Source organism: Brassica napus, chromosome A7 (genome assembly GCF_020379485.1).
Source record: "Brassica napus cultivar Da-Ae chromosome A7, Da-Ae, whole genome shotgun sequence".
NCBI classification, from domain to species: domain Eukaryota; kingdom Viridiplantae; phylum Streptophyta; class Magnoliopsida; order Brassicales; family Brassicaceae; genus Brassica; species Brassica napus.
Genome location: NC_063440.1, coordinates 14,904,692 through 14,973,419, shown reverse-complemented (window position 1 = coordinate 14,973,419; position 68,728 = coordinate 14,904,692). Strand labels below are relative to the sequence as shown.

Sequence of the window (68,728 nt, the reverse complement as noted above, 5' to 3'; positions counted from 1 at the left end):
CGACTCCTCCTACACATGCGGCCTATAGGCAAGAACTAACTGTTATTGTCGCTGACAAAATTAGTTTTATTTTTTATTTATATCTTCTTAGAAGATACTGATTCAGATTTGTTTGGTTCCAAAAATCCAAATCACTATTCACTCATCAACCTCACATCATTTCATCTTAAAGTCTTCCTCGCACACTTTCTCTGTCTTCTTTTACACACACAAGGGAATAGAATTGTTGAAAAGGGCCAGGCCAGGCCAGTCTATTTTAGCCTGAATCCGTTTTTAAGTCCCGGCCGGTTTTAATATTGATTAAAAGCTTTAAAAGATGGACCTAAAATTTTGCATAGCTAATCAGAAGCTCCACGCTGTTTAACTTGCAAACAATCTATGGACGATCTTAACCTGATCATAAGGTGGTCCGGATCAGCCTTTGGACTCACCATAACAACCTTACATGAGAGGAAATAATTCAAGCTCTAGCGGCCGGCCTGTTCTAAACCGGACCGGGTCAGTCCATGAACCCACTACAACAACCTCCACATGGGAGAAAAAGGATTCAAGCTCCAATGCTTTTTTTTTGCAGTGGAAAGAAACAAAGAAAAATGAACTCTTCATAAACATACTTGATGCTTGAATGAAAATATGATTACATCAACAATCAAGGAAAGAGAAGTCTTTGGTACTTGGTCTCTCTTTTGGAACTAGAATCATCGCAGTGAACCCTCTTCCGGTTAAGATTACTCCCACAGCTATTTGGTGACAATGGCGTTGCTTCAGGAATAATCACTGGTGGAATTTCGAATGACTCTAGCTGCGGTGGTGGATAACGCCATTGTGGAAGCTGTCCAGCCAAAAGCAGAGTCTGAAGCAGAGGCCCTGCCTTCAAAACCGCATTTAAAAGCTTCCCTTTCTCCGGTAATGTCATGTCTGGAAAATCTAACTCGAGTTGCATCGGTGGTTCAAAACATGAGACAACGCTTTCCTCACCGTCGGATGAAAGAAGCCCACTGAGGTGTGGGTCTTGTTCATCTACAGTCTGGTGTTGAAGGATGATGTTTTTGTCAAGAAGAAGCTTCTTGTATCTCTTTTGTGCTTCATCTTTCTCTTTAATAGTTTTGTTGAGGAGATCTTTGAGCTGCATTATGTGGTTGTCTTTGGCATTGAGTTCTTCTTGGGCTACCCTTATTGTTTGCTCCAACTCCACTCTTGTGTGGAGAAGTGAATGTCTTAACTCTTCTATTGTCTGCCCACAAAAATAAACATCTGAGTTTGGAGGAAAAATTGAAAGTGAATCAATCAAAGAACTAGAAAAAGAAAGTGAATTAAGCTCTTGAAGAAGAATGTGGAATTGTGTTTAATTTACCTTTATACCACACTGGTTTTGGTGAACACAACTAAGCAGATAATTTGGTCTCTCCATCTTCTTCAATGAATCAGTTGTAGAGTGAGTGAGAGAGTTATATATGAGTTATGATGAGTTTATATTGTATGTTGTCATCGTTATAAATAAAATATAGGATAGATTTGATTTGCACTGGTTTTATTTATGATTAGTGGGTGTTTTTAGACTAGTCACAAGGGCCTGAGACAAAAATGTCTGATCCTTTTTTTTTCCATTAAAGAGAATCTTTATTGACTTTTTCCTTCGCTTTTTTAGATTTTACAAAAAATACAAAACAGAAAAACGCGTTAAACGGTAATAATGATTCTTGATCGCAATTTGACTGAACAGTAAAGTAGTTATTACATGGTCTTTTCGGTCTCGATGCGAGAGAAGTAGAGAATTTTAGTTGCAATATTTAAGAGACTAAATCAAACTAATTGTATTTGTTTCAGGTTTAGTAAATATCAAATGTATGTTCGGTTTCATACGCATAAGCATAACAACTATTGTATTTTGTTCCTTAACAAAACTTACCAGTGTTATTTACCTCTTCTACGATTGTATCGCAATCTTTCTGCAACCATAATAGCTTAATTAATGGTAACAAGACTAGTCAGTGAATGTGAAAAAAATATTCATAGTTATACTATTGCCTTTTGTCTTGAATTAAATTATTCAGGTTGGAAAGTAGGTGTTTTAGGAGTTGATTTTGGTTCTTGGGTCTATCTTCAAACTATTCAGTGATCTTGAGCGTATTTCTCGCATTTTATCCCATATATTGGCTCTTCTTTGTCTTCGGATGAAGGCCATTGGAATGTGTCTTAAGAGCTTTGCTTGTCCGCCTTTGTTGCTCTTTTTTGGTTATTCCGATGATTTTTTTGGATAATTTGTTTGTGTATTATTTGTTTTATCTTCTTTGTCTCTATTACTTAGAGATTTGTTATCCCTTGTTTGGGCTATTGTTTCCGGAAGTGTTCATTGTCGGCTAAGTAATCGCCAATGTGTCAAAATGTTGTTTCAGTATGGTAGATGAAATCTTTAGACCATAAAAATTTCTGTTTTTTTTACTCAAAGCTTGTACCTATAACCTTTTTTTTTTGCTAAGAATGTAAATGTCATTACTAGAATGAATGTTTGGTTACAATAATATTGAACCAGAATCTGCTGTTAAGCCATTCTGTTCTTAAAGGCCGCAAAAAAGTTTTTAAAAAACTTCTAAGAAACTAAAAATTAAATCCAAGCAAACCACCAAAGGTGAGCATTGTACCTATAACCTATTATTATCATTTTTAACACTGAAAACATTATTATATAATTTGTATTTCTATTACAGATGATTGATAAACTACTTGTAACATATACAATATTAATGAACAACTTCACAAATAATGTTCTACAATATAGCTTTTCTTGCAACACTCGGATTAAGAAACGGTTCTCCATATACAAAAAATTTCGATAGACATGTTCTCTTTATATCACACGACCACAAGGAATTTATCTCTTTGCAGAAATCTATTTTTTTTTAAGCTTTGCATCATATAATATGTAAGAAACTACACTCTCTAATAATCAGATTCAAATAAGTGTAAAAACTTTTAAACCCTTGATAAGTAGGCCATGTGACGTCCACCTTATAATTCATCTCTTTGCATCAATCTAATTTTTTTTAAGCTTTGCATCATATAATCCGTAAGAAACTACACTCTCTAATAATCAGACTTCAAATAAGTGAAAAAACTTTTAAACCCTTGATAAGTAGGCCATGTGACGTCCACCTTATATTTTTCATTGTAATGATTTTTTTTTTAGTAAAAGAGAGAAGGAAACCAATATCTCACCAATAACAATGATTTTTACCAACTGATATACTAAAGTTTTAAAAATTCAAATATAATCTGGATTCGTTTGCTAACAAGCATAACTTTCAGCTTATATACTACAAAATAAAACAGGTCCCATTTACTTTTTTTTCTTTATAAATATGAATTGGATCTTTTCTCCAATATTAATTTCTTAAGATGGTTGTCCCTGCTAGTTAATTTTTAATATATCAAAATGTGTATGGCCACTACACCTTTTCCATACACAGTCGTTGCCCGGGCCTGGTCTAAAATTATAAAAACTTCCAACGGCAATGGGACCCTAATAACATTTCCTGAATGAATCTATTGCTTCATTCTGAAACATATTTCTAAAGTTGACGTCGATCACACATGTCCACACGTACGCAATTTTCTTTCCTTGTTCATGTGAATTCACACGTACGCGCGCTTATATACTCATATCCAAAAGTATTTAACTATTTGTAGAGTATTTGTGTGTGTGTGTGTGTGATGTGAACATGGATGGAGAAAAGTTGGTCAGCAAAAGTATGTTACTGATAACCTAACATCTTCCCTTTTGTTCTTATTCGCATGTCTCAGCTTCTTCTCCAAATTAATTCCGTTTATGTATATTGATGTATTGTTCTAATTTCAAGTTTCCATAGTGTATATCGTTTGACAAAAAAAAAATCCATCATCATTAGTTACTTTAATAGAGCTCTAGATCATGTTACAAAGATATGAAACCGGCGTAATAGATGCTTAATGTGGGAGTAAAAGAATCTAATGTTGGTGGGTTAAATAAAACCAAGGGAAAAGAAACCGCACATTTCAAAAAGAGGAAAACTAAGGAGCAACTAAAAAGTCCTTTACGTCCCATCCCAACGGTGCCCATTATGACTGTGAGTTGCTATTACAAGAAAGCAAGAAAAGGACTTATCATTTATATTGCCCCTTAAATTTTTTTTATTGCGCACATTGACCCCTTTTATCGAGTGTATTCCCATCTTCATTTCTAGTTTCTATGCTTCTTAAATTTTACCAAAATCTCTTTTATTTTCTGTAACTTGTAACCAAAATATTCTCCAATCACGATTTTATCAGAATTGTTAGTTTGTTACAAGTCCCATCATCATTACTAAAGGCTAATCAGTTAGGTGGCCAATTATTCTTAACGCCCGACATAATTAACCAGCTTGATAGCGAATTAGTAAAGCCTGAAGTAGCACTAAAAAATTCATTAGTTAACATAACTTACAACAGCAGTACCACTCAATGAGTTGTATTAGATTTGGTAACATATACCAAATCTATCAATGACACAAGGGTGAATTTTTCTTTTACACCCAAGACATGGGCAAAAAGAAAGCTTAATAGAGGGGTTCGAAAATTTAGTTTTTTTCAGTGGTTAAGAGTTAAACTTAGGCTAAAAAACCAAAACCAAAACCTAAAACTAACTAAATTTCACATTGGAGACTTGCTACTAACGTTTCAGGTTTACCACTTCAAATTTCACTTTGGAGACTTGCTGCTAACGTTTCAGGTTTACCAATTCAATTGCTTCTGCATCCTTGACGAAGATATGAAGCTTTGGTACGAACCTGTGTTAATACCCACAAAAACTCAGATTAAAGTAAAAGAAGACAAGTTTTTTATATATTTTTTAGTTTGGTTTCTACTCACTTTTGATGCAAAAGGCCGAAGATCGGTGCTATTGATCTGACAAAAACAGTTTCTGAGAAACACATCCCACATGTCTCTCAGTACTGGCTTTTCCTCAACCAGCTTACTTGACAATAGCCAGTTCTCTGCCAAAACCAACATCATGTACGTTCTGAAGAGGTTGCAACTCTTCTCCTTCAGATTGATAGCCATCAGCGAGCTCATCAGATTCTCGTCGCTCTCCTGAGAATCAAAGACCAGAGTATTGTGTATAAACGCATTGACTCACAGTCTTTAACTCGCTTTGAATTGGTAGATAGTTTTTACCTTATGTTCAAGTAAAACAACAAGCATTTGATTAGCGATGGAACTTCTCAAATGCTTGCTTCGAGCATCAACACCTGCTACGGACTCCACTATCCTCAAGCAGTTCATGTCTTGAGGCACTCTGCAAATGAATCAAAACCAGATAAGTCAAACGGCACAAGGATAATGGGTACAAGTAAAAAAAGGAGGTTCGAACCTGGAAGCAAGAGAGTTTGCTATGTTCTTGCAGCTTGAAACCCATTCTTCCTCTCTGAAGGATTCAGTAACAGATATCAAGCTCTCTTGTAGGAGAAGCGAGAGACCTTGAAGACCACGATCTAAGAGCAGCCAAACAAGGACTTCGGCTAGTTGTTCAAGCTGAGATGCGGTGAAGATAGGCTTTTTACATCTGAATCAATGAAGCAACAGAGAAGGCATTAGATAATTAAAAGCGTTATACTCAAAAGGGAGTTTTACATCACAAACCTAATCTGACAACAAGCAGAGACAAGTTTGAGCCAAGCTCTAATATTCTGAGGAGGACCTTGAGACTTGGAATCTTCAAGCCAAAAGTTAATAAGACTTCAGTGGTTTAGATAAGTCTATAATAAAAAAAAACAAAAGGGAGGCAACAAGGAAACTAACCTGCTTCAGGTAGCTCAGCAACTTGTGATGAATTGATTCTGAACCCATATGATTCAAGAGCTTCCTTAAGTATCTGATAGTTAGGAAGCCATTGAATTTCAACAGGAGCTCCATTAACCTGATTAAACCACAATGTGTTTAACATCTAACGGAGTCAGTTTCAGTCTGTCTAGTAAAGAAGAAAAGTAGATAGCATTACCTCGTTTTGTGATAACAGTATGGAACACCAGAAGTCACAAGCAGAAGAACTCAGGTCTTCTCTTGGTGAATACAACACTGATAAATCAAAGAGCATTGGGTTAGCCAAAACCTAAACTCGAAGAAAGAGGTAGACGACGTACATATATCAAGTGTCCATTGGCATATGATTGTTTCCACACGTGCACACGTCAAGATCAGTTTTGTGAGCCAGCCGTTAGCCAGCAACCCCTCAAGAAATGCTGTTCCTGAGATTGTACATTAGTAGGCTACTAGTTTAAACCAGAGATAAAGAAAAACAACTAAAAAGCGATTAGTTCATATAAAACTAACCATTATCTGGATTAAGATCCACCACCGAGTTTAGCTGACTACTCATAAACTCTTTCAACAAGTAGCAATTATCGACATCAGCAATCAGTGAACGCATTGGAGCTTTCTGTATAATAAAACACCAAAGACAAATGAAATTTTACAAACTATAACAATAACATTGGGATAAAACCAGAGCCTAACCTGATCTCCAAACATAGATAAACCCCACTCTTGCGTATCTTCTTCGCTGCATATCTCATTCATCTGAAAAAATGTAATCTACATGATGAAAAAAATAAACTTGAAAGAAAGTGATGAAATTTAAAAAGAGGGCATGCCTGATTGCGACAGTCATCGACAATGGAGAGCAAAGCTTCCTGGCCACGTTCATCATCATCATCAGAATCGTAAAGCTTAGAGGAGGCTTTGCGTTTCCTGTTTCCTTTGTCTATGAGTTTGCTCTGCTCTTTGTAATGTTCAGAGACAAGATCATCCAACTCAATCACTTTCTTCCTGGTGTGACAAGACAAAAAACAATGTTGAGAAACACCCACCTTAAAGTTGAGAGCTTTATCAACAAGGGGCACAAAGCTTGAGCCTTTTAACAAGAACCAACATTTTGCCGAAATCGAAAAACAATTGAGAAACAAAATAAAAAAGGAAAGACCTTTTGTCAGCAGACGGAGGAGGGTTAACCAAAAGATCTTCGTTCTCGAAATCAAGAGGCCCGTCCATATTCATCGTTAATTGAATTCTCTCTTCTTCTTCCTTCCTTCCTTTGAGACCAAAACCCTCAAACTTTGGCAGTGTTGTTGGGAAGCGCGAATGAAGGTAGTAATTAAAAAAGGGAAGGCAGTTCTTCTGACCTAAATGCTTTCGAATAATTTGGAGACCAAACCCAATTCACTTGGATGTTCGAACATTCGGCTTTGGTTCTGTTTTTTCAGTTTTTTTATTTTATTTTGTAAATTTGAGTTGATTTCGGTTAGGTTCTTTTGATTTTTGGTTTGGTTGGAATAGTGGTGATATTGGAAACTAGATTAATATAATTCTGAACCGGGTTCAGTTTGATTACGATTTTTCCTTCTTTCAAGCAATTTTAGGTAATTCAAATAATTTTAATTACTTCAGATACGATATAGGAAATTATTTAAAAATTATAGTTAGTTCAATTTATATATAATATTTGGTTAGTTTTGGTATCAACTAACAGTCCCACATAAACTGATGATTTTTGGAGAAGCCGGTAACATCTTCAATTGAGACGAGTTATTTCTGCAGAAGCTCAATTGATGATGATAAACTATTTCTTCATCTGTATCTTTGAAACCTTCTTCAAAGCTACATGCACAAGAGACATGCAATCGAAGAACTCACAAACAAGGTAAAGAGAACACTTTTTCTTGCTTCATATAAAGTAATTTCAAAAATTTGTATCAATTAAAATTACTAAAGAATTGGAATTTAATGGTTTCATAGAATTTACTAAAGCATTACTTTCTTTGTTTTTACTACGTGACGTCTAAAAATTCCTTTTGTTCCAAATTAGTTGACGTTATTAAATTTTCTGATGTAAAACAATTTTAACATTTTATGTTATATGATTTTTGTATGTTGTTTTATTGTTGTTAAATTATGGTTAAATAAATAACTAATACTAATGTTTTTGCTTAAATAAATAAATCTCTATAAATTTACGTGCATGATGATATCAAAGGTGGCGGCTTAGTAGCTGAAAAACAACAACACACAAATAATTCGAGTGCGAAGGCAGAAGAGAGAGAAAGCAGATCTAGTTGGTTCCGGCGTACGGCCGGCGCGTGCGCGCGCGAGCTGTCGCTGGAACCGGAGTCCGTCAGTTTTAAAGCATTCCTAGTATCTCTCCTTCGTATCCCATCCACCCTCGCCTTGTCTGAGCTCTAGCTGCGATCTAATCCATGGTGCATGGCGGTTAATTTGTCTGTTTTGGAGTTAAGACGCGACGGTGGGAAAGGGTTTCTGCGGTGGAGAGACGGCTCGTTTAAGATCAAGGTGCGATTCCGGGAGGAGGAGACTCTCACAGCTCCGTCGTCGTCGGTTTTCTCCGGGAGGTGGAGGCTCTTCTTTGCTCCGCCGCCGCCGGTTCAGTTTTTCGGGAAGGGGAGGCTTACATAGCTCTGCCTTCGCCGTATAGTTTCCGGAGGGTAGAGGCTACTGTAGCTCTATGCTGCCGGCTTGGAACCCGTAGGAACATTGGGTGTTTAGAGGTGAAAGGTTGGTTTGGTTTTTGTTCTTGTCGGCTCGGGGAGACAGGAGATACATTGGATGAGATCTTTGAAGAAGATAAACCTCTCCGTGGTTCATCGCCGACAAGAGAGGTTAGTGAGGTCGTGATTTACTTTCGAGAGAAGAGTGGGTGGTCCTGAGGAAAGCGCGGTATGTCCGATTAAGCTTTCGATGGAGGATCACCGGAGATGAAGGCGGTTTGATGCGGGTTTCGAGATCCGGCGTAACCAAGGTTTGGTGAGATGACTCTGGAGGCGTTTCGAAGCGGAGAAGATCAGGTTGAGGCAGTTTGCGACGCGTGTCGATCCGAGGGTGTAGATGCTTCCACGTGTTCTGCAACCTGCTTCCTTGATGCGCTTTCTCCAGCCGGCGTCGTTCGGATCTGAGTTGTGTGGGCCGCGGGTCCGTTTTAAGTGTTTACATTGTAGCCCGTATGCGTTGGGCTTCTAGCCTTTTGTTTATGTATTTGGGCCTTGGGCCGGTTTTATTCAATAAAAAACACCATTTGGCGGAAAAAAAAAAGATGATATCAAAGGTGTTTCGCGTGATAAAATTTTCATGATCACATGTCACTATTACCATGAATCAGTTGAGCTACCTTTATTTGAGCTGCCTAGATCTGTATTTCTAGTAGAATTTTTCTTTTGATTGATAAATTGAAATTTCACAAAATACCAACACTAAAAACCTTCTGAAAACTAGAAAGAATATAGAAACGCATTTTGATCATCAAGTGCAATCACGTTACATATGACAAAGTAAAATATGGCTTATTTGCCAAATAACAAAAAAACAAAATTAAATTTTGGCAAAGAAAGTAGAGAGAGATAAGAAGAGAAAGTAAGAAAGAGGGAGGAGTTTTAGTTAGTCAGTGTATTTATGTTTTTTGGTGTATATAAGATGCAATTTCCCTAAAATAAACCAAAAGCTTTTTTTTTTTGCAAGTGAATAATTTCTTCTAATTAATTACTCACCTGCAAAATTTGTTTTTATGTCGATAGAAATACGTAGAACAGTAGACAAAGATACGCACATGAACCGCAATATGCTGGAGTCAGTCTCCAGCCACACAACCTTAGTCAAACTGGACAATCTTATCTCAAAAGAGAGATGATTTTTTCGTGGCATTTGACTTTATTGTTTGGATATTCAACTTTTACGCAAGAACTCGAATTAGATTTGGCAAAAAATGATGTAACAATATGTCATTAAGCAAAAAAAAAAATCTCTTCTAAAATAGCTCTGTGGGAAAAAACGTAATTCAAAAACCAGCCGGCGTGCGTTAATCACAGTTGGTGAGAGTCTCACCGTGAGACAGTGGGAGTGATACAGACGCAAGTGCGTATATTTCAGCTCGTACGATGTAACGCTTGCTACACGTGAACGTTTGTTTTGGAATGATACGGGATTTCCAATATCACAAGATTACTATTACTTTTTTTTTGTAGAATTTGAGCTAATTAATTAAAGAAAAATTAACCATGTTGAAGCAGAATAAAGAACCGGATCTCTATAAAAAATTTATTCATCTATTATTCAACAGACATAAATCAATTTGTCTGATAATGATTATCCAAATAAATTCAACAGCTTTTTCTTCTTTTCATTTGCCTCATCAAGACTTTCTTGAGTCAGAAACCATTACAGACTCGGACTCATGACTCTCCCTAAACTTCTTGTAAATATCACCTTTATAAAACTTTCTCGTCCTTATCGCTAGACCCAAAGACACAAGCGCTCCAAAGAACGTCACCGCAGCCAAAATCACAAACGGCAATTTATAACACTGGCTCCCTAAGCAAGTCAAGTCTTTCACATCTTTTCGAGTTAGCCCTCGAGCCGTCAACTGCTTCATGGCCTCTCTATCGTAAAGCATTCCCGTGACACGGACGTTCAAGATGTAAGATCCAAGCGGGCTAGCAAGCTGTCCGCAGTTAAACAGCGTAGAGAAGTACTTGAGCCCGAACAGCTCCGAGATGATGGCAAAGAGCAAAGGAAGCTGCGCGCCGAAAGAGAATCCCATTAGTATGGACGCTATGTATACCGAGCCTGGTACCGGGAAGGCGATGAGAAGGTGGCCCGCGCAGCTTAACAAGAGGACTAATGTCATCATGAGCGGTCGGGGTAGTTTATGCTTGGCGAGCAAGTATTCAGAGACAAAACCGGAGAACACTCGACCAAAGTAGTTCCATATGCTGACCAAAGAGACAAAAGAGCTAACCGCATGGTTCGGATAACCGAGTGATTCACCTATTTGTCCTAAGTTGTCTAAGGCCGTCAAGCTCGATCCTAAACCGCAGAAAGTCGCTAGAAAAAGGATGATCATGTCGAGGCTTAACAATGCTTGTAGTATAGTGTAGTCTTCCCCTCTTGGCGGCGGATCGAAAACCGTCAACAAACAAGATTTCATCTCCTTCTTTTCTCCATCCTCCTTGAGATGATCAGTGTCCTCCTTTTGGGGTTTCTCAATCTTGACCTCGCTAGGCTCCTCCTCAGCCAGCTTCTTCATGTTCCACACTTCGATCTCTTGCTTAACCGCAACCGTCAGAGGCACAAAGAGCAAGACGCAGCATATGGTAGCGCTTGCGATGTAAGCGGCTCTGGTGAAATGGACTTGCTTCTCGGCGATGTTCATTGCCATGAGGAACAAGGCCAAGAAGATTGAGATGTAGAGGAAGTTGTAAAACACGTTGATCTCATTCCTCTGCCTCACGACTTTCTTCTCTCTTATGGAATACACAAAGACAAGGGAGACCACAGCTGGTAGCCACGCGATCAACAGAATCAAAGACTTGGAATCGTTACCGTAAATAGCAAAGTAAAGCTGCGTAAATATCGCTCCGCTTAGACCAACGTAACCTTTAAGCAAACCAAGCATGACTCCTCTACTCTCGGGGAAGTTCTTGACGCAAGTAACCAGAGCTCCTGTGTTTGCGAAGTTCTGAGAGTTTGCTCCTATGCAAATGTAGAGACACATTTGCCAAACTCTCGGTTTCGCTACTTTCCCCGTTACGGTGAGCCAGATCATGAAGTAGCCGACGAAGTTCATGGCGGAGCCGATGACGAGGACGAACCAAGTCGGCGTGACTTCGGCTATGAGTCCGGACATGACTCCCACGTTAGCTCCGAGATCTTTAAAGAAACCTAACAGGTTCAACGTTGTCTGGTCGTAACCGAGCGTGGATTTGATGTCTTTAGAGTAAGTCCCGAAGAGGTAAGTGGCTCCAGCGCAAGCCATGATGAGGAACGAAGCAAACACCATGAACCATCTTCCATTGAAAAAATGAATCAAGAACCGTACGGTCTCGCCCGATGAATGAATCTCGCTACCCATTTTTAGGAACTAGAGTGAAAGGCTATAGAATCAAGATCTCGGTAGATTTGAATCTTGGAAAGATTTTGAGTATTTTGAAGACTATCTTGGTTGATAGATATAGGCTTTAGTGGTACTGGGCGGATCTAGAATAAGAGGTGAAATGATTGAAGTGCAGAAAGAGTCTCGAGGCTATAAAGTAGAACAAGAGAATAGGAAAGCTTGTAGACACATGTGTGTATTGAAGTGCGGGCTGATTGTCGGAGACTTTTGAGGAAGATTTCACCATTTTATTGACGCCAAGAAAATAGTGATAAAGATTGACCATATTATCTGTCTTTTCTAATTTTGTCAGTAAGTGATAAGAAGATTAACTGATGTTGGAAAGTAAATCTTTCTGTCTTTGGACAGTAAATATCAAACTCCAGATTTAGAAAAGGATGATAGACCAATGTTCAGTCACTATATGTTTACCAAATTTAAAGACAGATACATCATTAATAAATTGGTTTAAGTTGAATTTATCTGAAATTATATGGGTTTATGCTGACAGGAAATATCTTTTTAGAAACTTTTCTAGTTACATGTGGATTGTGGATGCTGACAAAACAGTAGTTATTATTAGTAAACAATGTCTAAAAGTTGCGAGAAATTGTCAAAAACTATTATTTTAGAACAGTAAGTTAAATCTAATAAAACACCTCTAATAATCATCTCTAATGATGCTTCATTTTTTTTTGCTTAGTTTTGAGATTTTTGTTTTGTTTTAATAGTACTTTGTTTCTTACTTTACAATGAAGTGTTAAATAGTTTTGCTTGAAATTTAAAAGTATTATTCATATTTTCTATCATAAGTTTAGTTTAGTTAATTTTAAGGGTACTAGAGCCGGGGTCCGCGCTTCGCGCGGATAATATGTTTTATTAAAGTAAATTTTTATATTTTTGTAGTTTTAAGTATCAGATATTGGAAGTTAAGTTTTGTTCGTTGTAGAACTAACCATAGAGTTTTTGTTTGAATGCGATGCGGTGATCAGTTTCTGTTTTCTAAACAATAGTAAGTTTGAAAAATATATGGTTGTTTGCATTGAAGTGTAAATTTTAAAACAGTTGACTGGTGGCGGTTTCCGTCTTGTGGTTTGATCCCATTTGGAGGTATGCCATCAGGCTTAGGATAACAGTTTATTTCTCTTTTGAAAGCGTTGTATGATATCTATGTCGTTGTCAAAGTAAAAGCGCGATCCTGGTGTGGTTGTGAGTGATAGTTTCCCTGAAAAGTGAAATATTTATAAGCATTTAGTTAGACATAAACTTTATGTTTAGTTGATTACCTTCATGTAACCTTGGAATGATACTTGTGATAATTATGATTTGATTTTTCTTGGTAGATATGCGATTTAACTCCCTAAAATTAGCCGTCTCATTGTCCCATATAGTTAGACGGACCAATTTGGATCTACAAAAAAATATTGTATTATATATTTATTGCTTAACGCAATCCAATGATGATTTTTGTATATGTGTTGTGGTTATATAAATCACTTCTTTGGATGAGGCATATGCGGCCAACAACATCTGTGGGAATAATTTGTTTTTAGCGACAAAAATAGAGAATTTATTTGTATGTGTGATAGGTAGGGTTTTTTTTTTTTGATTTGGGAGGAAGTTGGTTGCACTTGCTAAGCTGATCAACTGGGGATAGCGTTGGGGCCGGAAAATGTATGAAGGAATCGGTGAAATGTTTTCTTGAATCAGTGTTATAATTGTTGTCTCATTAATATTGATTAAGTATGGTTGAACGGTAAGCATGTACCGTCGGTTATTGGGAAGAAGATTAAAATATCTAATGTGATAAATTTTTCCTTCCTCGAACCGTTGGTACATTGTGTCAGAAATAGGCACCCGCCCTTCCATTTCTTGTCCTGTTGAGTGGTTAAAAGCAATTATTTGAAATGTTGTTGGAATAATTAAAAGTAAGTATTTTTAAGACAAACCTAGATGTCAAGATAAATGAAAGTTGTTCCTAGAAAAGCATTTTTATTTGCGTGATTTGTGATGGGCCACATCCTAATGATCCTAGCGATAATTGGTTGCGGTCCTAGGTTGTCGCTCCACTTGTTGTGAACTTCGGCTAGAATTACAAAAAGGTAAATTGAAAACAAAAATAGAGAAAAATTGCAATTAAAAAATCAACTAAAAAATTTATTTAAAAAAATTGTATTTTGAAAACGTATAATCTAAGACTATTACTTAATTATTATTTTTTTTATTTTTTTAATGTTTTTTAATATTTTTTAATTAAATTTTATATATCTAGGGTATAAGGGTCATTTTACCTATTAAATGAAAATTTTTGGTTATTCTATCAAAACTTTCCTTCTTTATCACAATTTTTTTTTGGTTTGTTTTTAAAACATATTATAAACAAATAAAATTTAATAATATATGAAAATAAAATTTCGGTTGTATAGGGTTTTTCGAGTTTTTGGTGGTGCTGGAAAATAATTGGTCATTGTGACTTTAATCGTTTTAAAATATAAAGTAAGTTTTAAAATATGCAATTAATATATGTTTTTTTGTATGGTTTAAAACTAATAAGATGTAAATAATGAAGAATATATTAAAACTAAAAATATATATAAAACCAAATTTATGATAAACATGGTCAAACGGTTCATAATTTGTATGTTAAATTAAAAAACATCTTCTAGAGAAAAGAAAAATCTACACTTGTATTTGTGCATTAAATGAAAAAGGGAAATAATATGAAAAGCTTCTTTGCAAACAATAGAGTGCATTAACAACTTGTATATTTTGTTTATTAGAGTTTTGGATAAATAATTAATATTTCAATAATAATAATGTTTTCATTCAAAAATGATAATATTTAAGTTGAAGATGAGATGAAGAAGAAGAGAATCACGATGAGATGGAGTCGGTGATTAGGGCTAGGGTGAGGATGAGTGATCTTTAGTTTTTAGAGAATTATATGTTTTAGGGCTTTTAGTATTAATGGGTTAGGGATTATGTTTTAGGGTCTTTAGTATATGAGTAATAATGGGTTAGGGTCTTTAGTATCTGAGTAATAATGGGCTGTTAAAATGGAATGCTGAGAATGGTGTAAATAGGCTCCGAAATTTAGTAATAATGGGCTGTGAAGGTTTGTCTTTCAAACCAGTCCAGAATAACATGGCAGATTAGTTGGTTCTCAATTTTTTTGCCTATATGACACCTCTAAAAAAGCTCCAATTTAGCTGCTTTTATTGACAATAGACGTGTTTGTAATACTTTCGCGGGGTCATTGACAATTAGACGTGTTTGAAATACTTTGATAAAGTAATAGGAAGTATTGTGGAGTGATTTGTTTGTTTTGTTGGAGTTGTTTATAATAAATTTTCATTTTGTGAAGAATTGTCAAATTCACTTTTCTTGTACTATCGACTTCAGCAAAAGGCACATGAATTTGTGTGTTTTAAAGATCAATAAAATTCTACTCTGTTTGGAAAAAGAAAAACAAAGTTTATGTTCAATATTTTGTTTGGCTGTAATGGACTTAACGTTAAAATATGTAAAACTTAAATCCATAGTTTTAAATAAAATTAAAATGGGCATGTTCCATGTTCTTTGATGAAGGAAAGCGGGTTTGGTCAGGGAGCATTCACAAGTTGCTCATCCTCTTACCGGTGAAAGCACACATTGAAGCTGACATGCAAACGAACCCTTTACTGCCTTTTGTTCAAACGTAAATATTCAGTTTAGGAAGATATGATGATGATAGATAAATTGATAATGATGGTCAGTGACTCAAAGTACTGTAAATTGGGTTATGGTTTGTTTTTTCTTTTTCTTGGTTTACTTAATCATCCTACTATATAAATGACTAAGATACATCTTATTGATAAATAAATAATGGAAACTTTGAATGACAACACATTCAGACCATAAAAGGAGCACAATTCATCAAATTTTATTATCTATATGCCTTTGGGACTCATAATCTCTATTGTATGCTTGAATCAGCCTCTGTTCCTCTGGTCTCAACACCTAACCTTGTCTTAACTTGAAGATCCACTTGAAAGAAACAACGTTCGTCTTCTCTAACAAAACTCACACTACCATTCATCTGCTCCAGCAGTTTCCGTGAAAGCTTAAGTCCTAAGCCATCAGGTGTGACCCATCAATCTCGTGTCTCAAACATATCACTTAGTATCTCTGAAGGAAGTCCTTTTCCAGGATGTATCATCCTACCATCAAAACAACATCAAACCTCAAGTTAAAAACACTCAAAATCTGTAAAACAGCTGCACTGTTTTGTGAAAATGGTCGGGTTGCAGGTTTCAGTGGACAAAACATGATATAGGGAAGCAATATTGTAGCCCAGAAGAAAATGGTATACAAATAACAAAACTACTGCTGTGAGAAAAGAAAAAGGATATGCATTTGATTCAGGGAAGACTTGCTTTTCTTTGGCAGTGGGGGGTAGAAAAAACATACGATTCTTAACTGGTTAAAGAAACCATACATCAATGCTCTACAGTTCACACGGTATTCCGGAGATGATTTCGAATTCCCCGAGTCAAGAACTCGTTCCAAGCAAACATTTTCTTATAGAGAGCACCACCACTTTCATGGTCACATCACACACATATATTCTTCTGGAAACTACACATTATATTGAAAGAATAGCTGAAAAAGAAGTCTTTTGTAAGGTCCACCATACACAGGAGCTACACAGGAACCTCTTGTACCTGTTTATCAACACCAGATAAAGAAACGCAAGGGTTAAATGACTTGAGTTCATAAAAAGGTGGAAGGGTATAATAAATGAACACATGTAACTCACTCTCTTTTCACCAAACAGAAAAGAAAAACAGAAACTTTCTTCGACAATAAGCTTGGGACAGACAAAAAAAAGGGAAAAAATAGTAAAAGATATATAAAAACACCTGTTCTCATCTCTTGAATTTGAAATGTTGCAAATCACGCTAGAATTTCGCAAAGAAATGATCTCACTCTTGGAGACTTCATACACCCTGTGACCACAAATTTGGCCTATCTCTCTTCTCTAAGTGATAACCAGCATGTAGTATGGTCCCAAAAACTTAATGAATCCTGAGACCACAAAAATGGGAAGAAAAAAAACAAATTGTGAGAACACGCTGTAAAAGTAAAACAATGTATGTTTCAGCGACCATAACTTGAAACAAAAGAACACAAACCAATGATGCCATAACAGAGAGTGACAAATTTGAGGCCGCCTGTGGCCTTGTTTTCTTTGTGTATCCGTTTAAGCAGCTCGTAGCATTCTTTTTTGGTATAGGCAGTGAAATCCTCACTGAGGTTAAGCTCAGTCGCATCAAGCTGGTCTATCTTTAGTACTCTATATACTCCATTACCATTCCAACCAATCATATAGAAATTCTGAAGACAACTAAAAAGAATGGATAAGAAACTACATAAGCATGTAATCATGTGCTAATCAATTATATATGGTTTACTGATAAACTTTTATATTCAAGTTAGGACGGGATACCTCTCTCAACGTTCCTTGATGTTTAGCAAAAACCTCATTGTCCTTTATTTGAAGGTCAGACTTCTCAGATTGAAGCTTCTTGTAATCAGAAACTGAAGGACCTCCTAGCTTTTGCTGGATGAATCTGAAAGCAAAACCAAAGAAGGATATAATAGTAGGGGAGCATAAACAAATTATGAAATTATACTCTTTGACCTAACTCATATTAGGATAAAGTTCATAAAAGCTATCACCTGTGTAGAAGATTATAAGTCAGTAAGTTATGGTACTCTCTTAAAAACTAATATTCACCGGTTAGAAACAAAGTAGGTGTCCATGAACTTACTCTAAAGCAGAGGAAGGCTTGTCATTCTGCTCATACAAAGCAACCAGAACTACATTCGAAACCCACATTGCGTTCCAGAACATACAAAGGAGTACAAATCAAATTACTATGTCCGATCAAACTATTTGATACAGAAACTGTTGCGATAGGTTTTAGTGATGGTGTAATATAAAAAAAAAAGAAACATTACCTTTGGTGAAGAACTCCACTAACTCTAAATACTTCCTCAAAGCTTTTTTATTGGCTTCTTTCTCCTGATTTATGTAGAAACAAAAAAGTATATCAAAAACTAAAAGAAACAGATCTTTAAGGTCAACTCATTCTCTTCTTCCATCTCTTTTGCAAAGTGTCTTACCTTTTCATTTCCAGCTATGTCAGGCTACCCTCAGACGAGCAAAAGTTACAGTAACGGTGGTGCAAATCAACCGCCACCTCGTCAGCCACCTTACTCCTCCGGCAGAAACAATCCGTACGGCGGATTATGCAACAACGGCATCGGAGGAAGACATTTTGAGAATCTACGCTTGATAAAGAAGACAAACTGACAGAGGTTATGAAGATCCATTCTACTCTCAACCCTCTCCTATTTATAGATTTAACGTGAAGCAAACGGAGAGGTCGACATCGTTACTGGGTTTAGTATGAATAACAATTATCCCAAATTTAAAGAATACATTGAATGACAGGAGAGGTGAAGAGATGAGAGGAAGAACTTTAGTTTACAGATTAGAAAAACGGTGACGCTAGGCTGAACTGTGGAAGAATAATAACGATGAATCCCTAATCAAATTAAGTACAAAACCAGAGAATCATACCAAATTCCGAAATATTAGACCAAACCAAAACCGGGACGAAAATGGGGCCCAAAACGTTAGTGACATGGCATATTGATTGGCTCACAATTTTTTTGTCCATGTGGCAAGGCTTAGGAACCAGGGATTTAGCTCCTTTTATATAGTGGGATAAAAGTTTTTTTCTTCTTTAATTTTTTTTGGCCATTTTAATCTTTTATGTTATATTTATAATAGAAAAATTGTGCTATTCTATGTTATGGAATTTGTTAGTAGAATATTTTTTTTTGGTAGATTTTGTTAGTAGAATATTGGTAATGATGTAGAGAGTCTAGAGACTCGGTGGCAGTAGTAAGAGAATTGAAGAAAAATGCAAATCTACGAAATATAATAAAACAATTGTTATACGATTTTACAATTGTCACTGTAACATACATTAAAATAAAATTATTTGATATATACTAGAAATCTCTTAAGAAAATGTATTCGTTTGAATAAAAGAGAATACCAAAATTTGGTGGCTTCCCATTGGTTCTCTATTCGAATTGGGTCCATTATTCCATGCCGTGTACGGGAATACTACCAAACATAATCTGATAAGGATAAGCTTTAGTATTTAGCTTAAACAAAACCAATCAAAGGTTTCACTACTTAAATCAAATCATCAATGGGAAATTGCACCCACTAACCTAAAAAAAAAACAAAATTCACTAACTAACTAAAAACACCCCCTCTCTGGCTCTCTCCTACTTTCTCTTCCTATCTATCTCTACTCTCTCTCTAAAAATTTAATTTCCCTTTTTTTTTTGGCTATTTAGCAAATAAATCCTAAATCAATCTTCTATATAGTAAAAGCTAGTGCGATTCGAAAGCTTAAAGAGATCTTATAAATTTAGCCAGTTAATTTCTGTTCAGTAAAGCCATTTTTCAAAAAAAAAAAAATCTGTTCAGTCTCTTTATTTACACTATTTGATATGAAGCAAGACTTGATTTTAGTTGTACTATTTCTACAATCCAATAATTCTAATAAACTGGTATAAATTTCGATGTCCTCTCTAATATCTTTTTTTTTTGTACAAAACGAGTTCTAGTCCTAGATGACATTTTTGCTCATAAAAAAAGTTATGAGAAACTTCAATGTTTGTTTTACAAAATAGTCGGCAAAAAAAGTAATTATTAGAAATTTAAATGTTTTATTTGTATCTCTTAAGAGTCAGCAAAGAAAAAAGATATGATTAGATTATATAGCTTTCATCAAACTTTGTCCAACTTCTGTTGTTCCACCTTACACCATTCCTTAATATCCACTTTATCTCGCGAACCCAATTTCGAAAACCCCTCTTCACCAACCTAAAACCCTATTAACTTATCCCAACAATCAGATGATTTCAATCAAACAGGAAGAAGCCTTACAATTTATCCAAGAAAACCAAGAACCATGATAACACATAAACAAAGAAGAACAGAGAAAGGACTCTGTTTTAAACACTACTTCAAATGGATCCTCTGTTTTTCATTCACTCTCTATTGTCTCGTTTCCTTCTTAGTCGATCATGACCAGGAAGACCTTCCTTTGTCTCCTTCTTCTTTCTCCCGACCAAACACTTTTCTAACTAACCCTAAAACCAAGTTTATCGCTTCTCATGCTGTGTTTGAATCTAAAATCCATGATCACGCACTTATCTTTCCCCCACAACGTCCAAACATCAGAACTGGTATATGTATTACATGAGTTTAGTTAATATAATGTTTTTAAGGTTTCATGTTTTCTTTTTGGTAAAGAAATGTTTAAAGGGCTAAACTGAATATATAAAATATATATATATATATATATTATATGTATATATATTCATTCTCTCGAGGGACTAAGGTTTCATATTATGACAATATCTTCTTGTTTTTATTTTCCTTCAGATGTATTCAACAATATGAAAATATACGTCTATGACTTGCCTTCCAAGTTCAACACAGACTGGTTAGCCAACAACAGATGCAGAAACCATCTCTTCGCGGCCGAGGTGGCTCTTCACAAGGCGTTGCTGAGCCTCGAGGGAGACGTGCGGACGGAAGATCCGTATGAAGCAGATTTCTTCTTCGTCCCTGTTTATGTCTCATGTAATTTCAGCACAGTCAACGGCTTTCCAGCGATTGGCCACGCCAGATCACTCATCAAGGAAGCAATCGAGCTCGTCTCAGCTCAATACCCGTTTTGGAACCGAACCAGTGGCTCTGACCACGTCTTCACCGCCACACACGACTTTGGCTCTTGCTTCCACACCATGGTTAGTTCAAATGTCAGAGGTCCCAATTCAAGTGACTTGTGGAACAAAATTAATATTATATGTTGTGGTTTTGAGTCAAGGAGGATTACTGGCTTTTACCCGGACCTCCTCATATTCAAATAAATATACATTTTTTTATTTATATTTAGTTTGATTTTTCTTTTTAAAGGAGGATAGAGCAATTGCTGATGGGGTACCAAGGATCTTGAGGAACTCTATAGTTTTGCAAACTTTTGGTGTTACGTTTAAGCATCCATGCCAAGAGGTAGAGAACGTTGTGATACCACCGTACATCTCGCCGGTAAGTTTGGACAAGACTCAGAAGAATATTCCGGTAACTAAGGAGCGAGACATTAGGGTGTTCTTCCGGGGCAAGATGGAGATTCATCCCAAAAACATCAGTGGACGCTTTTACAGCAAGTAAAAATACACAACAACAACAACAACAACAATACTATACTCAAACATAATTTTTGATTTATCTCCATACTGAATAACATTTTTTTTATCTTCTACTAGGCGTGTAAGGACGGAGATATGGAGGAGTTACGGCAGTGACCGGAGGTTTTATCTCCAACGACAAAGATTTGCCGGTTACCAGTCAGAAATTGCTCGTTCTGTTTTTTGTTTGTGTCCTCTCGGGTGGGCCCCGTGGAGTCCGAGACTTGTTGAGTCGGTTGCACTTGGCTGCGTGCCCGTTATTATCGCCGACGGTATCCGTTTGCCGTTCCCTTCTGCCGTGCGTTGGCCGGATATCTCTCTCACGGTTGCGGAGCGAGACGTTGGGAAGCTCGGAGAGATTTTGGAACACGTGGCGGAAACTAATTTGTCCGTCATACAGAAGAACCTGGAGGATCCGTCTGTTAAGCGGGCCCTTCTGTTTAATGTCCTTCCGCAAGAGGGAGATGCCACGTGGCAAGTTTTGGAGGCTTTGTCGAAAAAATTGCATAGGTCCGCTATAAGAAGATCAAATGCTTTTCTGTAAACCAATTTTGTTTTTTTTTTTCCTTGTCACGGGTATTGGTACTGCTTTGAGAGTTAATGTATCAGAAATGTAGCAAAGTGATTTGATGAATCTGAGTTTACCGGCTTTAGAATTTGAGCTGGGTGAAGTGGAAGAATTATCAAAACAGATAACAGTTCTCACTGGGACTAAGCCTCAGTTACAAAAACAAAATTCACTGGGACATCTGTTTTTTTTTTTTTGTGCAAAACTGGGAGATGCCACGTGGCAAGTTTTGCTCAAAAAAAAAAACATCCGCTAGATTAACATAACCGATTTAGGACGTAGGAATTTTTAAATGAACCCACAGATTTAAAAATCTCAATTTCTCATTTCCACAAGCTCAAACAAAATTAATCGTTTTATTTGCTTTAGAAGTAACAAGGATAGTGGTGGCATGACATGGTTAATATTATTGACAACATTAATTATGGTAAATCTTGGAGAGGTTATTTCTTTGAATCATTTACGACTTGCTGTTCTTAAGTCTCCTTGCGATTGTTATCTTTGTTGAGTCTCTTCTCGAATCCTTTTTTGAACCCAACAGACGTCAATATGAGAAAAAGGAGCTTACTTTGATGGTTGTTGTTGTTGTTGTTTTTATGTATTTTTCTTACAATTCTTTCTTGTTCATATCGAATATATTCACAAGTATTAATATCATTAAAAAGAAATTAGTCTTTTAGCAATATTTTATGTTTCTCTTTACTTTTTTGTTCCGATTTAATGTATTTACAAGTATCAACATCATCTAATTTCAATAACTTTTAGCTCGTAATCTACAAAATAAAAATGAGGAGAGCCATTTTTACTTCGAAATGCACTAATAGATCATATATGCATTTCGGAAAAACATTTTATGGAATAATATGGTATTTTGTTTGAAGTTTAATATTAATTAAATTATTTTTATTTCTTTATTTATATTTTAATAGAGTATTTATTAATTAATATTATTGTAATATGTTTATATATGTGCTAGTTATTTATAAAAGTTTTATGAATTCAAATTAGTTATGACAAATATAAGGACCATATTATAAAATATAAGGACCATATTATAAAATATAAATAGTTTTGAAGTTGAGTTTAAAGTTTTTCTTTCGAAGAAGAACACCTTTAAACTTTGAATATAGAGTTTTGGAAACTTCAAAATAGAATTCATTTTTGGAGATGCTCTCGAGACGTTGTAAACGACACCAAGCACACTGCATTTCCCTATTAGAAATAAATTTTTATTATCTGTCACTTAGGTTGCATTTTGTCAATTTTCTCGTTGAACATATATGAAAATACCATAATCCCTTAGTAAAAATTATTAAATGAAACCAAATGATCACTTATTAATTGAATTTTGTGATTCTGCCTTCTTAAAGACCCAATAACAGATTTAGAAATTAGAACCCAAATGGTTATGATGGTATTCATTTTCTCAAAGAAATTTCTGTTTAATCATAGATATGTCTTTGTATATACACAATATGAGAAGAAAACTGAAACACATTAACTGTTAAGAAAAACATACAGAGCAAAAAAGACGTTGGATCAAAAATGCTATCAGAAATTTCAGTAACCATAGTACCATACCATAATACCACAGAGAACAAAAAAACAAAATAAAAGGAAGAATGAGAAGAATTGTCGGAGGTTATTATCCAATAAATATAGATGATTTAATGCTGTTTTAAAAATATTTTAGTAAGCAAATATCTGACGTGGAATAAAACAAAAAATGGAAAAGCTGAGTACGGAGTCTGGAGACTGGAGCATACGGATCCCTCTCTCGCCGCCTCTGGTGCTAAAACGCCTTTTGCAGTTTTCGTCCTCTTTCCATTTTCTCTCCCTCTTTTTTTTTTTGATTCACCAGAAGAAAAATATAGAAGCATTGTGATTCATCCACGTTCAAGCACACGCACACGCTTTTCTTCTCGCTCGCTCGCTCTGTCTGCCTGCTGACTTTTCGAGATTCAACGTCGTCGCTCATACTTTAATTTCTATTCTGTTCGTCGTTTTTTTTTGAGGTTCCTTAATCCTTACTTTCCTTTTTTTTTTCCAGTGTTTGCGGAAGATGGATAAACCGGTGTGCGAGTGTGACGTGGAGAAGAAGAAAAAAGAGCCGGTTCACGTGGTTCTTCAGGTGGATCTTCACTGCGACGGATGTATCTCCAGGATCGTCAGATTAGCCGGTTGTTTGGAAGGTTTATAAATTATAATCCTCACTTAATCCCTAGAAACCCAAATCGATTCTCCATTACTACTCAATCGCATCAAAACATATATATTATCTCTCTCGTACCGTACGTCATGCTGCATTTAGTTTCTGCGTTAGCTTTTGATTTTCTCGGAAAATATTCGCCGAATCAATCGTCGCGTCCGTCCAATATCTTTATAATCTCAATCTCGTTATGCTTTCCTCTGCACTTAGTTTCTCTGCGTATTCCAAAATCTCCACCAGTACTGTCGCGTCCGTGTTTTTTTTTATTTTTCCCGGAAAATCTTTAATCTCCGCGTCCCTCCAAAATGTTTTCTCCGATCTAGTTTCTGTTTCTGACACTTGCGCTATCACAGTGATGAAATCGCAAAGTGTTTTTTGGATCTTTCTTTTGATTTCACCAACTACTTTTGAGAACGAATAGAAGTATGATTCTCATCACTCGTTTTACTTTTTTGATTTTGATTCTTTCAGGAGTTGAAATAGTGAGAGCGGATCCTGTTTCCAACAAGCTCACTCTCATTGGGTTCATGGATCCAGTGAAGACTGCAGAGAAGTTGCAGAAGAAGACCAAGAAGAAGATCGAGCTGCTATCTCCCAAGCCCAAGAACGACACCAAAGTAAACAACGACGCAAAGGCTCATGTCAAGACTACTATGGTACCACTTTGAAACTCTGTTTAGTAATGCACTAAGTTTGTAGTATCAAGAGAGGTAGATAGATGTCTCACAAGACTTACTTGCGTCTCAAGCAACGTACTTCTTTTGATATTACTCTTTTGCAAATATGTAGTGGTGTATCCATTATCTTTTAAGGGGCTCATAGGGATTAACCACGTAAGCCTTTCAAAGACGTGGTCTGAGATGAATGAAACTTATAAGAACTGTTGTTGACTAGATCGCTGTGAGCACAGTGAGCCTGAAGTTGAATTGCGCATGTGACGGTTGCGTCAAGAGGATTCACAAAACCATCTCCAAGACCAAAGGTCATGAACTTCTCATTTTATCCAAACAATAATCTCTGTTTGCATCATTGTTGACTGATTCTGAGCTTTGTGATTTTGTATTATTGATTCTACACAACTTGTTTTTAACGGGACTGAGTATGTGTTTAACCAGGTGTCTACCAGGTGAAAATAGACAGAGAGAAGGAAGTAGTTAGTGTCACAGGGACGATGGAGGTTAAGACTGTGACAGAGAATTTGAAAAGGAAACTGAAGAAAACCGTCCAGGTTGTGCCTGAGAAGAAGGACAAGAAGAAAGAGAATGCAGAGGGAATCTTCAAATCCGGGTCTCCAGGCCTGCCATGCTACGGTTTCAATTATGGGCTTGGACCTTACGGTTTCATGGGAGGCCCAATCACAGAGCTTTTCAGCGAGGAGGATCCCAACTCTTGCTGCGTTATGTGATTTTGAGGCGATAAAACGATTGGAGTTGTTTATCACGGCAAATAACTATAGGAGGCGTATATATATTATATCTAAGGAACATCAACTGAAAAGAAAAACCGAAGTCCGGACTCAGGACTCGGGAGGTAGATGTTTTTGTGATGGACTTAAGACTTACGTAAATTACAATATTTTTCCTTTTTTAGGGATGTTGCAACGACAATACATGACACTTTTCTATAGGGTAATTTTGGGTCTACCACTCACCACATCAACTTATTCCAGTTTGGTTTGTATGCAAAACTTCTCCATATTCCTTCTCTTCTTTTTCAATTCGTTTCAACTTTTGTTCCTTAATTAGTATGTGAATCTTAGTACTCTAATGATCCAAATACTCTACCTTCAAACTTCTTTTCGAGTAAAGTATTTATTAACATATATGTCAGGTTAACCGACGTGTAAATCTTTAGAACTTTTACTTCTCCATTAGCTAACCTCTCATATGAAGATATACTTCATCTTTAGTTATCTCTCTGCAGAAAAAACGTTAGACGAGTGTGGAGTCAATGAAAGCTCACACTATTATGGGTAACGATCTTGAGCGTAACGAGGGTATTGTATTTTTTGAAAAAGGTTGACTTGTAACATTCCTGTTTTTAGTATATGAAAATGTTTAAAGATAATTGATTTGGCTATCTATGTAACCGAAATGCATTTATCTTTTTCGTCACAAATCCGTTTAGAACTCCAAAGTTTAGCGTGTTTGAGCTGGAGTAGCGGAAGGATGAGTGACCTATCGGGAAGTGATTTCCGATACGTGCAAGTAAGACCAAAGCACAAGGAACTGTCATATGGTGACTGCATGGTCAGTAAACAATGATTTCATGTTTTCAAAAAATTAATGCACCGTCTGTCAGATGGGATGGAGGCCACATGCCAAGTTAGCAGGTGTGGGTGGTCCATTAATCGTGGGCTACCGAAACGTTACAGTAACATAAAGAACGAATATTCACTTTGATCAAAAAAAAAAAAAGAACGAATATTCACGATACGTAAACTGAATCAACATACTAGTTATTCGTTCATTATATCTACGTATTATGGTTTGCAGTGGTATACGCGTGTTTAAAGGTCGATAACCATTTTTGTTACGTAACAACCTTCTTTCATCAAAATATCCTACCCAATTTCATTCACGGCAAGTATGCGCATGTTCATGTATTGATAGAGTTTAACAGAAAAGTGCAAATCCATGAATTTCAAATACAAGAAAATGATAAATCAGACAAACACCGTGTCGGACCAGCCCGAAGATAGCGGGTGTCTGAGCTATAGCTTTCATATTAAATATGGACTGTGGACTGGTAACGCATTATATGCGCTTTTTCCATGCTTCTCTGTCATATAAATAATTGGAAAAGATATTCACGCAATCATATGTCTCATCAGTAGGTCACATTATGTCAAGATGGTGTTGCTATATACGACTAAATAGTAAATAGTCATGAAGCTCTAGGATACTATCAACAAAGCACCACGGACCTGACGTTTAACAGTAGCTTTTTGGACAAATACCTTTCTCTACTAGGTTAAGATCCGCACCTTGTGCGGAATGAATATTATATATAAATTATTTTTAAGTATTATATATTTTTTACATATTATGAAATAAATAAATATATATTAAATAACTAAAAATTTAGTAACTATTACGTATATAATTAAATTAGTACAAATACTTAAATAAATTTTATTAATCCATACAAATATTGTTTTTCTATTTTATATGGTATAAAATTAAGTTTAAATGATATTAAGATATATAGTACATTTTTAATATTGACATCTGTTAAAAAAGATTTTATACTCATATTATTTTTATCATTTGTATTTCGTTATAACAAAATTTTTAAATCAATGATAACAATAAAATATTTGTGGGATGTTTAATAGTTTTAGTAATTTATACTTTTAAGAACATTCAATGCAAAATTTAAAATCTTAATATTAAGTTGTAAATAATTGTTCAAAATGTTTATCAAAAAAATTCAAAACAAATTCGAAATTAAAATAAATATGTATTTTATATGGTATATAATTTATTTTTGAAAAATATTAATATTAATATACATATATAATATTTATTAAATGAGATTTCCTACTTATGTAATTTCGTAATCATTTGTATCTTGTTATAACATAAATTTTAAATCATGGATCACAAAACTTTCAATGTGATATTTTTTTAACAACTTTAATCATTTGTATTCATTTTTAAAAATTCAAAATATAACATATACGAAAAAAATTGAAATTTTTATAATATATTTAATGTGGTTGTTTAATTTATTTTAATAAGTTAAAATTTTAAAAAATGATAGAAAATAGACTAAATTTTATCAAATCTTTATTATTCAAAATCATTAATTGTCATATATACTTTAGTCATATTAGGTAATTCCGTGGTATCTTTTTTATTTAAGGAAACAATGAAGAACATTTATGATTAATTTATGGTTAGTTTAATAAAAAGCTTATTATATATTTCTATGGACCAACATATTTTTCTAAGGATTCTAAAAATGATTGTGGTGCTGACATGTGGCTACAAAATATGTTGTAATGCTTCTCTTTTAATATATAGGGGATTCCCACATGTTTCCTTTTTTAATGTCGACTGCTATTTTTGATTATGGTATGTGTTCTTTTTAAAAACGATTATTGTTGATATGAGGTGATCAAAAGAAAAAATTTAAACATATAAATAGTCATACTTAAGTTTCCAATGGTTTTTATATTTTTAAAACTTAGTTTATTATTTTTTCTATTAGAAAAGTAAAACTTGTCCAAAATAACCTAAAATATCAAAAGTCCTATTGTGAAAAATAAAAGTTAAAAATGTTTCTTTTTTTTTCAATTTTTCTGATGATTAATGAAATACATAAAACGTGGACAGTTAACGATCTTAGATTTATGAGTTTCTTTTATATCTTTATTAGAAATCATTTAAACAAATTTGATAGTTTTGTTCAATCAGATTTATGCGACTACAAACAACTTGTGTATCACGACTGATCAATTCCTAACTATCTAAGATCTACTAATGCAACAACAGTTGCTTCACGCACAAGTATCTCATTCACCGAGAACCCTAAACCGTGAAACTCTTCTTCAAGTGTGCTCTCTTAACTTCACATAAAACGGCTAACTTCACAAGTATCCATAAGTGTTCCAAAAAGGGTATCCATATAAACTATTTGTGTATTGAAGATAACAAAAGGCTCTAAACTCTAAAGGGATTATAATCCGGATCCTTATTTTTGGACTTGGAAATGGTACCAAACTTGTCTTGAAGAGTAAAGAGTATAACTCATAATCGAAGTGTGTTTTATTGGTCGTCTTGGTTGAGTTCTACTCCATAGTCGATGTTAATTTTACAGAAGGTGAAAAACAAAAGAAGACTAATTAAAACTTACAAACGGAAACAGCTTTTGTGGAAAATTCAAAGCGAAGAAAACCAACTCGGCCACATGGTTTGGTCTCCTATGCTCACTTAATCTTCCTTATCTTCTTTACACCATTCCTCTTTATATATATACCACATCTCACATGTCTATAATCGAACACATAATTTTCTGAGAACCCACAAAACCGGAGAACAAAAAATCGAAAGGGAACCTAGTTTGTTATCATGGCCAGACAAAGAATGATCACAGTTGAGTCGCCAAAGAAGAAAATGGGTGGAATTGTGAAGCTCAAGAATGTTGTAGAAAAGTTGGTGCAGATCAAAGGCTTTTCCTCGGCCAAGAAACATTGTTCCGACGAATACGGCCGTGACCGTGTCCCAAAAGATGTGAAGGAAGGTCATTTTGCGGTGATAGCCGTTGATGGATATCATGAGCCTACGCAAAGATTTGTTGTTCCATTAATGTTTCTAGAACACCCGATGTTTAGGAAGCTTCTAGAACGCGCGGAGGAGGAGTACGGGTTCTATCATGATGGAGCCCTCATGGTACCTTGCCGGCCAAGCCACCTCCGGACGATATTGACCGAACAGTTATTGTGCTAGAGTTTTTAGCTGTAATTATTATCATATAAGTCTACTTCATTTTAAATAATAAAAACTGAATTGGTTATTAGAGGGACTCTCAAGCTTTCTTGTAATTCAAGCTTTCAACTGACGAATAATTTGTCTCCTCACACCTCAAACTTGCATTACGAACAATTAAGATGCAAATTGTCCGGGGATCGAAGATGTGATATACAGTCTTAATCTGAAGAACAGATGATCTAAGACCCAGTGCATTTTAAATAAGTTCATATTTTAAAACAACTGATTTTTTTGTGCAACAAAACAACTGATTAAAGTGTGTTATTTAGTGGTCTTAGTCTCGAATTTGACTCTTGTATTATTACGCTTGAATCGGTAGTTTTTAAAACTTACTCTCATCTTTTTCAACGATTTTTTTTGTTTTTGTTTGTTTTTGTTTTTGTTCTTGTTCGTAACAGAACCCTAAAATAAAATGAAAATGTTTTCACTACTATTGATTATGGGACTTATTGGCGCGTAGAGAACAATACTGTTTGTTATTGTGACCCTAAAATAAAAGAATCTATTCTTCTATTGCTTCAATGAAAGATATTATGTTGCAAATTTGCTCTAAAAAAAAGATATTATGTTGTAACTTGTAAGAATAGACAAAGTCTAGCATCTCCGGACCAAGTTATAAGTTATTGATATCTTAAATATATATTAACCTGGTTTTTACAAATGACTAGTTAAAATGAAAGTGGGGCAGATATATATTTAATAAACATAGCTTCGGTTCGAATAGGGGTTATAACTCTATACTGGAGGCGCAGGAACGGTAAAAGTTGATGTGGGGAGTCTAGAATCAAAGATTGAAAGTATCTGAATATAAAGAACTAACTCTTCTTTATTAATCTCTTGTGGAAACTAACTCAAAACCACAAGCTCTCAAACTCACAATCTCTAATCCTTAAGTTATGTCACACTTTGACATATCCTTTATATAGAGATTATATTTTCCTAATCCTATTTAACAAGCATATCTAGATAACTCCTAAATATATTATGTAACTCTATCTAAATAGGATTAGGTCTTTTACTTGCTCCTCAAGTTTCTTTAATCTTCAAGCTTATCTCAACATTCTCCCCCTTAAGCTTGAAATCATTTTTCTCCAAATCTTGCATTCCAATCAAATCCTTCATCTCCTTGAACTTGACTCTTCCAAGGGCTTTAGTCAAGATGTCTGCCTTTTGTAGATCACCGGAAACGTGCTCCACAATGATTTTCCCTTGCTCAACACATTCTCTAATGAAATGATACCTTGAGTGAATGTGTTTGCTTCTGCCATGAAATACTGGATTTTTAGTGAGGGCTATAGCGGATTGATTGTCAATTCTGATCACTGCCTTCTCGACTGCTTGATCCATAACCTCACTTAGTAGCTCTTGCAACCATATGGCCTGTTTAGCTGCCTCTGTACCGGCCATGAACTCAGCTTCGCAACTTGACAACGCTACCGTTTCTTGTTTGACGGAACACCATGTGATCAAGCTCTCTCCAAGGTAAAATATGTGACCTGCAGTGCTTCTTCCATCGTCCGGATCGATGTTGTGACTACTATCACTATAGCCTATGATCTTGGGGATCTTTGGTGACGATCTTGTGAATATAAGACCAAGTGATGTCGTCCCTTTCAAGTATCTCAGACAATGTTTCATGGCTGCTTCATGTGACTGTTTTGGCCATTGCATATATCGACTTAGAACTCCGACAGTGAAAGAGAGATCCGGCCTAGTGTGCAAGAGATACCTCAAACATCCCACGTTTCTTCGATACTTTGTAGCATCAACATCAGCTTCATCGACTGATTTAGCCAGCTTAAGTCCACTCTCCATTGGTGTGTGGGATAAGTTGCAGTTCTTCATGCCACTTTCTTCTAGGATCTTCAGTGCATATCGTCTTTGATTTAGAGTTATGCGTCCCACTTCTTGACTCACTTCAATCCCTAGATAGTAACTTAGTTTACCAAGGTCGCTCATATCAAACTTAGAGGCCATCTCTGTTTTAAACACGTCAATGATCTTCTTATCAGCTCCGGTTACAAACAAATCGTCGACATAAACAGCCACCACAAGTATACTTGAATTAACTGTCTTTCTATACACCGAGGCCTCCTTGGTGCACTTCCTAAACCCAAGCTCAAGTAGAATCTGATTCAATTTATGGTTCCATGCTCTTGGAGCCTGCTTCAAACCATACAACGCCTTGTGAAGTTTATAAACCTTCGTCTCACTTCCTTTTACCTCAAATCCTTCCGGCTGATTTACGTAGACAACCTCATTAAGTTCTCCGTGTAGGAATGCCGTTTTGACATCTAGGTGATGGACCTCCCATCCATAGGTTGCTGCAATACTAACAAGTAGTCTGATGGTTTCAAGTCGAGCTACGGGTGCAAATACTTCCTCGAAGTCTACTCCATATTGCTGTACGTAGCCCTTTGCCACAAGACGAGCCTTGTACTTCTTGATAGACCCATCTGAGTTTCGCTTGATTTTAAAAATCCATCTGAGCCCTATTGGTTTTGTACCACTTGGTAGCTCAACTAGCGTCCACACTTCATTCTTCTCTATAGAGGCTAACTCATCTACGCACGCATCGATCCATTCCTTAAGCTCGCTTGCCTCCACAAAGTTGCTTGGTTCATCATTTAAGCACAATAGTAACATCTCTCCTTCCTCATCTGCCATCAGAACGTAATCATCAAGGTATTTTGGCGCCTTAGTTACTCGTTCACTCCTTCTCAGTGGTATTTCTTCATGATCACTGTCGTTCTCTTCTCTTTCTTCTTGAGTATCCCTTTTCTCTGGATCATTCTCATCTCTTTCAGTATCATCATCTTCTCCTCTACTCTGTTCTGTTACATGTTGATCGTTGTTGACGGTTTCACATGCTCTAGAGATCCCGTGATTACCAAATTCGCCTAGCACAACTTCAAAGTCATTGTAATTATTTGTGTCACCATCGATCTTCTTCCAGTTCCATCCTTTGGTTTCATCGAAGATAACATCACGAGACACCACAATTTTCTTTGTATCAGGGTCATATAGTCTATACGCTTTAGACCCTGGCTCTGTTCCAAGATGAACAAGCACACGTGATCTGTCGTCTAACTTCCTTAGATGAACTCTATCAACCTTTGTATAGCCTATGCACCCAAAAACTCGAAGATGGTTGATGTTTGGCTTTCGACCTCGCAGAACTTCGTAAGGGGTTTGATCCTTGAGTGATCTTGTTGCTATCCGATTGATCAGGTACGTTGCGTGCCTCACTGATTCCCCCCAGAGATAGTTTGGCATGTGCATATGCTTCAGGAGGCTCCTTGACATCTCCATTAACGTCCTGTTTCTTCTCTCTACCACTCCGTTCTGCTGAGGAGTATATGGTGCTGTGAGGTGTCTCTTTATTCCCTTTTCTTCACAGAAAGTATTGAATTCTCCAGAGGTGAATTCTCCACCGCGATCTGTTCTGAAAGTGATTATAGATTCTCCGACTTCTTGCTCTATCAACTCCTTTAGCCTTTTGAATTTTTCGAATGCTTCACCTTTCTCTGCAAGAAGAATTGACCACATGTAACGTGTGTGATCATCAATCACAACAAATATGTACCGTTTTCCTCCTGGAGTGCTTGGTGTGATGGGTCCACAGAGATCTCCATGCACTAGTTCGAGTGGTTTGGTTGCTCTATATATCGTCGCTTGTGGGAAGACTTGTCTTGCTTGCTTTCCGAGCAGGCATGAAGAGCACAGTTCCTTTGAGACTGCAACATTAGGAACTCCAAGTACCAGTTCCTTTTGGATCATCAATTTCATTGTAGCCGTGTTTACATGTCCAAGTCTATAGTGCCACCTATTTGACTCGCTTATCTGGCTTAAGTGAAGTTGTGTTGTATCTCTGATTCCCATACGGACCTTATAAAGTCGATTCTTTGATCTTTTTGCCGTCACGAGTATCTTACCTTGCTGATCACGCATCGTCAGATTGTCATCCTTCAGTCTTATATCACAACCTGATTCTGTTGCCTGACCGAGGCTGATAATGTTGCTTCGCAGATCGGGAATGAAGTATACATCATTCATCTTCCTTGCTTCTCCATTAAGATCAGTGAATGAGATAGTACCTTTTCCCTTTATGTCGATCTTTGAGTCATCCCCGAACCTTACTTTCCCTGTGATTCTATTATCCAAAGATGAGAAATACCTTTGATCTCCTGTCATGTGGTTACTGGCTCCGTTGTCTAGGTACCACACGTCTGCCGTATCAGTGTTTGTCTCGTACTTCTCGGGTATGCAGTTCTTCTCATTGAGGTATACAACTTCGTGCATCATTAACTCATCTGCATCTTGTGTGTCATTGTTATCATTCTCTTGAGCTTCTTGGAGCTTGAGTAGACGGTCCGGACAGTCTGTGGCGTAATGACCCATCTTATCACAACGATAGCACATGATTCTCGAAGTATCTCTTTCTCCATTGTACCTTCCTCTTCCTCGTCCTCTGTAATATGACCGGCCTCCTCTTCCTCTACCTCGATAGTTTCTGTTATAATCTCGGTTAGACTCAGAATTTGCATACATCAATTTGTTTTGCTCTTCTTGTTGTTCCTCTTCTTCACCAATACGCTCTTCATAGGCTTTCAACCGGCCAATGATGTCTTCAAAACGAGTATCGTTGAGGTTTAACACTTGTTCGAGTGAGGCAACGATGTGTATATACTTTCTCCTTGGAAAGCTTGTCAAGAATTTCTTAACTAGCTTAGGTTCTTCTATATTCACTCCTAAAGCTGCAGATTTTGACGCAATCTCTGATAGCTTCCCGCTAAAGTCATCTATCTTCTCCGTGTCTTTCATCTTTAATCTTTCGAATTCAGACATTAATGTCTGCAACCTTGCCTCCCTGACTCTCTCTGCCCCAACATGTCGAGTTTTTATAGCTTCCCAGACTTTCTTTGCCGTGTTGAGTTCACCTACTTGTAGAATTAGCGACTCTGGTATTGACTGGAACAGAAGGGCTATGGCCATATTATTTTTGTCTCCTTCGAGGGTTTCTACTTCGACTGCTTCCCACACCTTATGAACTTTCAACGCGATCTTCATTCTTATCTCCCAAACCGTATAATTTGTTTGTGTAAGCATAGGGCACTTAATCGAGGTTCCACCTCCTTCTTTTGGTTTTGCATCCGTAACAACGATCTCACCACTCATCTTTCTCTTCTAGCTCTGATACCAAATCTAGAATCAAAGATTGAAAGTATCTGAATATAAAGAACTAACTCTTCTTTATTAATCTCTTGTGGAAACTAACTCAAAACCACAAGCTCTCAAACTCACAATCTCTAATCCTTAAGTTATGTCACACTTTGACATATCCTTTATATAGAGATTATATTTTCCTAATCCTATTTAACAAGCATATCTAGATAACTCCTAAATATATTATGTAACTCTATCTAAATAGGATTAGGTCTTTTACTTGCTCCTCAAGTTTCTTTAATCTTCAAGCTTATCTCAACAGGGAGGAGACATGAGACGTCAACTCATATGTTTAAATACTGTGGATATCTATGTTCCCTGATAAAATATATGATATCTTTTTGAACTTAAAAAATATATAGATATTTACATAAACATATATATGTTAATGGTAGGACAATGTGCATAAAACCAAAAGAAAAGGTAGGACAATGTACACCAATCCGTACCTGTAGTTTCTCAATCAGTGCACCCCTCCGCACATGACCAGAGCGAGGAGATTAGGACTGGCAAAAATGTGGGCGTTGTTTAAAATTAACCCGCATACATAATAAGATTATGTGTTTGAATATGGTAGTGGGTTTTCTTCTAATGAAATCACAATCATTTGTGTTTGATTACTATTCAACATTTGTGGTGTTTAAATAAGATTTGACAAATGTTAAAAGGAAAATTAAGTTTGTGTATGATGTTTCCCGCTTGTATTTACAGAAATATTTATACGAAAATCATACTTTCTAGTTGTACTAATACAACATTTCGTCTATACGTATATAAAGACAAAAAGCAAGAAGTTAGGTTTGAACAAACAGATTATAATCCAATATATAAGTTGATTATTGCTTGCTAATTGATGTATCTTTATATACATATATTGAAATATCTGTTAACTGAATGTGGTGTCGCTTTTGTACAACTCACACTGTTATAGAAAGATCATACGTTGTCTGTGGGCATTATTAATCTGTGAAAGTAACGGAGTTTCTATAAAATCCACATCCGTTAGCCGTGAGGTGTTTCATAGAAATTAACGATAAACTTTCAATACTGAAAACGGTATTTTGTGAACTATCTCGTTAGTATTGGTAATACCAAAGTCAAAGTTAAAATTAAGGTCACAGTAAAGTTAGAACAATCATATACGATTTGGGGTATATATCTGAACTTTGAAAAGCTCGTTAAAGGCCTTTTATATTTGTAGGACAATGAAACCCGTATTAAAAATTAAACAAATGGATTGAAACGATAATACAGAAATAGAACATTAATTATTTTAAAATTTGTTAAGAAATAAACGAATACACGGAGTCAAACTTTAATTTTTTATATATTAATCTTTTATAATGTGGGACGGATCTACTACGCGATTTTTGAATCTCTTAATACAAGCGATGTGACTATTTTGCAACAACCGAAATAGAATCTACAAACTTAACTATTAAGATATACTCTAAAAAATTATTTATTCGAAGGATGATTCAGCTTATTATATTTCACTCAAAATTCAAATACATATAGTTTAATTTCTGTAAGTGAAATTATTTATAAATTCCGATGGAACATCAAGTCAAAGTTCTCGAGAACCTCCGATCGATGGAACGCCAAGTGCAGAGCCGCAGAAGCATCCCAAGAACCGGCCAGTTCTTATGACACAGTTATAATGTTTCTTCAAGAGGATGATAATGGTAAAAAGTGGTTATGGAAGCTCTAAATAATAGTCTAAAAAATTCTCTCCCAGGCACTGCGTGCGAGATAAGTCTTTAGCTTTCGGTCCCACCGGTCCCCCAGCCTAAGATCCAGCGGTCACTCCCTTCTGATTGGTGCAGGACCTGAGATACCTTTCTGCCAATTCAAAAATTCCCTCTTTTAGAAGTATCCTTTGGTCCATCAAAGCTTCTGACGGTCCATCACCGGGTTCCACCTGCGACTCCGGTCGACAGGTCCGACTACCTCCGCCAACAGACTCCTCACCGACGACGGAACTCACCCCAAACCGACAATGAAGCAGGAAGGACCATCAGCACTAAGCTCTCAAACCCTCTGTCCAAAGGGACTACAAAGAACTTCCTGAAGGAACTCAGCCTATCTCCTTCACAAATTCCACTGTGGATTCCCGGTTCTGCGTTTTTTATCAGTCTTACAAAAAGCTTTCTAGAGGCAACCTCAGTTAACCCTCTTCCTAACCAGATCTTCCCGGTCAAGGGTGTGTGGTGTTGACTTCGGGGGATTCCCCTAAGCGATATCTACGGTCCACATCTAGACTATCCTTCCTCTAAGCCATGGCCCACCGTCGGATCTCCTCTGCAGAAAAAGGGAAGGGGCTAGACCTAGGGTCTCAACAACCATCTCGCTCTGCTCGTGTGAGGGTTCCCCTCCCAGACAACTCGGAATTACTTCGCAAACATTCACTCACCCTTATCGGTAGAGTAACAAACAAGACAGCACAGAAAGTCTGGTCGTTAATACCCTTTTTCACGGAGCACTGGAAAACAGAGTTCAAGCCGGTTGGAGCTGACCTAGGCAATGGACTATTTCAATTCCAGTTTGAACGAGAAACTGATCTGCTAGCGGTATTAGAGCAGCGCCCATACCACTATGCAAGATGGATGATCATTTTGCAGCGCTGGGAACCTACGGTTTCCCCCAGCTTCCCTTCCCTTATTCCTTTTTGGATTAAGGTTCAAGGACTCCCTGTTCATCTTTGGACAGAACCTACCCTTAGATGTATAGGGGCAGATATCGGGATGTACGAGAAGGCTGAAATCACTCCCCTTACCGCTAGAATGAGAGTCCACATCGATGGCCTGCTCCCATTAATCAAAGAATCTGTCGTGGAGTATCCAAACGGAGACGAGGTTATTACTACTCTGGTGTATGAGCGCTTGGATAAGCACTGCACCAAATGCCATCGACTTGACCATGAACTAAAAGAATGCCTTGTGGCTAGGGCAGAAGCAAGAGCTCTGAAGACGTCCCAAGAGGAAACTAGAAGCAAACCAGTCAGCCACTCAGGCCAGGAAGCGGGCTCTGCCAGAGAAGCTTCCCTCGCTTCAGCTCATAATGAGCCTAGCCACAGAGAAAGAGGCCAGCGAAGTACAGCCCCTTTCCAGTTCTCAGCCTCTAACCAGAGACAAAACTTTGAAAAAAGACCTTCGAAGGACTTAAGAGAAACGCTGCACCACAGAGCATATAAAGATCAACCAAAAACCTGGCAAGAAAGGAGCTCATATCGCCGGTCGAATCAAGCTAGGGAGAGAGCCAGAGGAGTAGGTGACAGATCCACACATTCTTATCGAACTTCTGAAAGCCAGCGTTACCTTCCTCCCCCCCCGAACAGAAGCTACTATCGGGAGGTTCCTAGAAAAGGAATAGATACAAAAGATACAGGATCTAGTGTTTCCAAGCAGCTGAGCAGACCAGCCAAAGGGGGGAATCCCCCGGAAAATGAAAACGATTTGAACTCAGTACCACATGCTGCCCTACAAGCGGCTATAGGTGAAGTTAGGGACGTCATGTTACAGTATACTAGAGCCGCTGACCCGACAGAAAGAGAGGCAAGAATTGAAAGGGTGAGACAGGCTGAGGAGAGAGGTGAGCTAGAAGAAGCTGCCCTCCATATGCTGCAAGCATCTAACAATACGATCAGCAAGGACAATACCCCAGCCAATGCCACTCCGGAGCGCCGCTCAGCCTCCCAGAGATTAGGACCGGCTCCCCAATCCCACTCTACTGATAGAAGGAAATCTTCTGCAGATCTCAGCACAGACAACCGGGAAAGACTACCAGCAACTCTTCGACTAGGCCCCCCTCCCTTGGAGCTAGGCCAGCTCAGCAACGAGAGGAGCGAAATCCAGACAGTGACAACAACTGAAAGAGTTCCAGCCCCCCTGCGGCTAGGACCTTTAAACCTTGAGAATGCGGAGACACGGGTTGTACCGGAGCCAGAGCCGACTAAGAGGAAGCCAGGCCGCCCTCCTGGCCCAAGGAAGAATACAGGGGAAAATCCTAGCTCCAAAACAAGAGTAATAGCAAGTAAGAGAAAGGTTACACAAAAGCCTTCTCCAATTCGCCGGAAGATCACTGCAGACTCAGAGGGTACAACAACAATAAAGAAAAAGACAGGTAGAGCGAAGACAGGAGGAACCTCTCGAGCAGGTGCACAGCAGGAACGACAGCCCACAGCCTCGGAAAATACTCCCTTGGTCAACTTAATACCAAAGTCTACGCGACGTCGGATGGATTTTCGGATTCCATCCAGCCTCGCTCCTTAGCGATTGCTAGTTGGAACTGTCAGGGGTTGGGGAATCCCCGGACAGTTCGACGCCTAGGAGAGATATCAAAGAAGTATGATCCTGATATTATCTTCATAATGGAATCGAAAAATCCCGATGAAGTGGTACTGAAAAAGCTCGAGCATCTCCGCCTGAAGTATGATTGTCACCACCTGGTCTCTCCAACGGGTCATGGAGCAGGAGGGTTAGGACTCTTCTGGAAACAAGAGTTGAATCTCCAAATTCTAGAATCAAATGCCCATGTAATAGACACATTTGTAGCTTTTGAAGGAAAGTCTTTCTACTCTTCTTTTGTCCATGGTAGCACCGACAGAAATCAACGGAATTTATTATGGGACCATCTGGTTACTAAAGCTGTAGGAAGGGATGAACCTTGGTTCGTAACCGGTGACTTCAATGACCTTATAAATGGTGCAGAAAAAGATGGTGGAACGGAAAGAACAGAGGGATCTTACTCTGACCTCCGTACCTTCTTTTCGGAGGGGGATCTGTTTGATCTCCAACACTCAGGAGACTTCCTGTCATGGCGAGGAAAGCGAGGAGATCACCTTGTACGGTGCAGGTTGGACAGAGCAGTTTCTAACACCCAATGGGCGGAATGCTACCCGACGGCTCGGTGCGAATATCTCGGCTTCGAGAGCTCTGATCATAAACCCCTTATATCCTTTTTTGATAGAGGAAACAGGAGGAGGAGGGGCATGTTCCGTTATGATCGCAGACTGTGCAACAATGAAGAAGCGAAGAAAGTGATATCTGATTCATGGCGCGATTCGGTCAACTCCTCAGTCAGCGAGAAACTCAGCTCAACCCGAAGTGCGATCTCAGAGTGGAACAAAACGCAACAACGCAATAGCCAGAGAATTATAGAGCAGCAGAAACGAGAGCTTGATGCGGCTCTCTCCAGCCCAGCAAATGATACCGTCCTGATCCAAACGATCTCCGAGAAGCTCAATGCGGCCTACTTAGCTGAAGAGGAGTACTGGAAACAGCGGAGTAGACTCCTTTGGCTCAAGCTAGGAGATCGTAATACCGGCTTCTTCCATGCTATAACTAAAAGCCGGAAAAGAGCTAATGGCTTCTCAGTCCTTGAAAACGAAGAGGGGCAGATGGTCCACAAAGAAGAGGAGATTGTGGAGGTGATAGGCAACTATTTCCAAACGCTGTTTGAATCACACCCGGGAGATAGGGAAGAAACAGTACGCCGGGCCCTCAACCCTATTGTCTCTGAGGGGGAAAACATAGCTCTCATTGCTGTTCCGACAGCAAGCGAGATCAGAGAAGCCTTATTTGCGATCAATGCTGAAAAGGCGCCAGGCCCGGACGGGTTCTCGGCGGGATTCTTCCATACTCATTGGAATGAGATAGGGCCTGATATTATAAGGGAGGTGCAAGGATTCTTCGCGGGAGAGCCATTGCCCGAGGGGATAAACAGCACACACATACGGCTCATTCCGAAGATCTCCCAACCGCAGAAAGTCTCGGACTACCGACCGATAGCCTTGTGTAATGTTTATTACAAGATCTTCTCTAAGATCCTAACTAGGAGGCTTCAACCACTGATGGATAAACTGATCTCGGAGAACCAATCCGCCTTCGTACCAGGACGGGCCATAGGAGACAACGTCCTCATCACGCATGAGGTCCTCCACTACCTCAAAACCTCTAAAGCGGAGCAGCGGTGTGCGATGGCGGTAAAGACGGACATGAGCAAGGCATATGACCGGCTCGAATGGGAGTTTATCTCGCTTGTATTGGCTCGGCTGGGATTCCACCGAGATTGGATTAGATGCATAATGCAATGTATCACATCTGTTACATACTCCTTCCTCATTAACGGCTTGCCTAGAGGGAAGGTAGTACCGAGTAGAGGTCTCCGCCAAGGTGATCCTCTTTCTCCCTACATATTCATCATGTGTAGCGAAGTCCTCTCGGGATTATGCAACAGAGCGCAAGAAGAAGGCTCTCTCCAGGGTCTGCAAGTTGCTCGGGGCAGCCCTCGCCTGTCTCACATCTTCTTCGCGGACGATACAATGTTCTTCCTCCAAGCTGATAAGGAGAATTGTGCATCTTTAAAAACCATCTTGAGGGACTACGAGCAAGCTTCGGGACAGTGCATCAGCAAGGAAAAATCAGCCATCACCTTCTCCAAGAAAGCCCCGGCGAGTCTAAAGATTATGGTCAAAGCTCAACTGCAAATTGAAAAAGAGGGAGGAGCTGGAAAATATTTGGGACTACCCGAGCTGTTCGGACGTCGTAAAAAAGATCTCTTCTCCTCGGTCGTTGACAGGATAAAGCAAAAAGCACGGAGCTGGAAAAACCGATACCTCTCAGCGGCGGGAAAGCTGGTAATGCTTCAGAGTGTGCTCTCTGCAATCCCTTCTTATCCGATGTCCAGCTTCATGATGCCGGTTTCCCTATGTAAAAGAATTCAATCCGCGGTGACACGGTACTGGTGGGATCACAATGAAAATGAGAGGAAGATGGAGTGGGTGTCTTGGGAAAGTATGGCAAAGCCAAAAGCGGCAGGTGGGTTAGGCCTCCGAGACTTCCAAGAGTTCAATGTTGCTCTGCTGGCCAAGATTGGGTGGAGATTATACCAGAAGCCAGATTGCTTGCTAGGGAAGGTTCTCTTTGGGAAGTATGGCCCGGGGAGCGATATTCTGAACGCTAATCCTTCATCTACAATGTCGCATGGGTGGAGAAGCGTGCTATTGGGCAGGGACCTTTTACTTCAGAATCTGGGGTGGCTGGTTGGAAATGGGGAGTCGATAAACCTCTGGGATGACCCCTGGCTGAGCTTGACAAGTCAAGAGAGACCCATGGGACCTCCGAATGAGGCGCACGTGAAGCTTTCGGTCGCTGACCTTATAAACCATACAACAAAGGACTGGGAGGTAGCGAAAATTCAACTACTACTCCCAGCCTATGAAAACATTATCACGAGCATCAAACCAAGCCTTACCGGGACTCCGGATAAGCTCGTCTGGTTAGGCACAAAATCTGGGGAGTATACAACAAAATCTGGGTACTATACTGCAGTTAACAAAGAGGATAACATGGCGGGCGTGGCCATTGCTGGTGGATTCAAGTGGAAGAATAGCGTTTGGAATCTTCCATGCGCGCCAAAGGTCAAGCTCTTCTCATGGAAATTACTTAGAGGAGCAATCCCTGTGGGCGAAAGACTCGTAGAGAGACATGTACCGATAGACCCTCTCTGTAAACGCTGCAGCTGTTCGGAATCTATTGTTCATCTCCTGTTCCACTGTCGTTTTGCTCAAAGAGTTTGGCGCCTTGCCCCTCTTGCTACGACCCTGGATGTCAGCGGAACTATAGATTTGATGTCTAGCTGGGACAGCCTTTGCGCTCTCAAGTGCCTTCCCCCTGCAGGTATCACTACTGGATCGCTTGTTCCGTGGATCTTGTGGTCACTTTGGAAAGCTCGGAATAACTTTGTGTTTGAAGGCCACTCAGCCTCTCCTGAGGAAACCTTATCGACCGCCATAAGACTTGCAAGAGAATGGGGCGTGGAAGTTAAGAAAGACGATAACCCCGGCTCGAGACAGACTCCTTTGGAATTAGCTCCACCATGCCCGGGATCGCTGGTGGTAAGATCTGATGCCGCGTGGTCTTATGAGGCTAACGAGGCGGGTTTGGGATGGGTCATCTTCTCAAATGCGGGAAACTCCTCTTTCAAGAAACCAGTGTATCGTGTTGCTACACCACTGATGGCGGAAGGGCTTGCTCTCAGAGAAGCAGTTCAATCATGTGTGACCTTAGGTGTGAAAGCGGTGACCTTCCAGTCAGATTCGTCGCAACTGATAAAAGCAGTGACAGGAGGGGTAACGACAATCGAACTCTACAGTGTGGTCGCAGACATACACTCTTTTGTTTCAGTCTTTGATTCGGTATCTTTCTCTTGGATCCCTCGAGAAAGAAATGTAATCGCAGATGCTTTAGCAAAGGCTGCTTTGATTGTGGCTGGTACTTTGGTGGTTGAGGATGCTTTCATAGCTCCCAGCTAACTCTCTTAATTAATCAATTTGTGTTTCAAAAAAAAAAAGGAAGCTCTAAATAAGCTTATTGAAAATAAACAAATAAATTAATAAATAAGCTTATTGAAGCCATGCATTAGTGAGTGCGTTTAGTTACTTTCTAGCTTGATATGGTTTCTTTGAGTGCACAGATAACTTGATTTGTGAAGTGGATTTACTTTCTGTTTCTTTTAACAAGCACTTCTATTTCTAAGTATATAATGAACACGGAATGAAGAGAGAAAACTACAGTATATGGATGCATTTTACTGCCTTTTATCCCTGCCCCACCGCTTGATGTTCATTCAGCAGCTGCTCTGCTCTCCCGCAACCGCCTTGATCCTAAAGCTTCTTCCGTAAACAAGCTCATCCTGCAATCTGCCATCTACCTTATTTGGAGGGAACGAAACGCTAGGATCTTCACCTCTGTCTCCACGCCTGCCATCGGGTCTTCGTCTTGCTCTCGATCGCCTTATCCGTGATCGCCTCCTCTCCTTTCCCTCTCAAGACTTCTCTATCCCTGCTGCAGTTTTATTTTTCCTATATCAGGCCTCCTTGAGTTCGGTTGTTGTAATTTCCTTTCTTTTCTTTCTGCACAATAAGTTGTTCGTGACAATTTAAAATCGAAAATGGTATAAATTTAACATTTTATCAAAAAAAAAAAAAAAAAACGGACCGAAACTATTATGTAAATATTCTAATTAAACTAACACAAATTCAAAGAAAACCAAGAAATATTTGATCATTGAAATTACACACGTATGTTTCATAATAGGACAAAGAACATCCTAAATAACCAACTACTAAATTTCACTTGAAATTTAAATAAGAATACTAGATTCAAATCAAAGACACTGATGCAATTAATGAGTAATTGTTTGGGTTGAGTATAATAGATACATTATTGTTGTGAGGAAGTGTTGGAGGCATCTGAAGCAGTTGTGCAAAACATTCTAAAGCAAGGGGAGTAGATTTAAATTGTACAACCATCATCTCTAGTGTCTTTGAGTTTCTCAGCCCCACTTCCATGAGCGAAGTGAAGAGTTTGGATGCTGCATTCTCACAACGCACCATAGGATAGATTTTCCCTTTGAGGTAGGAAAGTTCTGAATATATTCTGATCTCCAGCATTGATCCGGATTCAAACCTGGTTGACTCAAATAGTAGCCAAAATCTTGATTTTCTTTGTTCTATACAGGATCAAGATCTTGACTACTATTTGAGTCAACGAGAAAACTAAAACGTAACTCCACAAATTTCTTTTTCTTTCTTACAAAATATCAGTCCTATACATATAGTAAAAACGTAAATGGGATAGTTCTTGCAATGGCACACTCAGTTAACATTAGTTTGCATGATCTTATTAACATACAAGAAAATGAAAAGAGGTTTCTAGTAAAATACTTTGATGGCGCCGCTGCAAATTGCCCGTGCTATTAGCTTCTTTAGTACAGGTGAATTTTGTAGTAACCTTGTTATACCCGGAATAGCAGATCGGACAGCCATTGTTTTAACAATCAAAGTTTGGACCCTAAGCATTGGGAAAGGACGACCACAGAGTTGGGCAAGAGATAGCATCTAGCAAAACGATGATAAAAGTCAGACATGATCAAAAAATAAATATCTACTGTTCAAAAAAACTTAAGAAGAACTGTATAAATATAGTGGAAAAAACGATTGATGTTTTCTTATAACATGTGCTTATATGCATTTGGCTTCGAACTGTATAAATAGTGAAAAATTAATCATCAAAGCATCTTTAGCACCATGATTTGAACAAATTCAGCCACCGAGAAAAAATATTGTTGAAGAAAATTTGAAGGCTAGCTTCGGTCACAGATAGGGCTGAACATTTTATCCGTTAAATTTGATTCGATTTGTTATTCTTTGATTCGATTCAAAAATTCTGGATATCCGTAAACCTTTGAAGCAAAGCAAATACTAAAAATCAATATCCGTTAAAATCGAAGCAAATCACAAATATTAAAATTTTGAGAAGCGGATATCCGATCCGATCCGGTAATATATAAATATATATATATCTTAATATTTAAAGTTTTAAATGTATAAAATTATATAATTTTTATTCTAACATATGATTTGACAAATTCTATTCACATTATTATTATTTATATAAAAATATTACATAAAAGGAAATTAATAAATTTATGACAATTATATTTTTTTCTTAAGTTTTGTCTTATTATAATTGTTAACTAAGTTTAAAATTTTTATAAAATATGTAGATTCACTATTTCTTTTAATTTTTTTATCTTATATATCATGGAAAAAAAATATATTTTACGAAACAAATTTGTATCAAATTTTTAAGATTATTTGCATTAATCAAAACATATGAGATATCCATAAATATTCGTAAATATCCGTAAATATCTATTTATTTTTCGGATATTTGTTTTTTTGAATATCCGTATTTTTTCGAAGCAAAGCAAATCAAAAAAATTAGATATCCGTGGCATACGAAACAAATCACAAATACCTTCAAAAATCCGGATATCCGATCCGTGTCCATGCCTAGTCACAGATGAGACATCGACTAAAGTACATGGTTCCTTATAGGTTGACAATTTCAAATAATGGATATGCGGCGCTATAATCTCCACTGGATATGAACTTTGGCAAGTCCACTTAATTTCCAATCTCCTCAGGTTTAGTGACTTACTCAGATCAAGACGCCGAGGTAAACCATGACAGTAAATCACTTCCAAGGTTTCAAGAATTGGACAGCCAGAGAGAATATTAGTAGTGAATTCTTTTTTTGAAATCCTAGCAATAGATTCATCATAGGAGAAATTGCATGAACTCAGTGTCAAGTTTCTTAGGATTTTCCAAGACACTGTTGTGCATATGGGAATCAAAGCAAATTTCAAGTCGAGTTGCTCCAAGGAGGAACTAAAAAAGAACAAATGTGGACAAGTATAACTAAGGAAGGACACGGGCGAACTTGATCCAGCTACAGAGGCGGACCCACATTGGTGAAAGGGGTGTCACCTGCCACATGTTAAATTTATATTCTAACAAGTTTATATCGTGAAACCGAAAAAAACATAGTTTATTTGGTTTACTTACATCTCTCTTGACACACATTTTCTTGAGAAACATGGGTTAATCTCGCGGGCAGCAGTGGCATAATAGGCGTTATCAAGACGAAAACTTGTGAGTTTCAGAGACCTGTAGGATATTAGGGTTTGGTTTATCCCTCGAGCCGTAGATTCCAGGCCACGAAAGGAGAGACAAGATGTCTCGCACCATACATGCCTCCATCGTCTGGACAAGACTGAAGTTTTTACTGCAAGTTTGGTGGTATTAAATGAGATAATATGGTGGAGGATCTCATCTGGCATAGAGCTGATGAAGTCTCTACTGTCCCCTGTCGATGAAGTCTCTGGTTTCAGTTTTCTTTGGCTACGGTTTCTTTCTCCGCTATCCGCCATAATAAACAATGTTTGTCAAAATTGTGTATTAGGGTTCTCTCTGTTCTTTTTATAACAGTTCTCTCTCTACGACCAATAGAAAACAATAGGAACAGATTCTGGAATGGACCGCAAGGGTCAACAAAATTCTAAATTGTCCCCACCTATTTTCATTTATTTAGATTATTTATTTTTAGTTGCCAAACAAAAAGAAGATTATTTCTTTTAAATGAAAAAGTGAACAAGTTAGTTTACCTCACCTAAGAGCTAAGACCATGTACAATGGTTTTGTAAATTCTAACACTCTCAATTTTTGTAAATTTTAAGAGCACCTGCAATGGAAATCTTTAAGAAAAAATAATTAAATAATCAACGGACCCCACTAAAAATTAAGGATTCAATCTTTAAAATCTCTAAATAAGGATTATTTCTTAGTGAATTCTTGCACTATTTGCGGGTCCCCACGACATGTGGCGATCCACGATTGATTGATATTTTTTTTAATTTAAAAAAGAAAAAAAAATAATACTTAAAAAATTAAAATACACTTTTTCTAAGGATTCCCTTTGGGTAACACCATTGTGGGTGCTCTAACACTCTCAATTCTTATTTTAACCATTCACATCATCTTCTCTTTTTTCCACCTCATTTTTCAACACACAATTCTTTTTTAACTTTTACAATAGTTCTGTTTGATAAAATTCAACTACTTACCTCACAATTTTATTTTGTATACATATATATCTACATATTAAATTTTATAAAAAAATATCTAAATATTAACAGCAATATTTTTTATAAAAAATAAAATTAAAATAATTAACTTTTAAAATATTTTTTTTCTTGTTTTATATTTTTGCATGTAATAAAAATTAAACTAGTTTACTAAAAAGTAGTAGAATTATGTATTAAAAATATTTTTAACCAAATTAAACAAAACAAGTTTCTAGTTGTAGAATATGAAAAATAAAATTTTTTATATAAAATAAAATAAATTAAATCAATCTATTTATATAAAAAAAATAATCACAAACAATTAGAAGGATAAAAAATATCAAAAATATAATTTTCTCTCTTCTTTCTCATTGACATATGTCACTTGTGGGTCTCAGTTTTTTGTGTTTCAACATGTTGAAAAGTTTCAACTCAGTTGAATCCACATAAGCATTTTAATTTTTTCAACAGGTTCATTGTGGGAGTTCAACTATTGAATTAAAAATTCAACAGCCCCATTGCACATGGTCTAAGTCTATTTAGTTATTTACCGAGCACAATAAAACGGGTATGGATCCACAGTCCACACAATAATCTCTTCTCTATTCTTCATTCTTATCATAACCATCAAAAATTATATTATATTATATTCTCCACACAGAATAAATGACATTTAATTTTATATTGTGTTATTTTGTGACATGATTTTTAAATTTTAATATTCAATAATAGGTCTTGGTATGCAAAACAAATAACAGTTTTTCTTTAAATCTAATGATGCATCGTATGTTATATGTTTTGATTTATTTGTTTGTGTACAAGAATACAAAAATAAATCTAATTCATTCTTTTTGTTCTTTGTCAGAGTTCTAAAAGCTAAATTGTTGATGATATAAAATCTTTATCTGCTATTATTATTTTAGGTGTTTCTAAGATGTCAGAGTTTTTAAAGATCTGTGCATGACACTAATAGGGGTGGGTATTTCGGTTTAAATTCGGGTTCAGTTTAAATTTGGTTCGGTTTATTATGGTATAAACATTAAAATTAGTTTGGTTTGTATTCGGTTTGGTTTGTGTTTGGTTCGGTTTTAGTTTGGTTTGGTTTTTTTTTGTGTGCTTGTGTCTATTCAGTTTAATCGAGTTAAATTTTTAGTTTTGTTCAAGTTCGGTTACAAAATATAATTTATAAAACATAAATAAATCATCATTTGACACTAAATTATTACTTTCTTCATATTTAAAAGTAAAGTCAAACATCAAAATAAAATGTAGAAGATGTAAGCCAGTAATTTTATATTATTACTTTCAAACTTAATATAAACTAGGTTTTGACCCGCATGCCTGTGCGGATGTATTTTTTTTAAAAATATGATGTTATTTGATTTTTTTGTCACTATTTAGGGTTGGTCAAAAAAACTCGAATTCGAAGAATTGAACCGATCACAATCCGAATAAGTAAATCTGAACCGGAATTGATTAAATATCTGAATTATTCAAAATTTTGGTATTTGAAGAACTGAAATCTAATCCGATCCGAACCGAAGTATTTTGGGTATCCAAAATAGATTTATATACTTATATATATTAATTATTTTTAGATTTAATATATATAAAAATATCCAGAATATATATGATATAAATATATACAAATAATCAAACGTAAATACTTAAATATATGATGTAAACTTTTAAGTTCGCTTAAATACTTGAAAATATGATGTAAACTTCTAAGTTCGTTTAAATACTTATATATATGATGTAAACTTTTAAGTTCGCTTAAATGCTTGAAAATATATACAAATAATCAAACATAAATATCTTAAATAGTTAAGATATACTCAAAACTCTAAAAATACTTAAATAATTATTAATTTTCTATCCAAATATTTAAACCAAGCCTATTTAAATTGGTTATCCAAATCCGAACCAAATCCTCAAAGATCTGAACTGAACACGAAATCCCAAAAAGACCCGAAAATAAACCCGAACGCCCACCCCTAATCACTATTATATATATATCCTATATGTGTCATCATAGGTTACAAAATATGTGTTATCATATAATTAATCATATTTTATACGTACCATCAAATAAGTTTTCTTATAATTAATAATATTTTATACGTACAATCATATAAATAATCACATATATTATATTTTAAAATTTAATGAGAAATATAAAAACCATAATTTAAGTTGGTGTTTGAAATTGGGCTTTGTATTGTATTTTTCTTATATATATTGAAAACATTTTTATAATAGTTATTAGAAAATATGTTAGTAAAAATCAAATTTTAAATATATATATATATATATATATATATATTTGAATGAATTTTTGATATAAATCAATTTTAAATTATTATTTTAATTTGAATATATTATATATCAAATAACATAGACTCATTACTTTTTAATATAATGTAATGTACTTCCAATTTTTAGTAGCATAAGCCCATTATTTTTTTTCCTAACTTACTACTATCCATGTTTCCAAACAATACTAATTTTTTAACTACTATCTATATTGCCAAAAAATCTCAATGTGTACTTCAACTTTAATAATATAGATATCATAGGTAATTTTTTTTTCTTTTTGATGTTAATGTATGAGATTCTTTTTCATGTTTTATTTTTATTTGTGAATCTTGTTTTCATTATAAGTAAAATGTATAAAACTATGTTTAGTTGTTTACGTTAAATGATTAAATATTTCAAATATTAATATTGTTAGTATATTTTGATAATCTAATTAAAAAAAAACAATTCGGTTTTGTCGGTTTGGTTCGGCTTAAAACCAAATTAAACGAAACCATTTGGGTTAATAAAGTATTTAACCAAATGGTTTAGACATATTTTAGTTCGGTTCGGTTCAGGTTTTTTGTGCAAGATTCTGATTCTTTTGACGCTACTGATATTTTTTTCAATTCATAATTACAATAAATGTTTGATTTCAAATCCTAACTGGCTAATGATACTTTGATTATTATTAGAGAGGAGAATTTGATCAAAATTTACACTCAATAAATAAAAAGATGAAACCAAATTTGTAAAATACATTAATTGTCAATACTGATTTAAATTTTAAATCTAATTCAATAATTTTTATTAAAAAATAATATTAATATTTTAAAATTTAGGTATAGAAATTAGATGAAGCAAACATGAATATTAAAAAAATTAGGTATATAGTAGCTCATTTAGTTTTTCTTTAAACGCCAGTCAGTTATTAGAATAAAATTAGTAAAACAGAGATTTTAATTTATGTTTAAAATAGATTTTAGAAATATATATCTAGTTTTCCTAAATGGTAGGGAGACTATTTTATAAAAAAAATCATTGAATAATAAATTGATTTGTTTTACTGTGTTTTAGCCGTGCTTAGGGAGATTGTGTTTCGGAGATCGGGGTCAAGGTAGGGAAGAGTGGAATCATCATCGATTAATTTGGAAGACTTAGAAAACGAAAACTATTACTCGGACATGCTGAAAGGAGAGGAGACTTCATCAATAGAGGACAGTGGAGATTTCATCAGCTCTATGCCTGATGACATCCTCCACCATATTTTCTCCTTTATTCCCACTATTCTCGCCGTAAAAACTTCCATCTTGTCGAGACGTTGGAGGCATGCATGGTGCGAGACACCTTGTCTCTCCTTCCGTGGCGTGGAAACGACGGCTCGTGTGATAACCCAAACCCTAAAATCTTACAGGGCTCTCAAAATCACCAGCTTTCGTCTTGCTACCGCCTATTATGTCACTTCAGGCGAGATTAATAGCTGGATCAAGCTGGCTATGTCCCGCAGCGTGAATAATCTGTCTGTGTCCTTCCTTAATTATAGATGTCCAAATTTCTTCTTTCTTAGTTCCTCCTTGGAGCAACTCTCCGTGAGTCTTGCTTTTGTGATATGCACAACAGTGTCTTGGAAATCCCTAAGAAGCTTGACACTGAGTTCATGCATTTTCTCTTATGGTGAACCCATTGCTAATATTCTCTCTGGCTGTCCAATTCTTGAAACCTTGGAATTGATTTACTGTCGTGGTTTACCTCGGCGTCTTGATCTGAGTAAATCACTGAGCCTAAGGAGATTTGAGATTAGGTTGAGTTTCCAAAGTTCATATGTTGAGATTATAGCGCCGCAGATCCATTACTTGAAATTAACAATCTCTGAGGAACAATGTACTTTAGTTGATGTCTCCTCTGTGATCGAAGCTAGTCTTGAAATTTGCATCCATGAAAATTTTCTCCCGGTGGCTGATTTTGTTCAAATCATGGTGCTAAAGATGCTAGAACAGCTGAAAAATGTAGAGAGGCTTACTTTTGGGAGTACCCTTCTTCAGGTATTATATGTTTTTCATTCTTGTATTGTCTATTTAAGGGCTAAAACTGTTTGTTTGACGTATTAAGGTTTTATTATTTACAAACCTAAAACCCCAAATGCATATCTAAGCGCACCATCGCATACGTTGAAAACATCAACTTGTTAACTAATTTGTAACAAAATACAGTTCGTACGTATTATGGTTTTTTTTTTTAAATTCTGTAGAGATTTATATTTTTGATCATGTCTGACTTGTATCATCATCGTATTGCTAGATTCTATCTCTGGCCGAGCTACGAGGTATTCTTTTCCCAACGTTCAACGTCCAAACTTTGATTGTTGAAACAATGTTTGTTCGATCTGCTATTCCGGGTATAACAAGGTTACTACAAAATTCACCTATGCTGAAGAAGCTAATAGCACAGGCAACGTGCCGGGGCAACATAGATGTATTTTACTAGAAACCTCTTCTCATTTTTTTTGTATGTTAATAAGATCATGCAAACTAATACTACCTGAGTAGGACCATTTCAAGCACCATGCCATTTACTTGTTTAATGGGCTAATCTATATAGGACTGATATTTCGTTTTCTCTGTGATAATTTTTCTGTGTTCTATACAGGATCACGGTCTTGATGACCACTATTTGAGTCTACAAGGTTTGAATCTGGATCAATGCTGGAGATCAGAATATATTCAGAACATCCCTACCTCAGTGGGAATCGGTTCGATGGTGCGTTGTGAGAATGCAGAGTCCAAACTCTTGGCTTCGTTCTTGGAATTGGTGCTGAGAAACTCAAAGACAGTAGAGATGATGGTTGTACAATATAGCTCTACTCATCCCCTTGCTTTAGAATTTTTTGCACAACTGCTACAGATGCCTCCGACACTTCCTCACAACAATAATGTCTCCCTTGTAGTCAACCCTAGCAATCACTCATTAACTGCATCAGTCTCTTCGTCTTGAATCTAGTATTCTTATTTAAATTTCGAGTGAGATTTAGTAGTTGGCTATTTGGGATGGTCATTGTCCTATATATGAAACATAGGTTTGTAATTTCAATGATCAAATATTCCTTGGTTTTCTTTACATTGGTGTTTAGTTTGATTAGAAAATTTTACATAATTGTTTCGGTCCAACAATGCATTTTACTGGCTTCATTCCTTGTTCATTATAAACCTAGAAATAAGAATGCTTGTTAAAAGAAACAGAATTCCACATCACAAATCAAGTTCTCTGTGCATTCAAAGAAACCATCACAAACTAGTGAGTAAACTAAGCGCACTCACTAATGTATGGCTTCAATAAGCTTAATTATTTATTTATTTATTTTCAATAAGCTTGTTTATAGCATCCATAACCACTTTTTTACCATTATCATGCTCTTGAAGAAACCTAATAACTATTTCCCAAGGAACTGGCCGGTTCTGGGGATGCATCTGCGGCTCTTCTCTTGGAGTTCAATCCGAGGTTCTCGAGAACTTTGACTTGATTTTCTATCGAAATTTACAAATAGTTTCACTTGGAGAAGTAAAATTATATTTATTTGAATTTTGAATGAAAAATAATAGCTAAATCACCCTACAAATTCAGAACTACCATATCCAGGAAAATCAAACAGATAATTCAGAACTGCAATCAATAGATGTTAAGGGTTTATTATGGACGGTTCTAGAACTCAGAATCACAATGATAAAGTTAATCAGTTGTGGCTGCAGAAACTATCTATGTCTAGATCCTAGTATTTCAGATCTCTCTGTGAATTCATAAACTTAAGACAAACTTTAATTCTATATACGATTTGTTTACTAAATTCCTAGACCAAATCTCTTTGCTAATAAGTATTTAGCTCATGCATGATTTAATTCAGGTAATCAATAACACTATCGTGTCTACCTAAAATATTATGATCTGATCCTAGTTAATTACTCTATAAACTAGCATTAACAGCAGTCCTGATGAAAAATTCAATAGATAACCCTAGCAATTCAATCAATTAGAAAACCTTTACAATCCTAAAAAGTCTCCAAATATAACAAGGAGATTACTCATACATTATCATAAGAAACATAATAAAAAACTTTGCATAGATAGAAATTAAATTGGAGTTCAAAGAAGACTCTGAATGAGTTCTGACTTGTCTCTCCAAATCTCTCTAAAACTAAATTAAGTGTTCCTAGAAATGGCTTAAAAAACATAATATAGGTAAAAACTCGGCCATAATATTAGGTAAAAACTCGCAAGGAGGTGATACTTCTCTTGTTTCAAACCAGAGACCTGTTAGTGCCATACTCTGTTTGTTTTCTTGTGTAGCGATTTGTACGGGGTCTGAAGAAACAACGGAATTCGTTTCGACGAAAACCGAAGATATGAGCCAGTTATCAAAGGCAAGACATATAAGACATATGTTGCCGTCTCTCCTGCTCTTTGTCACGTTCGAAGTTGCTTCTTCAACGCATCCGTATTTCTTCTTAGATTTGCCGGATTCGCAGTTGTCTTATCCAAATTCCTATCTTGTTTCAAGCTTTTTAATGTTTAACTTTGCTTGTATTATTGAACTCTACCTTTCTGGTATCAAGCTTTAAATTAATGGAAGATTTGTGCACAAAAAAAAGGGGTAAAAACTCGGCCAGGCTCTTGTGCAATTATTGGAAACTTCTTGACACTGAAACAATTTCTTGAAACATCGTTAAACAACGGTTTGTCTGATCTCCATGGGTTCCGGCCAACACCAAGGTGATTGTCGATCAACACCATCTCCAATTATCGACTTTAACTTGGTCTTTTAAGCATCACTTCTTTCAATGTTCTAAATAGCTCAATAATCTCCAGTGTTCCAAAATTCACCTAGACCTGTAAATACTTTTAAACAAACTCGAAACATAATATAAAAACTCTAAAATCGGACATATACCATGGTCAAAAACCATGATATGTCTTCATTCCCGAAGATGATCTAGTTCAAACAAAAGGTTCATTGTAGGCCCAATTGCTTAGGTTGGCAAATTGGTGCTTCCAATAGAAGTTTGATGTTAAGCATATCAAAGGGAAAGACAATTTCCTCCCAGATTTCCTATCAAGAATTTAGCGAAAAATTTCAACAATCGTCTAAATGATATATACACTCAGTCCGGATAATCATAAGTCTTTAAGATCCATGATCATAATGTTACCCCAGTGCAAATGCACCTTTAGAATTTGTACTATAAATACCTAAGTGTGGTAAAAGTTGTAGGTCAATCCTAGTAAATGTCTAAGTCTACGAGTTCTCTCCAAACCTTTGTAAAATCATTTAAATGTTCTTAATAAAATAAATTTTCTCTTTTTGTATAAGTTATTTGCATTCTCCTAGATATACACTTAGAATTTTTTTTTTTCTGGTTGTACATATTATCTGTTTACACAACTGTAACATTCCAAGAACCATGTGCGGATCTTATATATGATATAAATATTTTGTGGAAATATCTTTTAGTTTGCTCCAGGATAATTTTCTATCTTAGCTATTATTTGGATCTACAAGGCTTGGATTCGGATGGATGCTGGGGAGAGGACTATATGGACTTGCATACATAACTTAGGGGGCATCTATTAGACCGCTTCGCTCATGGAACTCAGACACTAGAGACGGTGGTTGTACGGCCTCCAACACTTTCTCAAACCAAGAAGTTGAATGTTTTCATTTTCAACTACCAAACATTCCACCAAAGTTTTAGCAAAAAAAAAAAAAAAAACTACCAAACATTACAAAAAGACTAAAATGTAAAAATAATCAATCATCTCTACCTAGAACTATTATTCTTCCTATGACAAAGCAGTAAACGAGCAGACACATTCTTGTTTAGACCAAAACGTAGTAAAACATAAACAATAAGACGGTAGCCAAAAGCCATAGCCAACAAGACAAGCATGTTCCTCCATTTGGAGCTTGTGTCTGGAGATATCTGGTAATCTCCTCGAATTGCTTCGTAACCCGATATACTCCTCACTTCTCCAACCGCAAACACTTCCCCTAGGTACTCGTTCTCCAAAAGACCCTGCAATACATTCAAAATAACCAATAATAATGTCTAAAGAGTTTTTCCCTGAAAGAAGCAAAGATTGTTTTGTTTTGTTTTTGTAAGTGTTTCGAATGTGTAAACCTCAATGGAGTAAGTGTGGAATGAGATGTAAGCTAACGGGTAAGTCCAGACTGGTTTTGGCAAAGCGTTACGGATTCTGAAGTGGCCTGCAGCGAGCATCATGATCACCTGCAACAACAACAAGTATGAAAGATCAATCCCAAAGAATGAAACATTAATTTGAGACTAATCCATTAATTTGAAAGACAAAAAAACTCACGTGTATAGAGATGAGAGTCAGAGTGCTCCAGTAAACATCTCGCCAAAGGCAAGCAATGAAGAGCATCAAACCTTCATTCACCAATAGGCACATGAAGAAGTTGAGGACAAAGTACATCAACAAGCTGAAATCGTCTCTCAGTCCGACCATGAAGTAGAAGACAAGACTTGAGGAGATGGACATGAGGAACAAGAACGGTATGCTTCCCAGAAACTGCCCTAATAGGAAGACAAAAGCACCTGAATGCTGGTTTGATGCTTCACTTCCATAAATCTATTAAAAAAAAAAAAAAAAAAGTAAAACTTCAGAGCTCAAAGTGATCAAAGATTGTAGAAGAAATGGTTATACCTTGATTTCTTTCAAAAGGGAAGGTATTCCAGCAATCCCCAAAAGTGAGGCAAAGGAGACAAAAACAAACACTGCAGAAACTCTTGTCTGCAAGAAGAAAAAAAAGATAAAAATTGCATGTCTTGGGTGAGAAGAGTGAGAGTATAGAATGACTTACTGCAACAGAAGACAACGAGTGTCCCAAGCCAGAATACAATGTGCCAATACAAAGTGTAAGAATCATGTAGAGGATAAGTCGGAGCCAATAGTATTTCCATTCCCTAGACATAACCAAAAGCGATCTCCAAGTCAGCACTGCAACACGTGTCGCAGCACCAGCCTTTCCCTTAGATTTAAGCTGTGTGCCCTCCTAGCAAAAAAGACAAAGGAAACTCAGATATACTAAACATAGATGTATATTTATTTCCATGTCTAAAAGTTCATAACAAAAATTATTAAATGGACCAACTGATGATACCATACCCTTTCGGTAAGTTTGAAGATCATAGTCTCAACCGAAGCAGCATCTTCAGATGATTTATAAGTCGCCTCAAGAGTGCGAATAGCAACAGCAGTATCCATATTCACCGCTGAAAAGTCGCCGTTATCGTCCTGTTTGTTCATATCATCAGAAAAAAACTAATGTTACAAGAAAGCATTCTCTCTAGTTGTTTAATTAGTGTAACATGTTACCTGCCAGTTTTTGCACATTGCAATGATCCTATCGAAATCAGTGTTGATAGCCCTCAAGAAATGATCTGATGGACTTTGCATTATCGGGCATGGGAATCCAGCATTCGAGAAGTGCTACAAGTTAGGAGGATACACACAACAATACTTCAGAGAGTGATCTTTTGGCCATGGCATGAGAATATATTTATTTTACCTGTAAGCAAGCAAGTGTCTCCCCAAAGAAGAGCGTGTTCCCATTTGACAAAAGACAGATTCTATCAAACAAACCAAACACTTCGGTGCTGCTCTGATAAATCGTGAACACAAGCGTACACCCCATACTCGCAAGCTTCTTCAGCGTCACCATCATAAGCAGCGCCGAGACACTATCAAGATGATAAAGAGGCTCGTCGATGAATAAGATATGAGGCCGCATCACAAGCTCACGAGCTATAGAGACGCGTCTCCTTTCCCCGCTTCGGAGTCCCTTCATGTAACAATGACCACCGATCAACTTGTTCGCGTAGTCACTCAGAGACATCGCCTGGATAGCATCTTCCACCACGCCTCTTTTCTGAAAGAGGAAGCCTGGAAGCTGAAGCAGCGCTGAGTAGTAAAGAAACTCACGAACCGTAAGCGATCCAATCAGTTCCGTCTCCCTCTCAACGTATCCGTAGGATCCGTAAGGCATATGTGACTTTGAGCCGTTCACAAACACTTCACCATACATTTTAGCTGAAGGAGGCAGTCTTCCTACAAAAAGATTGAGATTCAAGAATGAAAACAAGAATCAAGAACTGTTGATTAAGTGTAATAGTAGTTCATTTACCAGCAAGTGCCCTCAAGAGAGTGGACTTCCCTGACTTGGCAGGACCCATGATGACAGTCATAGTCCCGGGAAACGCGTAGCCGTTCGAACTCTTCACCACTTTATCAGAATACTTTCTCTTCCCTGTCATGGTCACTGTCAAATCTCTCCAAGCAATGGAAGCGCCTGCGATTTTCCTAACGGCACTTCCTCCTCCTCCTTCAGGGACATGAGGAGAAGCCATTGAGCCACTGTTGATTTTGGATAAAGAAGGAGAGATGGGAGTTGCTGTGGCGTCGTTAATAGAATCTCCACCGCCACCACCAACACCAACACCACCAGCTTCATACTCCATTCTTGCATCGGGGTCATCCCATTCAGGAGAGTCTTCAAAGGAGATAGGCTGTCTGAGAGAACCAGGCTTTCTTACGTAGAAGAAGTGGCTTGATGGGACTCTGCTTGTGGGACTGCTTGCACAAGAAGAGGATGAACGGTAGAGATCTGACTGAGACTGTATCTCCTCCATTTTTGAACTTTCCTTGGCACCTACAATTAGTGAAGTGTTTAAGACAAAAAAAGACCAATAAGTAAAAGTGATTACTTGAATTAGAATGAAGGAATAAAATGAGAAACCAACATTTAATTAAAGTCTAAAACTTCTTGGTCTGGCTTTTACCATAAGCTCACTAAATTACAGTTAATGGAAGTGATTCCTAATTTAGTAAAAACCCCAGAAGAGAGTACAGCACGATGATTCACAAAAGAAAACCTTTTTTTTTATCAATTTCATAGCTTTTTGTTACTTAGCAGAAGCAGAAACCCTTTTGGAGAAACACACAAGTTATGGTGAGAGTAAGGGAAGAGGAGAAGACAAACCTGGATCTGAACGAAGTAGATCCACCCGAGAGAGAGAGAAGGACGCGGAGAATCTCTTCTTGGGAAGAGAGAGAGCAAGAGAGTGTGAGCTCTCAACTCTCTGGGTTCTGCAAATATGGAAAATACAAGGGTATGGATGGGGAAAACCTTTTGTCCGAACGAAGTATTTAGATTATTAAATTTTTGAAGAAAAAAAGAATCTTTTTTCGCCAGTTTTAAGAAAAGAGTGAATATTTTTGGTTTTACATGTGTTTTATTTTTTTGGATTCAACTCATATCGATGTAACTGTAAGTGTTGTTTACAAAAATTAAAGTTTCTGTATATTATATAGAAAGAAATTATACTAACTTCAACATTAAGCTTTAGATACTGGATCCAAGGTTTGGACTAGTACTCTACTACTATGTGTTGATTCATGTATTTTTTTTACATGTATATTATTATTTTGGATTAAAACTCGTTTCTATGCACTGTTGTTTACAAAATAAAGTTTATTAAAAAAAAAAAATTATAAGAAGAAATAATACTACTTTCAACCTTTAAGTTTTAGATACTTGATCCAAGGTTTGTGGCCTAGTACTTTGTTGTTGATATTGCATTAAAGCGCTGCTGAAACGAAAATTTTGAATTTGGAGTCAGCATCACATTTTTCTTCTTTTTGTTAAATGAAAAGACTCGAGATAATAATTGCAAGACAGAAACAGCAATGCTTTGTTTATCTCTTAATGAAGCACATTATTTAAATATGTCAAAAGCAAGTAATTAAAGCAAGAAATAAATTATTGGGATGAAAAGCATATAATAAGGTTTTGGTTGGTTTTAGATTTTAGAAATGGTATATATAAAGACTTTTATTATCTAATTAACTTCTGCTAATAAAGTATTATTTAGTGAAGCATTTAAAAACTGTAATTGTTCTATAAAGATTTTTTCTCTGTTTTAAAGTTAAAATTTTGGTAAATTTTTAATCTTTTAATATTTGAAATAAAGATATATTTTATTTAATAATACCAATTTTGGATTGTGATATAAATAAATTTATAATCTCAAAACTAACACTTAATATTAAATTTTAAAATATTGCTCTAAATTAAATTTATTAAGATAAATTAAAATGAAAATTTGTTTATCCAGAAACATTAAAATTAGTACAAATATATTATAAATATATATAGTTTGTATAAGAGTGATAGAAGTGGGTTTTCACAATTAATAAATTTGAAAATAACAAAAAGGTGAAAAGACACAGATAACATACTCATTGGAGATTTTATTAAAACGTCTTTAAAACTTTGACTTACAAATGTTATTTAATTATTGTTTAGTTTACTTTGAAAAATATGTAATAAAGTTGCATTTATATAATTAACATATAAGGTTTGAAAACATGGGTTTTTTTATCTAATGAAGCAAAATGCATTGGCAAATTTTAAAAAATAAATTAAAAATTGAAGAGTGAAGAGATGAGAGTTTCATACTTTGCCAATATTTTGAAAAAAAAATTCAATTACCAGTTATCACTCATTTAATGGTTGATGTTTTTGAATTATTAAAAATTTGGTGTTGAGAATTTTTTTTTTGGAGATGACAGTCTCATACTTTGCAAATATTTTGAGAAAACTCAATTACCAGGTATCACCCTTTTATTGTTCTGAATATATTAAACTAGTGGTTTCTTCACCTTCAAGCATGAAGATTATATTTGTTTAGTTTATAATTTGATGTTTGTTTATATTTTGTCCTATTTTAGTTTCTTTTTTATATTAAACATGTTTTCTGACATTATATTATTTTAATTATTATCATTCATTCATGTTATAATTTTTATTTAATAGAAACACTTTTCATCCTATTTTTTATGTGTTAGACCATTTTTTCTTACACAATAATTATAATGATACTGAAATGGATGAAAAATATCTCGTTTTTGGATTGAAATGTTTTGGAAGACCAAGACACTTCCTATTCCACTTTCATTGACAGATTTTTATATCCTCTTTTACTCTCTTGATGGTAATGGTAGTTTTCGATGAAATGGTAATAGCACACTTGAGAAGATTTATGTATTGTCCATTCTTATCTTTTTAGAATGTTAAAGTCGCATGGTTAGACTTCGTCTCATCGAGGAAAATAAGGTAGTTGATGACTGGAGCACCACAGGCAACTTTTAGACCTGAGAGAGTTTTTTTTTTTGGGGTAAAATGACACAAATTGGATAGTATTTCAGAACATAGATGAATAAATATAGAGATAAGGGGTTTCTTTGACAAAGTCCTCTCAAAGACAAAGTCGGTCGAATATATGGGGCGGTCAATGAGACTTCCTCAGAGCCCATACCAAATTGTTTTTGAATATTTTACATTTAAATCACATATATAATATTACATACAAATAAACAACGTGTACTAAAAATATAATAATGTAAAATAATTTAACCTCTTACAAAGTTTTAACAGAAATTAAATTAAATTTCTTTTTTAATTTTTTTAAAATATTAATAGTTTCAAGGTCTAATTTTTTTTTTCATTAGAACCTATCATAGTATTAAGGCGACCTTGCTCAAAAGTTAACCGATTTCATGGAATTGCCATTAATCATGAAAAATAAGACACATATTTGACACATTCTCCAATCTATTGAATCCAAACATTATGGAAGCCAAACTGCCGCATAACACATTTGAGAAATCTCCACTCGATTACATCAGAAACCTTGCCTATATCGAACATTTTTGGGGTTACTTTTATAGAAGAACATTGTGTCGTCAACGAAAAGAGCACAACGCGCAACCTTGAAACCTGAGAGAGTATTTTTATTTTGGACAGAGAGACACAAACTCTATAGGACTTCAAATTATAAGATAAATACATATAGGAATAAAAAGTTTCTTTGACAAAGTTCTCTCGAAAGTTAACCGATTTCATAGATTCGCCATTAATCAGGAACGAGTAATACACATAATTGACACATTCTACAGTATATTGAATCCAAATATGATGGAAGCCGAATCACTACAAAACACATTTTAGAAATCTCCACTCGATTCCGCGATAAAACTTGCTCATGTCGGTTTTTATAACGATTAAATAATATTTTTTGCTTTAGATCTTTGCAAGCAAAGGAGCATTTCATGGGTAATTAACACATTTTTATAGTATAACAAAAAAAAAACTATCACGATATCATGTATAATACTTATCATGAAATATCGTGATAATTATCAAGAGTCTTCCAGCGTGTTTGGAAATGTATTTGGGTTTCATTTGGGCTTTTGTATTTCATGTTCATGTGTTTGCCTTATATGGGCCTCAATAATTTAAATGAGGTTGACGACAAAACAAAAAGTAAGAAGTAAAATGGTGGTTTGGTTGGAAGAAGGGAAAAAAATGTATACAGAGGAAAGAACAAGTTTGCAGAGTAAAGCAACACTTGAGCCAATAATAAGCACACAACACAAAGAGAAGCTGATGCTTGTCGCAGTCTCTGTTCTCGTCATCTCGACCGTTCCGAAGATCTGAGGACGAAACCAATCTCCTTCAACCTCTATTAATCAAAAGCATTCCAGCAATCACAGAGTAAACCCCCTCCTTAACTTTCTTCTCTCTTCGCTGCATCGTTTCCTCCGTCGTTCTCCAAATTTTCTCTGTCTGATTACGAAATCTCCGTTAATATCGAATACCCATTGTTACAAAGTTCCATCTTTTACGGTTGATCAGCTCAGGGAAAAAACTCCAACTTGATTTCTAGGGTTTTCTGTAAGGTTGATGTTCTCTTTGTTTCTTTGTATTTATCATTTGATTTTTCGCAGGTGGGTTTCAAGGATTTGTGAAGATTTTCAGTAAAGGTGAGTTCTTTTTCCGGATAATTTGTGTCTGTGTGTTCATCAGACTGGTTCAGTTTATTTCTATTGTTTGGTTTTTGATTTCTGGGGACTTTTCATTGTTTGTATTTAGGACTTAGGCCTTAAATCTTGGGTGCTCATTTAGCCTTTGATGTATTAAGTTTCTACATCTTCACTTGATGAGTAACTTGTATTAATCTTGTAATTGCTAACTTGGAAGAAAGGAGGATGTACATTCTCTGCTCCAACTTTCTTGAAAGGCTATTGCGTCTTTGTATCCTTAGGTTTGTCTGTTGGTTTAGGAACCCTCTGACTAGATTTTACCAACCAATTAGACCAAGTCTTACGTTGCACACAGATAAGAGTTTGCATCATCTCTGCTGCACTTGTAGAAATGATACCTACAATGTATTCTTATACTAACCTTCTTTATGGTTGTATTTGTTTCAGGCACTAGGTGGTAATCTTTTTGAACATGAACAACCCTCATCCTGATGATGATCACGTAAGCCAGTTCCTAAATTTAGTTATATTTATAGTCTCCCTCAGCTTAAGTATTGTTCCTTTGATCTTCTTCTCAAACTTTAGGAGGACACCACGGTTGACGGATTTGAAGTACCTGTTTCGCCGGTTTCAAGTTACAACAATGTATATGCCGCAACTGAAGACGAGACAAGAGACCCTCCAGCTGTACCGCCACATCTTCAACACTCTCTCTTAGGCAATACAGGTAGCACGGAGTTGCCTTGTGCACCACAGAGTGTCGTCCTGAACCATCTCTATATCGAAAATCGAGACCCCCCAAGATCCGTTGTAGCGCTTGGCTTCTCGCATCGGTTCAGGTCTAAGTATGTCACTGTGGTGATATACAAGCCGGTCCAAAGAAGAGGAAACGCCAATGTTTGATGATGCATCTTCTTAATATAGTGTTGGGAGCTTGTTTCTTTATGGATTCAGTTCGGTATATACAAAAACCAGCTGGTCCGAACTAAATTTCTTCCTATCAGGTTAGGGAATTCGATTGAAATCATCTGTGTAGACGTTTATATAAAATTTACCTGCATTGTTTGTAATAACTCGCTTTAGGTTTGGTTGTTTAACCGAACCCACATACATCTCTCTTGAAGATATGCATTTAATCATGTTTAAAATTAAAAGTTCCATTAATCATTCACATACTTCTTTGTCCAATAACTTGTGACTTAGAAACTGGACTCAGGCAAATTGGAAAGTCTTTGGGATCATTGGATAATTGTCCGAAGCAACAAAATTATCGAATTTGGATTTGTAAAATACTATATAATAGTGGGAGATGAAACTGATATTACATTATTATTAAATAGAAGAAAAAGTTAAACAGACCATACAGAAGATGGGGTTTAGGGTTGGTCCAGGGCTCTGTCCTTTGATCCCACTTGTCACGTGGCAAGGAGTGTCCCTTTGGTGCACTTTTATTGAAACCACCACGAGGTGTCACGTGGGTATATCGCTCCACCCCCCCACCTCATGGGAGCCACATCATCAACCTGTTTTCCTCCCATCTAGTTTTCTTTCTTTAGTCAAAATTTTGGGGGAATTTTGTGGGTAGCCCAATTTGACCAATTAATTTACTTGAATAATCTTTTATTACTTTTTGATAAAAAAAAATCTTTTTTAGTAGCTATATTTATGTTTCTTTTCTGACAATTTTTCCTAAAGTTTGAAGGGTTGAAAGTTTGTTTGAAATGTTTAGGTAAAGTTGGCTAAAAAATCAGAAGTGTTCGATTGAACACGTCATCAGCACCATCTTGACATCAACTTGTTCACAAGATCTACACCTATTTACGTCAGACTGTACGGACTTGGGGTCTCTTTCAGGTGGTCTGGGCCTCATGCGAATCTCCCCTATAGATACTTTCTAATATTATTGTCGACAAACACTTTTCTTAATCTAGTGTTCCACGATAAATGTCATACCATGGGCATATCCACTGGACAAAATCATGCTGAGAATGCGCTAAGCGTGAGTTGGACGATCAGTTTATGCTTAGCGAATTAAGAAAAAAACGTTGATTAATCAAAGATTAGTTCTAAAAATCCTTTTTAAAAGACTGATAAATGTTTAGAATATAAATAAATGTATGGGATAATGATTTGGTATATTGGAAATTAAACAAGGTAATTAATTCATTATTCCACGGATCAATTCTACACAAGTAGCTTTTGTTTTTTATTCATGAATAACATAATTGTAAATAACATCATCTTGGTTATCATCTCTCTAAAGCATTTGCTCTGACCTCTCTCTACATATTTCCGATTACCGACTCCGGCTGCTCTCATAGAGTCGGAGTCGGGCATAGCCTTTGTTGATCTCGATCATGGTTTTGAAAGATCTACAGATTATCTCTCCTTCTACTCAACGGTCGGATGATCCGATCATGATCGGAGTGTTTGAGGGATGTTTGTAGATCTTTCTGGTTACAACACTTTTCTCATCTAGTTGTTTGGTTGGGATTTTGTCCTACTTGTGCAGATCTGATCTTCTTGGAATCTTTTGTATGGCTGTGTGAATTTGCATGTTTGGATTCGCGATGTCTTTGTTGTTTTCTCCGGTTAGATCGTCTACCTTATTGTTCCTTGCATGCGGTGGAATCCGGGGTTGATTGGATTCGCTCCTTGTCATTACCAATTGATCTGATCGAGATCTTCACTTTCGTCAAGCTTCAATTTAGCGGTTTCAAGTCCTTCGTGACAACGCCGTTCCGGTTTGAAGACTTAGAAATGGTTCGTCTTCATGTTATGCTGGTTCTTGTTGCTTGGGTTCTCAATTGTCTGGGCTATTCACAATAGGAGGTATCTCTTCACGGTGGTTTGATCAAGTTATCATCATCGGTTTGTTTTTCTCAAAGGATCCGAAGACTGCATGCAATTTTTGCTCATCGTGTTTATGAATCTACTGTTTTGTCTTTTGCTCAACTAGATGAAAGAATGTTATTTATATTATTATCTTGTTAAATGTTTTTTTCTTGTCATCATGTCTCCCTTAATTGGGCTTATGCTTCTGGGAACTTTTGTTAAGTTCGCCAGCTCCTTTCTCCGGGATACTTGTATCCGTGGAGCTGTATGGTTTCTATCTTTGATCAATGTAATCTTAATAGTGTTTAAAAAATAAAAAATAACATCATCTTCTTCCCTATTTTTTTTAGGTTACGACTGTTAATGTCTACAGAAAATTAAAGTTCTTAAATCAAAAACTCGAGCACACCACAAACACATGCAAACGAAACACGATGAACACACACAAAACACGAAGAATACACACTAAAAGTACTCACGGCCCGGCTGTGAGTTCCGCCACCTGGATTCGAGTCTCGGGCACCGTCGATTAAAATGGAATGAAAAAATCTCTCTGGATGCCTTCGGCGGGCTCCCCGGCTTAGTTCCGATGGACGGTCATTAGGCGCTAGTCAGGTCTCCTTTAAAGGCATCCGAATACCAGGTTCGTAAAAAAAAAGAACTCGATAATCTAGCTTTCATACAAGCTCGGACATACGTCGAGGATTTTCTTGTTTGTTTCTGAATAAGCTTCTTCCTTTTTTTATTCTCGCTATGGTGAGCTAACGAGCAACGAGTTCTCAGCTGATTAATCGCCATTTTGAACATAGAAATTCCTTTAAATGTATATTTTTCGGGGTAAAAACTAGTTTTCAGACCACAAAACAATCAAACTGTTAATTTATTTTACAAAATAAAAACTAATAATGCTAACTGAATTGAATATATAGAAATATATCAGCCACATATATATCACCTGTGTTTATATAAAGAAAAATCTATGAAAATGATCTTTGATCAGAGGCACACCACCATCAATAAATACATGTATCAATCCCTTTTTTTTAAAGATTAGCTATTACCAACCATTTGCTTCAAAGTTTACAACAAAAGAAAACATTGCTTCAAGCATTCAAGCAACTATATGCCATGAAACATGTAAAATGTATTGGCAATGACTGATTTAATAAATACTAGATCATGACTAGCGCGGGTTTTATTTTAAATTGATTAAATAAAATTTATAAATTTATTGAATGTTGTTTAATGTTAGGAGAGTTGTATAACATTTAACATTAATTTTGTGTAATTTATCTTGCTAATGATTTGGTTCACATTATAATCAATTTTTTTTTGTTTATAATTAGTGTTAAGCATTTATCTTCAGATAATATATATTTTGAAGATATTCATAATTATTTTTGCTATTATATTTATTGAAAAATGTAGTTATTTTCAATGTATAGTGTTTATATTATTTTTTATATTTTTATGTAATGACAATTATTGAATTATTATGTAACTTAAGTAAATTATATAATGTTTTATTAGATTGTAAATTAGTGCATACAAAAATAACTGAGGTTGCTAACATATACAAATTTGAATACATTTTGAGAGAAATTGTCCAAAATGCCACAAATTAGATAACACTTTTCAAAAATACCCTCAATCAAAAATATACTAACAAATTGGGTTTATGATTTAAGGATTAAATTTTAGGGATTAGTATTAAGGGGTCAGGTTGAGTTTATAAATGTTTTATAAATATTTAAAAAAATTAGCTTAGTGTTATTATATCACAGATTTAGGGTATTTATGAAAATAGTAATTTAATAATGGTAAATTTGAAAAGTGGTATCAAACATGTGATAGAATTAAAAATTTCCTAATATAAATGAAATAAGGTATACTTATTTTCAACGTTTTCATAAATTATTTGAATGTTTTAGTCAGTTATAATGTTTTATATTGTTTGGATACAAAATCAATTATTGTGTTGTTTGAAAATATATAGTAGTATAATATTTTTTACATGATTACTTTATAGTAGAATGGTGTATTTAATTTAAAATCTTACAAAATGCAAATGAATGATTATGTTTTAATAAGAGAGATGTGATTTACCAATTTATGTTTATGTTGTCATATGCCCCACTAGAAAAAATATTTTTGTTAGTATCATATATTATCAAGTTTTAAAATCAAATTTATATATTATGACTCTAATATAGAATATTTTTAGTTCCGCCACTGTCTAGCAAGTGTTTTTTTAAAAAAAAAAATCTAGCAATGTGTTTTGGTATGATGAGTACATGATACTATAGTCTAATAATAATTGTGGTTACCTTTTTTCCTAAAGTTTTCAAATTCTATCTTTTTTTTTCAAATGCTATTTATCTTTACTCTAAAACAAAATACGTTTTATCGGAGAGATAGTGGACGATTAATTTAAGAGAAAAAAAAAACAAGCACTTAAACTAAATATATATAGAGAGAGACCAGATCCTCGTGACAGCATCAGAGAGTACATTGGGTTTACAAAGTACTTCAAACCACTTGAATACTGAACACCATATTACTTTCTATTTATCTATACTATCAAGTATCAGCTCTACATATACGCCAATGGATAACTAATTAAACAAGAATATTTACAGACTTCAACCCACCTGAACATTTTTTAAAAAAGAAACTCACCTGAATATTAAAGACAATACTTTTTACTTATCTATATTAGCAGCTCTATATATATGCGTTGTATTTGTATATAATTGATTAAACAAGAATACTATTATGGGTAAAGTTACACTAGCTGATTTTGTCAGAAATATTCGTAGTGAATGGGTTTGCTTTTTCTGATAAATATATATGATTAGTGGGTATGTTTCTATGTTATCTACATGCGATTTGGTTCGATAGAGATACACCTTTTTCTTTAGTGTAATAAAAATCGATCCAAATCTATGGAGAGAGAGGAAGCACCGCATCTTCAGGTAATCACCATCTTCCGAAGCTGCGACAATTTCCAGAGTTGATCGCTCAATAAGGGATCGTCTCCTGTCACTTCCTCCACCGCCAGATGGTTCAGTTTCTTTGTGTGACTTTACCTTTCCATTCGCTCTTTGTATCTGCCTTAGGTCTCTTTAATTTTTTTTCCTTTTTCTTTGTTTTTTCCTTGTAATAAATTGTTCAACAACAATATTGTATGTTTTTCAAAAAATAGTAAGCTTAACATGTTACAAAAAAAAAATCGATCCAAATCCGCTTTCTCTTTAATATTACCGCCGATTTTTATCAGTTAAGATACTATTAGTGTATGCACAAGACATACGTCAGAATATATTTGTAACCAATACTAAATTTATACTGTTAAAACATAATTTATGGTTGATTTCACATATAATTTTTTGGATCATTTTTTAATTAATGTATTTTATATTAAACTAATAATATCTCAAAACAAAATTGTGAACATT

At 36.0% G+C, this 68,728-nt stretch overlaps 10 protein-coding genes and 1 pseudogene across 12 annotated transcripts; 5 read left to right on the top strand and 6 right to left on the bottom strand.

Moving 5' to 3' along the window:
- Positions 1–581: 581 nt before the first annotated feature.
- On the bottom strand, positions 582–1,532 carry LOC106356612. The gene is made up of 2 exons (XM_013796344.3): positions 1,355–1,532; positions 582–1,234 (listed from the first exon to the last, which is right to left on the bottom strand). The coding sequence occupies exons 1-2, from the start codon at positions 1,409–1,411 to the stop codon at positions 650–652; spliced, it is 642 nt and encodes a 213-aa protein (XP_013651798.2). The 5' UTR covers positions 1,412–1,532; the 3' UTR covers positions 582–649.
- Positions 1,533–4,424: 2,892 nt separating this feature from the next.
- On the bottom strand, positions 4,425–7,241 carry LOC106352575. 2 transcript variants are annotated; one of them, XM_048736870.1, is made up of 13 exons: positions 6,995–7,241; positions 6,666–6,840; positions 6,529–6,591; positions 6,346–6,451; positions 6,156–6,260; positions 6,014–6,090; positions 5,815–5,932; positions 5,656–5,728; positions 5,387–5,578; positions 5,191–5,311; positions 4,885–5,106; positions 4,713–4,802; positions 4,425–4,664 (listed from the first exon to the last, which is right to left on the bottom strand). In XM_048736870.1, the coding sequence occupies exons 1-12, from the start codon at positions 7,066–7,068 to the stop codon at positions 4,755–4,757; spliced, it is 1,374 nt and encodes a 457-aa protein (XP_048592827.1). In that variant the 5' UTR covers positions 7,069–7,241; the 3' UTR covers positions 4,425–4,664; positions 4,713–4,754. The 2 variants fall into 2 exon arrangements, with proteins under 2 accessions (XP_048592827.1, XP_022544622.2); XM_022688901.2 differs by having other exon boundaries at positions 4,425–4,802.
- Positions 7,242–10,101: 2,860 nt separating this feature from the next.
- LOC106356613 (protein NUCLEAR FUSION DEFECTIVE 4-like) lies at positions 10,102–12,310 on the bottom strand. The gene has a single exon (XM_013796345.3). The coding sequence runs from the start codon at positions 11,924–11,926 to the stop codon at positions 10,208–10,210; it is 1,719 nt and encodes a 572-aa protein (XP_013651799.2). The 5' UTR covers positions 11,927–12,310; the 3' UTR covers positions 10,102–10,207.
- Positions 12,311–15,779: 3,469 nt separating this feature from the next.
- On the bottom strand, positions 15,780–18,385 carry LOC125576143 (c-Myc-binding protein-like). Its single transcript, XM_048735532.1, has 5 exons — positions 18,361–18,385; positions 18,187–18,278; positions 17,951–18,014; positions 17,761–17,809; positions 15,780–17,559 (listed from the first exon to the last, which is right to left on the bottom strand). The coding sequence occupies exons 1-5, from the start codon at positions 18,383–18,385 to the stop codon at positions 17,397–17,399; spliced, it is 393 nt and encodes a 130-aa protein (XP_048591489.1). The 3' UTR covers positions 15,780–17,396.
- A 1,420-nt stretch (positions 18,386–19,805) lies between these two features.
- LOC106356614 (probable glucuronoxylan glucuronosyltransferase IRX7) lies at positions 19,806–21,954 on the top strand. The gene is made up of 4 exons (XM_013796346.3): positions 19,806–20,266; positions 20,466–20,833; positions 21,003–21,253; positions 21,353–21,954. Exons 1-4 carry the CDS (start codon positions 19,990–19,992, stop codon positions 21,816–21,818), a joined length of 1,362 nt encoding a protein of 453 aa, XP_013651800.2. The 5' UTR covers positions 19,806–19,989; the 3' UTR covers positions 21,819–21,954.
- A 1,677-nt stretch (positions 21,955–23,631) lies between these two features.
- Positions 23,632–25,934, top strand: LOC106356615 (heavy metal-associated isoprenylated plant protein 1). Its single transcript, XM_013796347.3, has 4 exons — positions 23,632–24,034; positions 24,523–24,707; positions 24,946–25,033; positions 25,167–25,934. The coding sequence occupies exons 1-4, from the start codon at positions 23,905–23,907 to the stop codon at positions 25,454–25,456; spliced, it is 693 nt and encodes a 230-aa protein (XP_013651801.2). The 5' UTR covers positions 23,632–23,904; the 3' UTR covers positions 25,457–25,934.
- Positions 25,935–28,393: 2,459 nt separating this feature from the next.
- LOC106356616 (auxin-responsive protein SAUR50-like) lies at positions 28,394–29,637 on the top strand. Its single transcript, XM_013796348.3, has one exon. The coding sequence runs from the start codon at positions 29,127–29,129 to the stop codon at positions 29,502–29,504; it is 378 nt and encodes a 125-aa protein (XP_013651802.2). The 5' UTR covers positions 28,394–29,126; the 3' UTR covers positions 29,505–29,637.
- A 14,298-nt stretch (positions 29,638–43,935) lies between these two features.
- LOC106355421 lies at positions 43,936–46,550 on the bottom strand (annotated as a pseudogene).
- A 4,065-nt stretch (positions 46,551–50,615) lies between these two features.
- Positions 50,616–52,001, top strand: LOC106355422 (putative F-box/LRR-repeat protein At5g02700). Its single transcript, XM_048736869.1, has one exon. The coding sequence runs from the start codon at positions 50,726–50,728 to the stop codon at positions 51,647–51,649; it is 924 nt and encodes a 307-aa protein (XP_048592826.1). The 5' UTR covers positions 50,616–50,725; the 3' UTR covers positions 51,650–52,001.
- Positions 52,002–55,283: 3,282 nt separating this feature from the next.
- Positions 55,284–58,749, bottom strand: LOC106352577 (ABC transporter G family member 3). Its single transcript, XM_013792199.3, has 10 exons — positions 58,591–58,749; positions 57,736–58,260; positions 57,121–57,659; positions 56,928–57,041; positions 56,718–56,846; positions 56,413–56,604; positions 56,256–56,342; positions 55,908–56,180; positions 55,709–55,816; positions 55,284–55,603 (listed from the first exon to the last, which is right to left on the bottom strand). The coding sequence occupies exons 2-10, from the start codon at positions 58,238–58,240 to the stop codon at positions 55,349–55,351; spliced, it is 2,202 nt and encodes a 733-aa protein (XP_013647653.2). The 5' UTR covers positions 58,241–58,260; positions 58,591–58,749; the 3' UTR covers positions 55,284–55,348.
- Positions 58,750–61,934: 3,185 nt separating this feature from the next.
- On the top strand, positions 61,935–63,589 carry LOC106352578 (SNF1-related protein kinase regulatory subunit beta-3-like). 2 transcript variants are annotated; one of them, XM_013792200.3, is made up of 4 exons: positions 61,935–62,166; positions 62,400–62,435; positions 62,883–62,937; positions 63,021–63,589. In XM_013792200.3, exons 3-4 carry the CDS (start codon positions 62,908–62,910, stop codon positions 63,336–63,338), a joined length of 348 nt encoding a protein of 115 aa, XP_013647654.2. In that variant the 5' UTR covers positions 61,935–62,166; positions 62,400–62,435; positions 62,883–62,907; the 3' UTR covers positions 63,339–63,589. The 2 variants fall into 2 exon arrangements, with proteins under 2 accessions (XP_013647654.2, XP_048592825.1); XM_048736868.1 differs by lacking the exon at positions 61,935–62,166 and having other exon boundaries at positions 62,176–62,435.
- Positions 63,590–68,728: the final 5,139 nt, after the last annotated feature.

What these genes read in the sequence shown, in the direction of transcription:
- LOC106356612 (XM_013796344.3), bottom strand. Translation starts at nt 1,411, where the DNA reads ATGGAGAGACCAAATTATCTGCTTAGTTGTGTTCACCAAAACCAGTGT. An exon ending in AAAACCAGTGTGGTATAAAG is followed by an intron (nt 1,235 to 1,354) that starts GTAAATTAAACA and finishes TTTTGTGGGCAG; the next exon opens with ACAATAGAAGAGTTAAGACA.
- LOC106352575 (XM_022688901.2), bottom strand. Translation starts at nt 7,068, where the DNA reads ATGAATATGGACGGGCCTCTTGATTTCGAGAACGAAGATCTTTTGGTT. An exon ending in CCTCCGTCTGCTGACAAAAG is followed by an intron (nt 6,841 to 6,994) that starts GTCTTTCCTTTT and finishes TTGTCACACCAG; the next exon opens with GAAGAAAGTGATTGAGTTGG. An exon ending in GGATCTTAATCCAGATAATG is followed by an intron (nt 6,261 to 6,345) that starts GTTAGTTTTATA and finishes GTACAATCTCAG; the next exon opens with GAACAGCATTTCTTGAGGGG.
- LOC106356613 (XM_013796345.3), bottom strand. Translation starts at nt 11,926, where the DNA reads ATGGGTAGCGAGATTCATTCATCGGGCGAGACCGTACGGTTCTTGATT.
- LOC125576143 (XM_048735532.1), bottom strand. Translation starts at nt 18,385, where the DNA reads ATGTCGACCTCTCCGTTTGCTTCAC. An exon ending in GACCTCTCCGTTTGCTTCAC is followed by an intron (nt 18,279 to 18,360) that starts GTTAAATCTATA and finishes TATCAAGCGTAG; the next exon opens with ATTCTCAAAATGTCTTCCTC. An exon ending in AAGCCTTCCTCTGCTTTAGA is followed by an intron (nt 17,560 to 17,760) that starts GTAAGTTCATGG and finishes TTTTGCTTTCAG; the next exon opens with ATTCATCCAGCAAAAGCTAG.
- LOC106356614 (XM_013796346.3), top strand. Translation starts at nt 19,990, where the DNA reads ATGATAACACATAAACAAAGAAGAACAGAGAAAGGACTCTGTTTTAAA. An exon ending in ACGTCCAAACATCAGAACTG is followed by an intron (nt 20,267 to 20,465) that starts GTATATGTATTA and finishes ATTTTCCTTCAG; the next exon opens with ATGTATTCAACAATATGAAA. An exon ending in GCTCTTGCTTCCACACCATG is followed by an intron (nt 20,834 to 21,002) that starts GTTAGTTCAAAT and finishes TTCTTTTTAAAG; the next exon opens with GAGGATAGAGCAATTGCTGA.
- LOC106356615 (XM_013796347.3), top strand. Translation starts at nt 23,905, where the DNA reads ATGGATAAACCGGTGTGCGAGTGTGACGTGGAGAAGAAGAAAAAAGAG. An exon ending in ATTAGCCGGTTGTTTGGAAG is followed by an intron (nt 24,035 to 24,522) that starts GTTTATAAATTA and finishes TGATTCTTTCAG; the next exon opens with GAGTTGAAATAGTGAGAGCG. An exon ending in CTCATGTCAAGACTACTATG is followed by an intron (nt 24,708 to 24,945) that starts GTACCACTTTGA and finishes GTTGTTGACTAG; the next exon opens with ATCGCTGTGAGCACAGTGAG.
- LOC106356616 (XM_013796348.3), top strand. Translation starts at nt 29,127, where the DNA reads ATGGCCAGACAAAGAATGATCACAGTTGAGTCGCCAAAGAAGAAAATG.
- LOC106355422 (XM_048736869.1), top strand. Translation starts at nt 50,726, where the DNA reads ATGCTGAAAGGAGAGGAGACTTCATCAATAGAGGACAGTGGAGATTTC.
- LOC106352577 (XM_013792199.3), bottom strand. Translation starts at nt 58,240, where the DNA reads ATGGAGGAGATACAGTCTCAGTCAGATCTCTACCGTTCATCCTCTTCT. An exon ending in AGACACTTGCTTGCTTACAG is followed by an intron (nt 57,042 to 57,120) that starts GTAAAATAAATA and finishes CCTAACTTGTAG; the next exon opens with CACTTCTCGAATGCTGGATT. An exon ending in ACTCGTTGTCTTCTGTTGCA is followed by an intron (nt 56,343 to 56,412) that starts GTAAGTCATTCT and finishes TTCTTCTTGCAG; the next exon opens with ACAAGAGTTTCTGCAGTGTT.
- LOC106352578 (XM_013792200.3), top strand. Translation starts at nt 62,908, where the DNA reads ATGAACAACCCTCATCCTGATGATGATCAC. An exon ending in CTCATCCTGATGATGATCAC is followed by an intron (nt 62,938 to 63,020) that starts GTAAGCCAGTTC and finishes CTCAAACTTTAG; the next exon opens with GAGGACACCACGGTTGACGG.